Source organism: Rhinopithecus roxellana, chromosome 16, assembly GCF_007565055.1.
Source record: "Rhinopithecus roxellana isolate Shanxi Qingling chromosome 16, ASM756505v1, whole genome shotgun sequence".
Classification (NCBI taxonomy): Eukaryota; Metazoa; Chordata; class Mammalia; order Primates; family Cercopithecidae; genus Rhinopithecus; species Rhinopithecus roxellana.
In genome coordinates, this window is record NC_044564.1 from 11034224 (window position 1) to 11104369 (window position 70146).

Here is a 70146-nt window from a genome sequence, read left to right on the forward strand (position 1 = left end):
TGGGTTTGGAAATTCACCTATTTTGGATATCCCCAAATCCCCCTCAAAGAACATATCATGTCAGGTGCAAGAGACTCATAGATGCTGGACGCAGGGGCTGGTGAGAGCCGGGGAACGGGAGAACGGAGGCCCGGAGGAACGCAGGGCCAAGGAGGAATGCTCCCCGGAGGCGAGAAGGAGTCACTCCCAAAGTGATGGCCCCTGACCCGGCCCCTGGGGGAGGCGGAGAACAGGGACAACAGGGCACACAGGGCAGGTGAGAGGCTTGGAGGCAGGTGGGGCCTGGGGGAACAGATGGGAAGTGACCAGCCTGACCGGGAGAGGCGTGTGCAGAGCAGAGACAGGCACTGAACCTCTGCCGGGGGGTCCTAGGCAGCTTGGGACTGGGGCATCACTGGCCCACCCAACCCACTGTAGAAACGTGGCCCTAGCGGCTGGGAGGAAGGGACCTGGGGCAGACTTCGACCCCACGAGCGGCTGATGGCCATGGGGACTGGGAGCCGGGCTCTGCACCTCTGGAGATGCTGGCATCTCCTTCCCTTTCCACCCAGTGGGTTAGAGCTTGCCTGTGCCCTATTTGTCATCCTGTATTTTCCTAACTGTTGTCCAGGACCCGGTAACAAGGGAGCTAGACATGGTCCCCAGATGTCCCCAGCTGCCTCCTTCTCTGACCGGCTGTTTCAGCCGCCCCAGCTTCTGTGTGGTTTCAGGAGCTTGTGTCACACCTTCTCAGACATTCTCAGATTCGGTTCCACCAGGTACCAAGCACTACAGACATCAGCTTCGTCTAAGTGCCATCCATGATTCCATCTAGGAACCGCCCGGCTGGCTGTCTTTCCAGGACGAATGACAGAAGTGCTGGAAGCTCATCCACTCGCCGATTTGAGCAGGTGCCACTGGGCCAGGCCCACAAGGTTGCCCGGCTTTCCCAATGCCCCGTATCACTGCCCTGCCATCCATACTGCTGGGGGTGCCAGCTGCCCTTGAGCAGAGGGCAGATGAGAGAAGGGTGGCTCCCAACCTCGCACTGTATCTGGGGACCCAGATGAGCAGCCCTCTTCTGCCAAGTTAGTGCCAGGAACATTGTGAGGGGGTTACTCTGACATTCTTCCTTTACTCCCAGAAAATGCCAGTACATTCCAGAAAGCCTCCAGACATTGAGTTGTGGCCTGTCCTGCAGAGACCTCAGGGCCTGCTGAGTGGCAGGGGCCCCATGAGGCTCCCGGGATCTAGCCCATGTGACACCCTGGGCCCCTCAGGGTTGCCAAGGGCTGCATGCACCTGGCCACGGTCTCCAAGGCCTGGGGAGATACAGGTCTACAGGTCCCAGAAAGGAATGTCACTCCCCTCCAGGGCCTGTTGCAGCGCTAGATGAGTGAACTTTTCCTCAGCAGGGTCTCTGCCCATCACACCAGGGCTGTCTAAAGTGGGTGCCACCCCAGGCCCCCTCCAGCGGTGTCTGTGGAGGGAAAGCAGGGTGGAGATGGGGTGTGGCTGGGGTCCCTGGTGCACAGTCCCAAGTTGGAGTAGTGCCCCAGAGTCACCTAAGGGGTGGGGGGTAGATTCTAAGCTGCTCCTCCAGGTTGGGGGGGATGGGAGGTTGGAGATCCACCAGGGACCTGCTGTTCCCTCTTCTGAAAGAAGGGATTTATTTCCTTTTCTCAAAGGGCCACTCAAACCCGGGAATCCGTCTGCAAGGACCTGGAAGTCTCAGTCAGTTTTTAAAACTCTCAGAAATGACAAGTGAAGCAAAAAGATCTCCTAATGTTTTTATTGTTCCTTAGATAACTGGATAGTACAAAGTTTTCCTTTGTTTTTTACTTAAAAAATGTACTTTCCGCACACTGTTGCCCGTATGACTTTACCGTCCCATCGGAAACCAAAGGTTCCCCAGGTGAGCCCTTCCTATCTGCGATTACATGATTTAGCTAATTTAACAAGAAGAGAGAGTAATTCCTTTGATTATTATCAACATGAACTTGACTATGTCTCTATAAGGGTGAACACTGAATTTTTTTTTCTTTTTAGAAACAAAAACCATCCACTTATTAATCCAAACTACGGCATTGCATCTACAACAATCATTGCATAAACTGAACATACGAAGTTACCACCTCAAGGGAATAACAGAAGAACGCTGCACAATATATCTACGGGGTACGCGAGTTCAAACAACGTGGGCACAGCAACTTCACTCTACACACTCTGACCATCGCTTCAGTATGTACTAGACACGGGTCCAGGAGCTACGTGGAGTCTCAGCACAGTTAATCTAAGAGACAGCAACACAGTCAAGAAACGGCACTGCGATGGGATGCGAGTTACACTAGCCTACGGCCGGGTGTGGCCCGGGGCTCCCCAAGAGCCCAGAGGCCACATCCCTCGGAGCTGACCACGATCTAAGGAAATGTTCATGCCATCCTAACAGTGGGTTGTTCCCCGGTGAGAATTGGCCAACAGTCATTGCCTTGCCTCTTTAGCATGTTGTGTGACCAGAGAGGGACGAGGCGGGGAGGAAAACCGGGGCGCCGTGGGCTGCAGTTCCAGCTGCAAATACAGGAGTTTCTTCCGATGTCTGTGGCCCGCCGGCTGGAAAGGGAGAAACACGGAGGTAATGCCATCCCTCGACGTCAGAATCCGCACTGCTGATGATTTTTCAAAATTGGTATTGTTAGTATCATTGGTATCTTTTTGGCAGCGGTTTCACAGGAGTTTCCTCTGGTGAGGACGTGGGCCCTTGGCTTCCAGGAAGAGGGAGCTACAACTCGTCGGAGCGGATGACATGGAAGAGGGTCACGTTGTAGAGGATTTGGTGGCCATTGTTCCAGGCGTACAGGGCCCGGTCCTTGGGGTTGTAGTCCAGCATGGAGATGTGGGAGTATTTGTTCTGGAAGGGGATGTCGATGTACTCGTAGGTCGAGGCATTGGTCTGGTAGGCGTAGTGGACCTTGGTGCCCCCTGAGTAGCCGTTGGTGACGTACAGCGTGCCGCAGATGATGAAGGCCTCCCCCGCGCTGCGCTTGGGGTAGCTCGTGTTCCAGGTCTGCAGGGTCTGCAGGGACACAGGGTCCAGCCTGCTGACCACGATGTTGCCGGCGTTCTGGTTGGTGGCGTACACAGCCCACAGCCCGCTCTCGTCCACCATGAGGTCGATGTCCGAGTGGCCGCCCCAGGCGTAGTGGTACATGTTGTTGTAACCGGCATAGTCCAGGCTGCGAGTCTTGAGGATGGTCTCTGTCTTCAGGTCGAACCTGATGATGATGTGGCTCTGGAACTTGTTGAAGTAGATGGACCCGTTGTAGACCACCTGCCCCGTGCCCGACCAGGGGTGAGGGAGACGGTGGGAGGTGAAATTGTCCGTGTTCATGAAGTCAACCATGGACTTGTACTCGCGTACGAAGCGGTTGTTGTGATAGCCGTCCATGTACCACACCTGTGGAGAGAGCAGACCCGGTGGTGAGCACTTCCAAAGACCCAGCGCACACTCCAAAGACCCAGCGAGCATTTCCAAAGACCCAGTGAGTACTCCAAAGACCGAGCGAGTACTTCAAAGACCCCGTGTGCACTTACAAAGACCCAGCGAATACTCCAAAGACCCAGCGAGTACTCCAAACACCCAGCGAGCACTTCCCAAGACGCAGCGAGTACTCCAAAGACCCAGCGAGTACTCCAAAGACCCAGCGAGTACTTCCAAAGACCCAGCGAATACTCCAAAGACCCAGCGAGTACTCCAGAGACCCAGCGAGCACTTCCAAAGACCCAGCGAGTACTCCAAAGACCCAGCGAGCACTTCCAAAGACCCAGGGAGTACCTCCAAAGACCCAGCGAGTACTCCAAAGACCCAGTGAGTACGCCAGAGACCCAGCGAGTACCTCCAAAGACCCAGCGAGCACTTCCAAAGACCCAGCGAGCACTTCCAAAGACCCAGCGAGCACTTCCCAAGACCTAGCGAGTACTCCAAAGACCGAGCGAGTACTCCAAAGACCCCGTGCGCACTTCCAAAGACCCAGAGAGCACTTCCAAAGACACAGCAAGTACTCCCCAAGACCCAGCGAGTACTTCCAAAGACCCAGCGAGCACTTCCCAAGACCTAGCGAGTACTCCAAAGACCCAGCAAGTACTCCAAAGACCCAGCAAGCACTCCTAGAGACCCAGCAAGTACTTCCAAAGACCCAGCGAGTACTCCAAAGACCCCGTGCGCACTTCCAAAGACCCAGAGAGCATTTCCAAAGACACAGCAAGTACTCCCCAAGACCCAGCGAGTACTTCCAAAGACCCAGCGAGCACTTCCAAAGACCCAGCGAGTACTCCAAAGACGCAGCGAACACTTCCAAAGACCCAGCGAGTACTCCAAAGACCCCGTGCGCACTTCCAAAGACCCAGAGAGCATTTCCAAAGACACAGCAAGTACTCCCCAAGACCCAGCGAGTACTTCCAAAGACCCAGCGAGCACTTCCAAAGACCCAGTGAGTACTCCAAAGACCCAGCGAGTACTCCAAAGACCCAGCGAGCACTTCCAAAGACCCAGCGAGTACTCCAAAGACCCAGCGAGCACTTCCAAAGACCCAGTGAGCACTTCCAAAGACCCAGCGAGTACTCCAAAGACCCAGCGAGCACTTCCAAAGACCCAGCGAGTACTCCAAAGACCCAGCGAGCACTCCAAAGACCCAGCGAATACTTCCAAAGACCCAGCGAGTACTCCAAAGACCCAGTGAGTACTTCCAGAGACCCAGCGAGCACTTCCAGAGACCCAGCGAGTACTCCAAAGACCCAGCGAGCACTTCCAAAGACCCAGTGAGTACTCCAAAGACCCCGTGCGCAATTCCAAAGACCCAGAGAGCATTTCCAAAGACACAGCAAGTACTCCCCAAGACTCATCGACTACTTCCAAAGACCCAGTGAGCACTTCCAAAGACCCAGTGAGTACTTCCAAAGACCCAGCGAGTACTCCAAAGACCCAGCGAGCACTTCCAAAGACCCAGCGAGTACTCCAAAGACCCCGTGCGCACTTCCAAAGACCCAGAGAGCATTTCCAAAGACACAGCAAGTACTCCCCAAGACTCATCGAGTACTTCCAAAGACCCAGTGAGCACTTCCAAAGACCCAGCGAGTACTCCAAAGACCCAGCGAGCACTTCCAAAGACCCAGCGAGTACTCCAAAGACCCAGCGAGCACTTCCAAAGACCCAGCAAGTACTCCAAAGACCCAGCGAGTACTTCCAAAGACCCAGCGAGTACTTCCAAAGACCCAGAGAGCATTTCCAAAGACACAGCAAGTACTCCCCAAGACCCAGCGAGTACTCCCAAAGACCCAGCGAGTACTCCAAAGACCCAGCGAGCACTCTAAAGACCCAGCGAGTACTCCAAAGACCCAGCGAGTACTTCCAAAGACCCAGCGAGTACTCCAAAGACCCAGCAAGCACTCTAAAGACCCAGCGAGTACTCCAAAGTGGGGTGGAGCAGGCTCCTTGGGTGGGAAGCTGTTCCCCAACTCGGAATTTCCTGGTCCTCAGGAGAAGGAGCTGAAAGAGCCAGGAAACAGTAGTCACAACCAAAGGATACCGTGGCCTCCCTCCAAACCCAGAGAGCCAGAAAAGAGTAGTCACAAGCAAAGGGTGCTACATCCTACCTCCAAACCCAGCACGCTCCTCAAAAGGAGACGTGGCTATTGTGCTATCAGAGAAAGGATGGCCCAGTTTGAAGAAAGGTTCTAGCAGGAAGGTGGGATGGGAACACACAGGCCCAGTTTGAAGAAAGAATCTAGCGGGAAGGTAGGGTGAGAACACACAGGTGTATACGTGCAGCCATTCGCCCCTAATCCTGCCCTCTGCTTGCTTGGGATGACACCAGGTTGTGGGACAGCAGCTGCACCTATCTGTTCACTGCCATACCCCCAGCCAGGGGCCTGGTGCATAGTGGGGGTCATACACACGTGTGCAAGAAAGGAGCTCCTTCAATGCAGAACCCAGAGCTGAAGGGGGCCTTCGAAGGGGCATAGCCGCCTGGCCTAGCTGAGGTCAAATGCTCACAGCTCCGGGCAGCTCTTGTCTGCAGTGAGGACCGGCTCTCAAGGTCACCAGGAAAGGCCAGCTCCCATATCCCAATGAGACACCATGCTTGAGGCCTCTCCTCCCACCAGGTCATCACTGCAGCATGGATTGAGTCATCCCGTCTGCAGGGCAGAACGTCATTAATTTGGCATTTGGGATGCTGTGAGTGTAATCACTCATTGTCACCCCTAATCCAGGGAAAGTACCTCTCTGAGAAGAATATGGGCTTTGAAGAAGGCTCTGGTTGTCAAAATCAACCAAGATAGCAAACCTAGTAATGGCCCAAGTTTGGGGTCACAGAGGAAGAGATTTCTGATGATCGCTTAAATGCCAGTTGATTTGAGAATTGTCTGGACTTAGTGCAAAATGCTTTAGTCATTTTCAACCAATGTGGGAGCAAATTAGAAAGCAACGCAGTCAGGCACAGGGAGTCTGGCAGGCTGGTGCCGCTCTGCATGCATCTGTCTGGCAATGAGACAGCTGCTTTATCCATCGAGGGCTCTGGAGCTGCAGGAGACTAAGGATGAGGGAGCTTTCAGACTTGGCATTACACATGAGCTAAAAATTAAAAAAAAAATTATAACCTTCTTCTCAAGACATCCATTCAGATACTTACAGGCAGATGCGCTTTTTGTTTTTAACGAGTTTTTTTTTTCAGCTGGGCCTCATTTGAGGCTATTAGTCTCCCACAGACCAAACCTCAATGATGTGGGTCACAGATTAGAACCGGGAGGGGTACTGGAGGGAACGGGGCCGTGCACTGAAACCCCCTTAATGACACTGCCAAAAAGCTGCCCTCTGGCCCCCTCTTTGCTTGGCTATCTCCTCAGACATGGAGCTCACTGCTTCTGAAACTCACATCTAATACCATTCCTCCCCCAGCCCTCTCCTGACCTGCCTGGAGGGGAACCACCCCTGCCATCACAGCACACAGAACACCTTTGACTGTGTTCACACATCACCCCCACAAACGAGCCCCAGATCGCAGGGATGCAGGGTGACTCACCCCTGTACCCCGGGTCCAGAGCTTCCTTCCCATGGGCAGAACGGGGAGACAACAGCATTAAGTTGCTAAGGATTTTTAAATCACCTTCTCTTTCAGTACACCGGCAAATCGGACACAGGACACAGCACTCTGAAGATGTAATTGGGGGCGGGAGGGAGAACCGGCACACGGTGCTCGGGCCCTGGGTGGGGTTCAGGGGAGGCTGCTCTGAGCATTTGCCAGTTTCTGTGGGGTAAAAACTCCTCCGAGGCTGAGATCCAGTTACCAATGGGAAGGCACCCATGCAAAGGGAGGCACACGGAGCCCCAAAGGCCTTGGGATAAGGAGACCCGTGCTTCACAGCAGGCCCTGTCCTCTGAGTTCCTTCCCTCGACCTTCTCATCTGAAAGGCCTTTTTCTTCCCCTTTCTCCAAGTCCCAAGGCTCAGATCAAATCTCATCAATGCCTGCGAGCTTCCTCTCTGGGGAGGCGGCCCCAAATACAGAGCCGACTTTTAGGGAGATTGAGCACTTACACCTCCGGGCAGGACCTATCATTCTCTCCCAAAAGACCCAAGGACACCCAGCAAAAGGCCAAGAGCGGAACCAGGCTACCTGGACGCCTGGTCACTTGTGTGCCCTTACTCAGGGCGCTCACTGCGCCGGACGCTGGCATCATCTCTTGCCTTCAATGATCACGTGAGCCCGTACACCCATGGAGCTGTGATCGCCCCATTTTTAGACTAGAAAATGGAGGCCAGGGAGGTTTGGTGACTTTCCAGTGGTCAGGTCCAGGAGGGGACTCCAAATCCTGAGCTTGAAACCACCAATCTGGCCAGGGGTGATCTGCCCTGGGGGCACTGGCCATGCCCAGAAACAGTTTGGATTGTCTTGACTGGGAAGGGGGGAAAGTGTTGCTGGCATCTAGGGGCAGAGGCCAGGGGTGCCGCTACCCATCCCCACACACCGACAGCCCCCCACAACGAGGCATGATCCAGTCCCAGATGTCAGTGGGTGAGGCTGAAAAGCCCCAGCCCTGATGCGCTGCTGTCTACGCCATGAACCTGACAGGTAAACAGCCCATTTTCCTCTGTCCACTTATCCTTTCTGCCCCCAGGGGAACCTGGAGGGCAAACCCTCTATCCTCACATCACCCACCAGGCCTGACCTCAGGCAAGCAATCAGTCCCTGTGCTGGGGAAGTGGGGCCTGGCCAGGTGAGGGTTCGGCCGGCCTCCTCCCTCTTCCTATGGATGCAACCTGGATGTGGACATGGGTTTGAAGGCTCGGCCTGAAGCTGCAGACCTGAGTGGTGAATGTGTAGGGAGGTGAAGATGGCACCCCCGGCTGAAGATTTCAGTGGCTCCCACAATAGAGGATAGTTCTTTTCTAGCAGGGCTGAATTACAAAGAAGTACATTCACCCTTGACCTTTCGTGGCCCTAGCGGTCTTGAGGAAAGGTTGTATGTGTGTCCAGCTCCAGCAGGAAAACTGTCCCAAACAGGGTGGACACACTTGCAGGGAGAAGCTTGCTGTTCCTGCCTGGCCTCATCCTTCCTGCCATAGAGCGGGGGTGGGTGAGGGGCTTGGATGACATCAGCCCTGGGGACGACACTGCACTGTGTGCAAAGAGGGCTGTTCCCCATGCACACGGGAATAATCCGTGTCCGGGGCCTGGTTCTTGCCGCCACATTCATCAGTGGTGCTGGCAGCTCTCTCCTGGCCCCTGCAGCTCTGGTGTGGCCTGTGTGAACCTTCTAGAATGCCAGTCCAGCCTGTCCCTTACCCAGTCCCCTATATTGGAGTCTAGGATCAGACTCTGCTGCCCAGCCAGCCCCTTCCTTCCTCCCCAGGTTGCCCGATCACGTCCTTGAGTCCCAGAGCTTCCATCTCTTGCCTCTGTGCCTGCAGGAGCCGCCCTTCCGCCCCGTCCCCATCCCTGCCCCAGCCCACACTCACCACCTCGGGAGGTATTTCTGAAACCCCTGTACCCCCAGGCAGGCAGGTGTCCACTCTTGTAGTGGACTGAATAGTGGCCCCCAGAAGATAGGTCCACATCCTGGGACCTGCAAATGGGACTTTATTTAGGAAAAAGGCCTTTGCAGATAGGATTAAGAATCTCGTCTGGGCATGGGGGCTCACATGTGTAATCCCAGCATTTTGGGAGGCCGAGGCGGGCGGATCACAAGGTTAGGAGTTCAAGACCTGGCCAACACAGTGAAACCTCATCTCTACTAAAAATACAAAAATTAGCCAGACATGGTGGCATGTGCCTGTAATCCCAGCTACTCGGGAGGCTAAGGCAGGAGAATCACTTGATCCCGGGGTCCCAGGATGTGGAGGTTGTAGTGAGCTGAGATTGCACCACTGCACTCCACCCTGGGCAACAGAGCTAGACTCTGTCTCAAAAAAAAAAAAAAAAAAAAAGAATCTCAAGATGAGCTCATCCTGGATGAAGGTGGGCCCTAAATCCAGTGACAAGTGTCCTTATAAGAGACAGAAGAGGGGACACAGACACAGACACAGGGAGGAGGCCACGTGAAGACGGAGGCAGAGACTGGAGTGATGCAGCCATAGCCAAGAACACTTGGAGTCACCAGAAGAGGCAGGAGCATCCTCCCCTGTCGTCTTTAGAGCACAGCCCTGCAGGTGCCCTGGTCTGGGGCTTCCAGCCTCCGGCACTGGGTGGCAGTGAACCCTAGTGGTGCCCCCCAGGCTGTGGGAGCTCCTGCAGCAGCCACAGGACACCTCTTGGGCTTCTACACCCATGTGCTGGGGCATCGGGCATGTGTCCCCCACCTGACTGTGAGCCCGGAGGGGAGGTCTCACCGCCTCACTGTGACCCAGCACCCCCACCCAGCTCAGGGCACAACGTGGGTCTGCCAGAGCTTTCTGACCTCCCAGGCACTGCTTTGTGGATCCCACAGAGTGAGGGGTGTGCACGTGGCTGGACTCCTGTTAATGCAGCACCAAGAAGCACCACCACCACCAGCCACCGCCAGTCTCCAGCGAGACCGGGGGAGTTTCCACCCCTCTCTGTGCCTCAGTTCCCTGTGCTGCAAAACAGGTCCAGTGAGGACCTGCCACATGCAGTGGTTCAGTAAATTCCAGCGATCATCATTTCTGTCCTTAGCCCAGGACTCCAGTGTCCTTGGTGGTTCTGGGTAGGCTAGATACGGCCCTCGGAGCCTGCTGGAGCTCACCAGGCCCAGGCACCACCCAAAGGAAGAAGGTCGGAGGACCACCTGTGGGGACGTGGCGGTAGGGCCAGTCCATCTGAAAACCGAGACCGCAGGAGGCTTGGCCTCTGGACTAGCCCAGGATGCAGCAAGACAGGCCGTGACACCCATCCCTCCACAGAATCACAGAGGCTTAGGGACCCCATCCCCAAATCCCCAATTCAGAGAGGCCCAGAGAGAAGGAAGGCCTCTCTCAGGGTCACATGGCCAGCTGTGCCGGCTGCCACCTGCTCTGTGCATTAGGAAGCGTGCACGCTGGTCTGGATCTTGCACACAGCACATCCAAAGCCTGCCCTGACCCCGACACGGCTTGCTTCCACCCATGTTCCCAAGGCTGCCCTCCCCCACCCCACAAAGCGGCTTCCATCTATGAAGGAGACAGCGGCTCCCCGAACCTGCTCATCCCTGGACACCCCCAGCAATGCCCTTTTCCCTCCTGCCACAGCCTCTGCAGGTGGGCCTCTCCTCATCCCTCTTCCTTCTCCCCCTCAAGGACCTTGTCCCAATCTCATTTGGCAGCTCCACGTGGTGGCCCCTGTCTGTGCCCCTGCAGAAGGCAAAGCCCTCCTGCTGTCGTCCTCCCAGGAACACCACGGCGTCCACACAAGCCCTCGCTGCTGAGGTCTCCTGGTGTCAAGGCATCCACAGTGGCCCAGGAGACACCTGTCCAAGAGCGGCCCTGCACAGACTGGGTGGACGGGTCACCCTCTGGCTGGGAGAGAAATGCCTGAAAGCAGGTGTGCATGGCTGGCTGGCCATCCTGCCCTGGGTCTTAGCTACACAGAGCCCCAAGGCTGGGCCCCAAGCTCAACCCAGGGGCACCATTTATCTCCTATTTTCTAGGTGCTGGAGACATAGGCCCTGTCCTCCCAAAGCTTCTGACCTCATGAGGGGCCATGGCTGCATGCAGAAGTCCTCCTGCTGGAAGAATCTTGGGGTTTCCCAGGCATAGGAAGGGGAGACCAGAGAGAACATTCCGGGAGCAGAAAGCCAGTGCAGCCTGGAGGGAACAGGGACCTTAGACAGCAGAGAGCAGAGACTCTTCTGCAGGTGCCTCTCCCAACTGAGAGCCCCGCAGGGCGGGTGACCCCTGGTGCTGTCTGTTCATGGAGTCCTCTTGGTGAATCAGCGGGCAGTGCGTGTCCCTCCCTGACCTAACTGCTCTTCATTCATAGCTGGATGGGCTGCTGTGTGCTATGGGCTGAAACCTGGTGTATTAGAGCCACTGGTGCTGCCGCCACCGCATGTGCTGAGAGTCCCTGTGCAGGTCTGCCCTTTCTGATCATGACGCCGAGGAACAGAAGGTTAAGAATGTCCTGGCCAGGCACGGTGGCTCACACCTGTAATCCCTGCACTTTGGGAGGCCGAGGTAGATGGATCACGAGGTCAGGAGATGGAGATCATCCTGGCCAAAATGGTGAAACCCTGTCTCTACTAAAACGCACACACACACACAAATTAGCCAGAAGTGGTGGCGCACACCTGTCATCCCAGCTACTCGGGAGGCTGAGGCAGGGGAATTGCTTGAACTCAGGAGGTGGAGGTTGCAGTGAGCCGAGATTGCACCACTGCACCCCAGTCTGATGACAGAGCAAGACTCCATCTCAAAAAAAAAAAAAAAAAAGAATGTCCCAAAGGTCACAGAGAGATGCAGACTCCAGTGTGGAGCCACCCTGAACCTCTGTGCCCAGCTGTGAACCACGCTATACACAGAGACCCCACAAAGGAGCTCACTGGTGACATCTGATGTCCGCAACAGCTCGGCAACACACCCGCCCTCAGCACAGGCAGGAAACGTCAGATTCCCAGCCCCAAGATGTACAAAGAACAGGGGGTCAGGGCGGGACTCAGGCCTCCTGAGGGTCGTGGGGGTCTCTGCACACTGACCATCCTTCTCTAGTTCAACGGACCACATGCTACAGTTCCCGAGAGCCTGTGGCCAGATGCTGAGCAAGGCCACCGCTCAAGCACAGCCTCCCTCTAATTCCACCACACCGGCTGAAAGGCCCCAAGTTCCCGCCCAAATCCCCTCCCCAAACCCTGAGGGTTTCTTTGCTGGAAAAGATAAAATAAAGCAATGGGTGGGTACTTCCTTCTCAAACACACAATGCGTTTGTAAATACCATGCTTTCAGGGGACCAGGCTTCTCCAAAACCAAGGCCCAGCACAGCTTCCCGTGTAAGAAAAACTGGCTGTCTGAACCTCTGGACCGCATTTTGGCTGCGTGTGGTGCAGTTTACTGAGAACGTGGGATTTTCCTAATTGTGCCAATTACTTTCATCAGCTTCCCAGCGAAGAGGGCCTCTCGGTTCAGGGTAGAGCTGGACGATGGGCATGGACCTGGCACCGCCGTCCCAAATGCCTCTGATGCAGCCCCCGGGAGGTGGGAAGAGGGTGCTATTTAGAGGGCTTTGGCGTAGGGACTTGGGCCCGCGCAGCACTTCCCTTTGATTTGGTGAGCCTCTGTCACATGTCCTCCCAATAGAATTGCTAATGTCAAGGAGCCTGGGCTGCTGGAAGAGACGCTGTGGGGGCCGTAGCTGAATGGGTGGTGGGAAAGAGGTGGGGATTCTGGCAGTTTCTGCCGGAGGCTCCACTGAGGGAGTGAAGGCTGAAGGGGAACGATTCTCGGTTTCGGGAATGTCCATCCTCACACTGAGAAGTGGTTTGAAGGGACGCTGATGTTTATTGCACCACTGGCGGTGGGCTGACCACTGCCTGCACCCACACGATTTTATGCATTTTGGATATTTCCACCTTCTGGAAATAAAGATCCTGTAGGATCCTTATAAAATATCTAGATGGCCTTGACGCCGTTTAGGTGATGGGAAAGGACTTTGAAACACTAAGCTAAGCTTGCTACTGTTTGTAAAATGACAGTGTTTTCCTAATGATATCACCCCTTTGAACATGAATTTCCTGGGGTGTTGGGAGTAGCACTGGCCCTTTTTGGTGTCTGGTGTCTGCTGATGTGAGCTGACCTGAGACTTTTATAGGAAGCGGGTCAGAAAGGAGGAGGCAGATGTCAGGCTCTGGAAGGCAGCCCGTGGTCAGAGCAGGCCAGGAGCCTCGGAGCTGGGGAAGGGGTCCCAGAACTCACGTGGTCTCCCTGTGGGCGGGAACACAGCCTGGCAGGGCATTCATGCATCAGGTTGAGAGCTGGTCACCCTCCACACAGCCCTTCGCTCCTCCAACACTGAGGCAATGGGACAGGCAGGAAAGAAAGGGGGCGCTGTGGGGCCCGGTGCCCTGGGAAGCGCAGGGGTGGCTCCCTGCTGAGAAGTGCTGGGGGGTTCTCAGTGCTCAGCACAGGCTGGGCACACAGATGGTGCTTAATAAATGAACCAAGAAAGGCCTGATGCAAAGGCGTCCCAAGCTAACTTTGTTCTGACAGCTTAGCAAGACCCTGCAAGCTGGCTCAGGACCGTCCCTCCTGGGGTCACATGAATGTGGAGATTCTGCAGGTCCCCCTGAGCCGGGCTCTCTACTAGGCAGTCCTGTTGCACTTCTCCCCTCTGCCCTTGGCCACACCCGTCTTACAATGCCCTCCATGGGAGCCTGCGCTGAAGCCAACATCGATTTTGTTTTCTTTCTTTTGGAGCGAGTTATTGGTCTCCTGTGTGTGTGATCAAAACTGAATGGGAGATTGGAAAAGATCAAAACAAACCAACCACGGCTGGCCTAGATCAATGGCAGGACCTAGGGACGTGTCACTTAGCACGCTGGGAGTTGGAGGCTGCGCTGAGCATATGGCTTGGAGTGACTGTAGTCGACAGTGCTCTGAGCAGGCCCCCGGTGGCTCCTCTGCCAGCCCCAGCACCCATCTCCCCCACTCCCCTGCCAGGGATCCCTCCTCCTGGGGCTTCTCCCCACACTCTACTTGCCACCAGAGCCTCTTTTCCTGGAGGGCGATCCAGTCATCAAGCAGAAAATAGATGCCTAATGATCAAAAGCATCCATCAGCACCGCGACAGCTTTGCAAACCCACACCCTGGCTGCGCTGTGCAAAGCAAACAGCCGGGGCTTCCAGAAGCCCCAGATCCTAGGCACCTAGAAAAACGATAACCTGACTAGCGCTCCCTACGACAAAGGAAGGGGATATAAAAACAGGAGTCAAGAGGCGTACACGTGAGGCGTTAGATACAGACAGAGCAGTGCAGTCCCGGGGGGCGTTAGATACAGGCAGAGCAGTCCAGTCCCGGGGGCCGTTAGATATAGACAGAGCAGTCCGGTCTTGGGGGGCATTAGGTCTAGACACAACAGTCCGGTCCTGGGGGGCGTTAGATACAGACAAAGCAGTGCAGTCCCGGGGGGCATTAGGTCCAGACAGAGCAGTCCAGTCCCGGGGGCCGTTAGATATAGACAGAGCAGTCCGGTCCTGGGGGGCATTAGGTCCAGACAGAGCAGTGCAGCCCTGGGGGGCCTTAGGTACAGACAGAACAGTCCAGTCCTGGGGGTCCTTAGGTCCAGACAGAGCAGTGCAGTCCTGGGGGGCATTAGGTCCAGACAGAGCAGTGCAGTCCTGGGGGGCGTTAGGTCCAGACAGAGCAGTCCGGTCCTGGGGGGCCTTAGGTCCAGACAGAGCAGTCCGGTCCTGGGGGGCGTTAGGTCCAGACAGAGCAGTCCGGTCTTGGGGGGGCGTTAGGTCCAGACAGAGCAGTGCAGTCCTGGGGGGCCTTAGGTCCAGACAGAGCAGTCCGGTCCTGGGGGGCGTTAGGTCCAGACAGAGCAGTGCGGTCCTGGGGGGCGTTAGGTCCAGACAGAGCAGTGCGGTCCTGGGGGGCGTTAGGTCCAGACAGAGCAGTCCGGTCCTGGGGTTGCCCTCTGCAGCAGCGAGGTGACTGCTTCCTGCTCACAGATCTCAACGCCGCCAGAGTGGGTGTGTGGGGTGGTTTTCCTGCTCTGCACAGTGGGATGGGCCAGATTGCAGGGAGGTGGGAAGGCACTTATAAGGGGAGGGTGGTGTAAGGGGACTCAGCTTGGAGTGTCAGTGCATGCTACAGACAGGTGCTCCACACTCCCGAGACCCTTCTGCCTCTGGGGGTGAGAACGTGGTCTTGTCATCCACAATGAGATGCCAATGACCCTGATGCTGAAAGGTCCTAGGGAAGACAAAGCAGGAAGGGCACGCAGATGGCTGCATTAAGGTCCTGTCCTTCCCCCTGCTATTAAGGGAGCTAATGCATGAAGAGAAGTGCTTTGGACAGAACCTGCACACGGGACCCACTTGCTTTCTTTTTTTTTTTTTGAGACAGAGCCTCGTTCTGTCACCCAGGCTGGAGTGCAGTGGTGCGATCTCGGCTCACTGCAACCTCTGCCTCCCGGGTTCAAGCGATTCTCATGCCTCGGCCTCCCAAGTAGCTGGGATTACAGGTGCATGCCACCACGCCTGGCTAAGTTTTGCGTTTTTAGAGAGATGGGGTTTCACCGTGTTGGCCAGGAAGATCTCAAACTCCTGACTTTAGGTGATCTGCCTGCCTCGGCCTCCCAAAGTGCTGGGATTACAGGTGTGAGCCACCACGCCCGGCCCTGCTTTCTTTTTTTTTTTTTTTTTGAGACGGAGTCTTGCTCTGCCGCCCAGGCTGGAGTGCAGTGGCCGGCTCTCAGCTCACTGCAAGCTCCGCCTCCCGGGTTCACGCCATTCTCCTGTCTCAGCCTCCCGAGTAGCTGGGACTACAGGCGCCCGCCTCCTCGCCCGGCTAGTTTTTTTTTGTATTTTTTAGTAGAGACGGGGTTTCACCGTATTAGCCAGGATGGTCTCGATCTCCTGACCTCATGATCCGCCCGTCTCGGCCTCCCAAAGTGCTGGGATTACAGGCTTGAGCCACCGCGCCCGGCACCGGCCCTGCTTTCTAAGTGCCGGCCAGCATCACCTTGTTTTCACTTCCGTATTATGATCATTATCACCAACATCTGTGGCAAGAGCACGTTCCTAATTCTGAATATAAGTGGGGTTTTCCAGCGGGGACGTGGACTGAAAGAGTGGTCAGAGTCTTCACAGCTAATTAAATTGTTAGAAAACTTCCAAGCATCAGCTGTCACTTTTTAGAAAATAGGACAGAAAAACCTTCTCCCTGACAAACACCAAACACCAATTGTATCCCAGCTCTGCAGTCTGGCCAGCCCCTCCAGATGGGGACAGGGGCCACTCCCATGGGAGGCCGGGGAATCAAGACACATGCAACAGGCTCTAGCAAGCCTGCCAGTCCCTCTCCTCTCCCCAGCCATCTTCCTGGAAGGAGGGAGTATGCTGGAGGCAGTGCTGCCCATGTTTTAAAGAGAAGAGATTTCGTGGAAATGGTGGCGATGGTGAAGAAGGGAGGCAAAGAGATCAGAAATCGGAAGGGAGAGAGCTGGGTCCATCCCTTCCATCAAACCCGCTCCAGATAAAGCTTAGAGGCTATCTCACATTTCAAAGGGCCTTTCTCAGTCGGCCCAGGGCAGAGCTGGGTTGTTTGTTTTTAAATGTTTATTTTCTAAGTGTCCTGCAAACCCCTGAAGGAAAGTGGGGCTGGGTGAGCAACGCCCACTCTGGCAGCAACAGCTCAGTTTGCAAATCAAGGGACAGCTTCCCTCCTCCAGCGGGAGCCTTCAGAGGGAACTCGCTTTGGAGGGAGGCTACAAGCCCATGTTGCCCGCGTCCAGGGGTCTGGGCCCCAGGGGCTGAGCAGGGCCGGGCCTCACCATCGGTCAGGCAGCCGCCCTCACCTCCCCATTTTTCAAAGGGGCTCTAACATAAAACCCAGCTCCCCAGATAAAGGGAAATATGGTGCCTGTTTCTCTCTCCTCTTCTGAGGTTTCACCCAGTGGGGAAAAGCCTGGGAAAAAAGAACATGGCCTCTTTCCTAAATCAAAAGAAACATGAGTCTCCATCAGCCATGAAAGGAATGGCAAATGAAATACAAATGAGATGTCATTAAAACAAGAAAGGCCTAATGAATTCTCTTCCTGAAGCGGAGGCAAGGACCGGAAAAGACAGGGCTGTGTTTTGGCTCCAGAGAAACGGACTTGGGGCACCAGCCCAGACCCAGTCCAGCCCTCTGGGGCCGGGGAGGGGGCCTTGAAGGGGTCTGCAGCCATGTGATGGGATACCATCATCCTCATGTCACTCCTCGGCCCATGATCTACGACTCTGAATTAGCACAGAGGCCTGGGTCCCTCCTGAAGGTCTTCCAGGAACAAACGCCCCCAGGCACCAAGCTGCCCAGTCCATAGGCCCTGGAGGGTGGGCGTGGCTTGTACCCATGTCTGAGGCCCACCAGGTGTCTGAAAGTGCTCTTGCCCAAATGACCCCCTATGGCATAAGGGGATGCTCACCCGGTTATCGCCTTCAGGGGCAAGAGGGTCTGTCATCCAGGATCCAAACCTCGAGCCGGAGGTCTTGACAGTCACGGGGTCACTGATGCCCGTCAACTTCCCGCAAGCTGGAAAAGAGCACGCAGGTCAGGAGAGGGAGGGCGGGGTCCCGGCCCGCGGTGGTCACCCTGACCCTGACTGCCCAGAGCACGTGTGCCATGTGGTGGCTTCTCCTCTTGCTCTTGGGGTCTGGGGTGCTGTGGAAAGATGCTCACGACCTTGTTTTCACAGACAATTCCCCCCCGTCTCGGAAAAGCCACCTCCTCCCCAAAACAGAGCAGCTGTGGCCAGGATAGCAGTGAAAAGCCGTAAGCAGACAGCCGCCCTCCTGGGCTCCACCCCTCCTCAGCCTGCTGCACCCATGGCCTGGGGATGGGGGTGCCAGCACCTCTAGGAGAGGGGTCAGCTTTTCCAAGACTCAATTTTCTTCTCTTGGAAATGGGAACAGCAGCAGCTCCACCCCCAAGGGCATTAGACGTCATGCCCTGACAGCCCAGCCCGCGTGGGGCACAGTTAGGTGCAGTGCGAGACACTGCATCCAGGCAGGCCCTGTCCCACCACGGGGCAGCAACACCACCAGCGGCCCCGGAACTGACCAGCACAAAGGCCACAGCTGCCTTCCCGCAGAATGAGCCTGCGCGCTTCTCCCACAGGCGTGAGCCAGTTGCTTCTGCCTGTGGGAGGAGCCCAGGCTGAAGCGCTGGGATTTTGAGCACCAGGGTGGATGGGATCCTGGATGTGACCTCAGCAGCCCTCCGTCTCACAGAGGATCATGGAGGTGAGGAGGGACACACCCGGGGCACCCAGTGATTCGGGTTGAGGCTGGAGCCCCCCACACCCCTGAGGGCTCAGGGCGGCTTCCACACCCACTGCACAGGAACACAATTCCTCCTGCCCGGAGGCCGGCGTGTCTGCACAGCCACGCAGCTCTTCCAGAACGCACGAGCCTCTCTCTGAAGGACCAAATGCTCCTGATTCTAGCAGGGACCCTGGATAGGAAGTGGCTGGCTTCCCTGCAGAGGGTAGAGGAAGGGCCCCTCCGCCGCAAGCCCCCGCACCCTGCCCTGACCCTCCCGGCCAAGCCCGCCTGTGACCTCCTAGGTCTGCGTGGCACCCTTGGTGGGCTTGCACGAGTACATGAGTTCAGAGGCCATCCATGTGTGGGGGAAGACTGCGGGCGAGTGCGTCTGGACCTCGGCTCAGCCAGGATAATCCTGTAGGCAAGCAGGGTGGGGCAGGCTCCAGACTGGTACTCAGGAGGGCACAGCCCGGCCACTCCCATGCTCAGCGCAGGTCTTGGGGTGCCTCCCACTCTCTCTCAACTGGACGTGGTGAGTGTGCCTGTTATTGGCATCACACAAGACCAGAAAGAGGAACGCTCCCGGCCCCGCCGGCGTGGAGGTGTCTCCGAAACTGTGGGTTGGCGGGAGAGCGTGCATCCAGGCAACAGGGGCTTTCAGAGGGACAAGGAGCCCACCGCCCGCAGAAAAAGACTGGGTTTGTCCCCAAATTACCATCGAGTAGGGCTGCACTGCTCCGAGGCCCTGGCAACCTGGCTCCTGGCCTGTCGCCTCTGCCCCGATTGGAAGAAGAAATGTCACAGCCCTTCCTTCCCCTCCTTCTCCATGCTTATTCCCCTGTTCCCACTTTCAGGAGGCATTATGTGCTTTCCTAAGTAAATATTGTCCCTTCATGGCTGGAGGCTTTCCGGCAGTGGGGCCGGGTGAGAGGCTGCCAGGGTCTGCTCGGCCGTAGTCCACATGGGCTCCAGGCCAGGGCCATGCCTCCCATCTGTGGGAGGAGAAGCAGCAGAAGAAAGGGATGGAGAGGAGATGGCCACAGCTGACCGGCGTCTATGGGGACAAGAAGTAAGAAGATGTGGGGGGTCTGAGAAGTCTCACTAGAGGCTCCTCTTCCAGGAGAGCCCGGTCCAGCTTTTCACCCCAGTGCAACTCGTGGGCGGAGAAGGGGAGCTCAGGGTGGCTTCACTAAGGCCCTGGAGGAGCGTGAGGCAGGAGATGGGAGGCAGGAGCCATGGCTGGGCTCATCCCTCACCCTCCGGCTGCTGAGGGGCCCTGGGCTTCGGGGGAGACAGCAGCTCCCTCTGCACTGGGTGGGTGCTGGGAGAAGCCCTTCACAGCCCCTCTCCAGCCTTCCCTGCCATCCAGAGGCCGGTGTCCCCTAAGACAGCGCTGTGGCCCTGGGAGCGTCCCGTGAGGGCTCTCCACGCCGTGGTTCCGTTAGTGGTCCGGAAGGAGAAGCCTAGAAGAGCGGCAGCCCCATGCTGGGTTTTCCATCCAGCAGCGCACGTGGGCTCTGGCCACTTCAGCCTCCTCAGTCAACACGCCAGGCCTTCCGTGACACTGGCCCACACTAACGCCCAGAACCACACCTGCAGTAGGCTCATCCCGGTCGCATGACCTCCCAGAAGGAGACCAGGTGTCTGCCCTCCACCTTGCAGGCAGCCAGCAGAGGCCAGAGGCAGCAAGTCAGTGCCGGGCTCCGTTCCACTGCCTGGCCCGAGCCCCTCCCTGCTGGTTCACGCAGCTTTGTTCCAGCTGTCCCTCCACCTGGCGTGCCAGCCCCAGCCCTGCCTTCCCACCCACCTTCACTGGCTTGCCCCAAACGGACACCTCTGCCCTAAAGACGTGCCCCTCCTTCACTCTGCCTGGCCTGCCTGTCCTCACTGGAGCTGGAGCCAGCTTCCCACTGTACATCTCCTGGGACTGCCAAGGAATGGCTGGGTCTTGCCACCCCAGGGAAGAAACTTCCTGCACTCGCCCTGTTTCCTCCAAAACGCAGCCTGGGGATTTGTATGGAATGAATGAATGAATGAATGAATGAATGGCTCATTGCTCAGAAAAGCCTCCTAAGTTGAAGACTTCACTCTCCATCTCAGTGGAGGAGACAGTGGGGAGGGAGGGTGACCCTCTTCCCTGGAGGATGCTCTGTAACCCCCTCTTCTCCTTATCTATAGATAGGGTAATAACAACAGCGCCCCCTCGGAAGGCTGCTGTGAGAATTAGGGCAGGGACCACCAGAGAGCTTTTGGGACAGCACCTGCCACAGAGTCAGAGCTCCACAGATGTCAGGAGGCATCACTGGGGATTCAGACTGAGGACGTGCGGAGAAGGTGAGCCCAGGTCAATGTGGTCTTCACCCCTCCCACTTCATCCCGCAAACCCTGAACCTGGCAGGTCTGCCCTCCAGAAAATGGCTCTGCCCCAGGCCCACCCTGCCTGGGTCAAGGGCTCCCTCCTCCCTCCTGCATGGGCCCCACTGGCTCAGAGCTGAGCATCACCCTCTCCAGCACTCTCTTTTAAATGCAAAAGTGACCCCTTGAAATGAGCCTTAAAATCCTGGCTTAGTGAGGGCGGAGAAGGGTGAGGCTGGCTCTGCAGCCTGCTCTTCCAACTGCTGGCTGCAGGCACAGCCCCCAGGGCCCTCGGGGCTGGAGGCCACCTGCCCTCCTTGAGTCAGGGAGTTATTTTTGGTTCTCCATCCAGACCGCTTCTGCCAAGACCTCAGGAACTGACAGGATCTAAAAAAGCCCATGGCAGAGCCTCAGCAGAATCTTGGCACATCCAGTTCAGGAAAGCGTCCCTCTCCAGTCACGAGCACTCAGGATGCACGCACAAGGAGGGAAGAGGAGGGGAGAGGCAGGAGAGGGCTGGCTGGGCTTCCTGCACTGCTGGAGGCTCAGGAAATGGCCCAAACGGGCTCTGTCTCCTAGGAAGGCCTAGGCTGGGAGGGCCAGCATGCTCAGCTGGAGGGGCAGGCCTCCCGAGGGCCCCAGACGGGCTCAGAAGGCAGGGTGCTGTGCAAGGCCAGGAGCCTGGACAAGCCGATGCCCCTGCGGATGAGACAATCTGCCTCTTGCTATTCCCAGGAGGAGACCACTTCTGAGCAGCAGCCTGGATGATCTCATAGAACAGGCCTGGGGAGATGCCCGCCGAGGACCTCAGGCCAGAGACAGAGGGGTCTCTGGGCAACCCTGGAGACAGGCCAGGAGGGCCGAGTGCCCTGAAGCAGGCAGACAGGGTTCCTGGCCTGCCGCCTGTCCTCTGAGTCTATCCTCCTTGGTCCCAGCTTTTATCCCCCGCAATCCAGGAAGACTTAAGCTGGAAGAAGTCTGCAGAGCTGGGAACTTGGACGAACCAATGTCCAAGATACAGATGAAAGAAGCTGAGAACCATGCAGCATCCCCGCCAGGCCTCGAGATCAGACCCAGGGCCTGGGCTGGGCTGGCCACTGAGAAAAGGGTCACGGCAGACCCTCCTCCTCGCACGGCATGGAAGGGTGGGCCTCCAGGAGACTCTCACCGCCTGTCATCTGGAGAACTTCCTGGGAGGAGCCCCGGCCGCCTGAGGCCCCACTCAGTCAGTGCTTCTGAGCGGCTTTTTAGATTTCGGTTTATTTCCTCCCCCGTCATTCTAGTGGGTTTTCTTTCAGAATCCACTGGCAAGGGCTTAACTCTCTATCCTTGAATGCACCATGTGTGCCGGTGACAGTGGCTCACTGTCTAGCTCCACTCAGGGCCGGGGGCAGGAGGAGACAGACGCTCTCTCTGCCTGGCTGACCCTTTCTCACATCTCGGGGTCAGGGAACAAGAGGGAGTCTTCAGATTCCTCTCCCCCAGGACAGAGTGTAGAACATGGTGCCAGAGCCAAGCCCCAGGCCCTGACAGCCCAGGCTGGGATGGGGGCCTGCAACTGGACTTGCATCAACCTAGATACCCAGGCAGGCCCAGCTCCCAGCGGCTGGCAGGGGACTCTGAAGCTGGAGCCAGTGGTCTTTGTTAAGATGCGCTCCCGTGAAACAAAAAGACCCGATTGACCCTGAAGCCCGGGCTCTGTCTGTGCTTATGTGTGTCTGGGGGGTTCCTCCTCACCCTTTGGGGAAGAAAAAAAAGAAACGAAGGAAGCCTTTAGCACCAGAGTGCCAGGATGGTATATCTGGGAGGAGCCCTTCCAATCAGCCGGCCCCTCATTTATAGAGAGGACCACGGAGGCCTGAAGCCGACAGGTACATGACACATCCCGGGAGCTCCATGGGTAGAGTGGCGTCATGCACTGACCCTCTCTTCTGGCTTCGCTTAGCTTCGCTGCTGGGGCATCTGACTCTGCAGGCTCCCCTGGAGAGAGGGCCCCAAGCCCAGCTTAGGGGACGAGGCCAGGGGTACGTGGCAGCACTGCCTCTCCCCTTGCCTGGCAACAAGACTTGCTCCAGGGGAACCGACAAACTGCCTCCCTTCCAGAGGATGCCTGAGAGGAAAGATTCAGATTCAAGTTTCTGGCTGGGCCATTAGGAAAATTATATAATGCCATCAAAAGAGGGATCTTCAGAATTGGAAACTGAAAGCTGATGGAGCCCTGGTCCTTGTTTTCTCTGTTTCTGAGTACGTTCTGGGGTCAGGAATTGTCAGCAACAGTGACTTGAAGATGGTAGCAGCAAGGAGAGAACTATCAGGAAGACTTTGGGAGAGCCTCTCCAGGCTTAATGCAGGAAGGGAACCCGGTAAGCTAGACCATGGAACCTGCAGTCACTAGACCATGGAACCTGCAGTCAGACTTCACACCAGCAGGTGCAGCAGGCACACCAAGAAACTGCGGGGTCTGGGACGGGGGAGGAAACTGCCCCCTACTGGATGCCACATCTCGCAGAAGCCCTGCCCACCCAGGATGGTCTGCAGCATGTGCTGGCTCCACCTTGTAGAAGGCGGGTCTCCTCAGCAACCTCCCAGCAAGGAAACAGGCTGCCAGGGTGGTCCTGAGGTAAGTGCCCATTTGCAAGGCTAAAATGAAGCTAAATTAAGCAGCTGCAGGATATTAATTTGGCACTTAAGTTACTGAGCTTGAACGAAAGCCTGGGAAGAGGGAGGAGGAAGATCAGCAGCTGCTAAATCTTTCTATCTGTGTGTCTATCAATCATGTGTCAATCAATCAATCATTTATCTATCTAACTACCTATCCAGTCATCAGTCAGCTATCATCACCTCTCTATCCATCGACCTACCTGCCTACCAGCACCTCCTCTGCTAGGCACAGTGCTGAGCTCAGGATCTGAAGGACTTCCATGAATTATCATTCTGTGAATTACCCCGGAGCTCAGGGACTCCCTGCACCATTTTACAGATGAGGAGGCAGCTGAAACTCGAGAGGGTAAATGCCTTGGGGGAGTCGCACAGCTATCGAGTGGCGCTTACTACCTTACAGAGCTGCCTCCTCTACAGGGGGAGCTCAGTTTGCTCTGTGTCAAGATTAGTCAGGTGCTGGCTACAGGCAGATGCCAGGGCCCCACCTGCAGAAGCTCTGATTCAGCAGCTCTGCCTACGTGTCGCAGCCCTTCCAAAGAAAGAACTAAACGCAGAGGTGAAACCAGGCAGCTGCACTCCAAAGGTGGGAAAAAGAGGGCCTCTGGAGGCCTATGAACCCTCTGTCTTTACTCCCAAATCAATGGTGTTAGCAGCCCAAGGACAGCCATGTGATCTCTTTCACAAGACCCAGGATTTGAAGCTACAAGGTAAACTCACCCAGCTACTAAAAATAGGCCAAGCACAGATGGGAAGGCCAGCTCATCCGGGAGGGGTGGTGCCCCCTGGGAAAGGCCCTTGGCTTCTCACTATTTGCAACTTTTTACTCCAAATCCCTACTTTGCTCCCTTGATTCCTTGATTTGAAAATGTGGAGGTTTTTTCTGGGTTTCTCCGTGATGTGCGCTGTCTATTCCAGGGAGGAAAAGACACTGCTCATGGGGAAATACATAACGACAACAAAAAGACCCTGCCACTGGATACTTCGGAGGCCAAGGGAGACCCCATCCGTGGGAGTGTTTGGAGGTCCCAGAGAAAGGGGCAATGGTGAGGTCACTCAAGGTCACGATGGGGAGAACGCCAAAGATAGTACCCAATGGAAACAGTCATACAGCCTCATGATCGTTCATACAGCCCTGTCACCATCAACATTCACACAACTCCTAGAAAGTCAAACTGGGAAGCCATGGTAGAGACCATCTGGCCCAGACGCCCCTCCTGGGACTGTCTGAGGTCACCCAGCCACTGTCACACCAGGGCTGGGCACCCTGGAGCACGGAGCTGAAAGAATGCAGTTAGCAGCCCCCATGGGACACAGCCAGCGTGCACTCATCAAAATGGATTAGTTCTCCAACCCCCAGCATTTCTTACTGTCTCTGTTTCGGGACTGGGGAACTTGAGCTGTGTGTGTTCACTGAGGACACCTAGAACAGCGTTTAAAAATCACCGAAAGTGGGAACCTGGGAAAACAAGGGTTTGGCTGACTCTTCTCTTTCCCCTTGAATATTCTCTCTCTTCACCTGACTAACAACACCGGACGTTTTTCTTTAAAGTGTTTTTTTTGGATGTTTTAGGTTTATAATAAGGCGCTTGGAGTGTGTGTGTGTGGAAGGGAGAGTAGAAATATAAAAGGTAACCAAGTTAAAACATCAGAGAAAGCCTGAGATCAACTTCCTAAGGCAAAATCACCCTAAAATTACCCTACGTTACCCTAAAAAGTAGATAGTATGAAAACAACAACCTTTGTGTTATAAAAAAAAAAAAAAAAAAAAAACAGCTTGGTGAGGACAGATGGTTAATATTTCTTAAGAAAAACTAGAAGTGGAATTGGGATTTGAAATGTGCTATTTAAAAGCAGACGCAGACACTAACGTGTTAAGATTTCTCCTAGTGATTAACTGGAAAGTTGGTAAGGTGAACGGGTAATCAATCAGAAATAAGAATCCAAATAGGTCACCCCATACTGGGGGCTTTTCTCAGGAAACAGACCGAGGAAGGGGCTCATTTGCTCAGAGGCTCCTCCCCTTCCAGGCTGTGAGCAGGGGCTCCCTCCCGTGCTGTGAATGGCAGCTCTACTGTGATGTGATTGAATTTTGCTCCCTTTTTTATTCAAACTATGCATGACTCAATATTTCAGGAGCTCCACCAGCCCCCGTTCTCAATCCAGAGGAATCTGAGATGTATATTTCCAGCTCTATGAAACTGGTGTCTTCAATGCACACACATACAGTCCGCACACGCACACACAATCCGCCAGATGGTATGCTATTTTTTTCCAGATGTGTGACTCAGCGGGGTCTGTGGCCTCTGCACAAGACCCAGCTCTGAACAATGCCCTAGGATGGGTGTGGCCTATGCTCCTCCTTTGCTGTCTCTCAGGGTAGCCCTGCCCAGGAGCCCTAATCCAGCCATCACCTCGCGAACCTCAGCACCACTCCCTAAGCCTGTGCGTGTGCCGGAGGTGGGCAGTGCAGCGCCACGTCCCGCAGGGTACTGGGCCTACCTAGTTTTTGCATGCATGCACGGAGCCTTTCTTCAAGATTGGACACTCTGCTCTGAAGTTCATCGTAGTCATAGGCGCCAATTTCCTCTTGCAGCTCGTTAAGGACTGACGTCAGATTCTGGACCTCCTCTTTAAACTGCAATACCAATTTGGCATCGGCCTTGTACTCTTCCAACACAGGTATCAAAGGCCTAAGTTCATCCATTTTCGCTTTTATCGCCTGTAAGGTTAAAATAAGCTAGTTCAGTGCGATGCATGCAAGAACTCTCACACCCTGCCTTGGCCTGGCTTCTCTCTAGGTGAGGGACAGTGTGTATATTCCCGCTTTATTTACAGGCTGATTTATTCTGGTCCAAATGAGTTAGAAGAGCATATTAAACAGTCCTCAGAACACCAACATATTTGGGAAAGGTCTTTATTGTCAGTTTAGAATGCAACATCTTAAGGTTACATGCTTTGAGTCACATACACGAAGTTTCTTTTTTTCTTTCTTTTTCAAAAAGTGCATTGACAAGGGTTCAAACTATTCATGAAATGCAGCTACAGTCGCATGCAAAGGAGGATCCTGGTTGTATTCAAGGTTCCTTAGTGAAATGGTGCTAAGTATTGGAAAATAATAGTAAAAATGCATGGTGCAAAAAGCTCTCTGGCTCTCTTTCATGGTTACATGGGAGTGGACTGCTTCTTCAGTCACTGCAGCATTGAAAAAACTCTTTTAAGTTAGCCCTGCAAGTAAGAAAATGAAATACCGTTGAAGAACTAGCTCACTAGCCTGCCTGAAACAGACAGCCATCAGGAAACACATATTTGCATGGTCATTTAGAAAAATCCCGCCATAATGCTCGAGTTAGTCAAAACAAACTGCTTGAAGAGTTATTGAGATCCCCTCATCACAATTTCTGCCGGAATTTCTTTTAATGCAGTTTAGCACGGTCAAGGCAAGCGCTTGCTTTTCTTCCCCCAAAGCCACAGCACCCCAAAATTGGAAACTTGGAGAGATGCCTGTGTCAACCACGTTTGCCAAGATGAGCTACCTCCCAGTTGCTGAAGACACCCCCATCGTTAGAGGAGTCTGCCGGCCGCAGAGAAGGGAGTGCTGGCTCAGAGACAGAAAGGCTTTTTGGTCAGACAGGTCAACATCTACTCTTTCCAGAGTAATTCATGATGACCAGCCAGATGCAAGGACAAAATGTCCACCTGCCTCTGCTGAGCGCAATCAGCTCGTTTCACCTCAACAGGATTGGGCCTGCTATTGTTTTATTTATAATATAGATTTATAACTTCATTAGCTTGCCATTTCATCTATTTCATGTATGGTTTTAAAAAGAGGATTAGTTCTTGCCTCATGCAGGGAGCACATCAAAGAAAAACATTGGCACAAAAAGGACGGGAAGACACAGACAGAGCACATCAGCAGTTTCCAGTCGGGAGAGGGTGTGTCACTGGACCTGTTCATTTACATCTGGGCTGGATTGCTAATTAAGATGCATGTATACCTTAATTAAGGTGGCATATAATGTTTCAGTCGAATTATACTGAGATGGAGTCAACTGGGGGCACAGCTCTACCTGGCTGCACATATGTATCTATGATTTTAGGGCAAACACACACCAGTTTTAACATCCAGAGTTACCCGGAGAAGCAGAACGCTTCCCATGAGATGGAAAGGAGGCTGGCGTCTCCCTCCTTTCCCTGCGCGTCTATGGCATGCCTTGTCGTGGCTAGATTAGGTCAGATGTGAAAAGCTGCCCTGAGAGATTCCTGCTCCAGAATGGTTCTCATCAATTCAGCTAATCCTTGGCTAATGTGATTTACCTGCAGCAGCTACAGGATGACAAGGGCCAGTAACGATGTCCCTTCCCAGCTGATATTCGACTTGGCTTGGGCAGCACAGGACTCAGACCCCTGGCTTCCAAACCACACTGACGGGGGCTTGGGGGCGAGTGTGTGCTGCGGCCGCCACTCAGGCCACCCCTGCCAAGATGGCTTCTGCCAAACCAGGGCCAGTGGTGGCCTCCCTAGTGCCAAGGGCAACAGTCCTTTCGAGGCACAGAGCAACCTTTGCTGTGCTTCTCCCCGCCCCAAATGACCATTTCTGTAGGGAAAGGGAAAGCACGAAGGGAAAGCACACCGGGCCTCAGAGGAGGAGAAGGAGGAGAGGGAGGAGGAGGAGGGGGAGAAGGAGGGGGAGGAGGGGGAGGGGGAGGGGGAGGAGGAAGAGGGGGAGGGGGAGGAGGGAGAAGGAAAGAAGGAGGGAGGAAGGAGGAAGAGGAAAAGAGGGGAGGAGGAAGGAGAGGGTGAGGGGGATGAGAAGGAGAAAGGGGAGGAAGAAAAGGAGAGGGGGAGGGGGAGGAATGAGGAGGAGGGGGAGGAGGGCAGAGGAGGGGGAGGAGAAGGAGAAGGGAGAGGAGGAGGAAGGGAAGGGGGAGGAAGAGAAAGGAGGAGGGGAGGGGGATGAGGAGAAAAGGGAGGAAGAGAAGGAGAGAGAGGAGGGGGAGGTAGAGGGGCAACGGGGAAGAGAGGGGGAGGAGGAGAAGGAAGAGAAGGAGGAAGAGGGGGAGGAGAAGGAAGGGGAAGAAGAGGAGGAGGAGAGGGAGGAGGAGAGGGAGGAGGGAGGAAGGGGGAAGAGAAAGGGAGAAAAGAGGGGAGAGGGGAAGAAGGAGAAGGAGGATGAGGGAGGGAGAGGAAGGAGGAAGAGAAGGGGAGAGGAAGGAGGGGAAGAGGAGGGAGGGGAAGGAGGAGGAGGAGAGGAGGGTAGAGAGAGGGGGAGGAGGAAGAAGAAGAAGGGAAGAGGAGGGAGGGGAAGGAGGAGGAGGAGGAGGGGGGGAGGAGAGGGGAAGGAGGAAGAAGAGGAGGAGGAGCGAGGGGGAGGAGAGGAGGGAGGGGAAGGAGGAACAAGAGGAGGAGGAGTAAGGAGGAGGAGGAGGTAGAGGAGGAGAGGAGGGAGGGGAAGAAGGAGGAGGAGGAAGAAGGGGGGAGAGGAGGGAGGGGAAGGAGGAAGAAGAGGAGGAGGAGGATAAGGCACAGAGATGGGGAGGAACATACATACCTTAAACTGCCTGGCCAGGTGTTGCTTATGACTCTCCTCCACCTGTTTGAACTTGGACTCCAGTCCTTTCATTTGGTTCTCCATCTTCTCCACGTACTGCAAGTCTCTCTGGGTCCGCCTGTCCAAGACCTCTATGGATTGAGACATGTTCTGCACCTGTCAAAAGGGCAACAAGTTCAGCAAAAGAGCCACCGTAGGTGCCGGGCAATCTTCCCTGCCTGCTCCTACTGACACTGCCCTTTCCCACACAGCCAGCACACTGGGAACCAGAAGTGGCCCATGCATTATTTACAAGGTAATCACCAGCATCGGACTGATAGCTCCCCAAACACAGCAAATAGGTTGGGTAAACATTTCCTCTGCCAACGTGTTCTTATCATCAGGGATGCAAATCAGGGGTGTGGGAGACTCAAGTTCCTTTATTGGTTGTAGCTCCAGGCACAGACTGGGTGATTTCTCTTGATCTCTCTCTCTCTCTCTCTCTCTTTTTTTTTTTTTTTTCAGTGGTGGTGGGTGGGGATTGTTCCTAGTCTTTATGTTGCAGGTCAAAATCAGTAAGGCAAGCATAAATACCAGCAGAGAGAAATGGCACTCTTAGGCTGCCCCGCCCCCAGGTAGAAATTCTTCCTCCTAAATCTCATTGAGTACCTTGCCGATAAGGTTGATTACTTAAGTGCAGAGTGAAGGAACAAGGGAGCTGCTCTCCCTGACTCTGCATCAAGCTTTTTTCCCTATCTCCTGTGCCATCCATCACACCCCACAGTATCATAGGTAGATGACTGCTCTGCAAACATGTACATTCCGAGCATAGAGTCAGGAATCAATCACCCAGCAAATGAAGAATCGCTGTTTTACATCTTTACAGGCAGATCTGAATTGAGTCTAGCCTCAAGATGAAACTTTAATATTCAACAGGATTCCAGGGAGCTTAAAAGAAAAACAGTTTTAGTGCAGCCACCTGCCAGTGCATTTTATTTGCAGGAAACTGGCGTGTGCTTCTGTGCCAATGCATCTGGGGCTGCAGGGAGGCGGGAGGAAGCTGAGGATTGCCGCAGTGGCGTTTGGGTCATTTTCTCAGAATCGAATCCAATTACTAGGGAGGAAGTTACCTCCGTGACAGCAAATCTTCACTTCTGACTTTTGTGCTGAATTTGAAAATACTCTCCCTTCTAGGAACAAATCCATTTGGGGATGAGGCTTAGCTTTGCCTGGTCAGTGTGAAAAGAGAACAGTGTGGTTTCCACTTCTTACTATACATCCTCCACCCCGCCAAATAAAGTAAAGTAAAATACGCGAGAACAAGCCTAGCCTCCTCAGTAGAAGGAAAACCAGTATGGCCAATCTCAGCACCCCAAAATGCAAGGAATTTCATATCTTGTTATTAGAAAGTCACACACACAAACTCATCTTGAAATTTTAAGTTTGTAAAGCACACGATGGGGTGGCTTTAGCTCCCTGTCACCCCTTCTCTTCCCTGGGAAATGGAAGCATACTTCTTACACCGCCCTGCCTGATTCCCTTGCTTCTCTTCCTCTGTCACTTTGAATAACTATAGCACCTTTTTCAAGAAAAGATGTAAAGTTTGGTTTTATTCATCCTTCAAGGCCCAACCCAAACGCCACCTCCTCCAGGGAGGCTTCCCTGATGAATTGAGTTAAAACTGGCTGCAAACTATTCGGAAACAACAACGTCACTTTGTTGGCGCAATGTCTGCCTAGGAGTGAGCCACACAGCTATCCCCTCACAGCCTTCTGGACAGGATGCTCATGGAAGGAGTGACACTGGGTCTCATCCACATCTGTAACCCCTGCACAAAGTCCAGTAAATCTAGGGCACAGGGGTGGCCCCTGCAGCCACACGGCCGGAGGAAGCAACAATACAAATGGCAGTGCCAGTCCAGACCCCTCTCTCCATTCCCCTCCTGGCAAAATCCCCAGGAGCGAAGGCCCACAAGTGCCGAGGAGAAGCTGCTGAGCTCCTGTTGGCCTCGGTCAGGAGACCACACATAGTGCCACAGGCTTTTTGCTCCCCAGAGAAAGAAGGCTTTTAAAAGATTGCAAAGATTCGACTTTAGATTTAAAACACAAATTTGAAAGATACCAAGCTATGCAGCTACCTTAAAACCAAACAATTACTCTCCTACAGTTCTTCCAACCCTGAATGCACTTTCCTTTCTGGCCATGGACAAGGCACAGGCAAGGTTGGCCTCCAGCTGACAGTCAGTCCAGGACTGCAATCACCGGCCCATCTCCCCACCCTCAGGGAGGGCGTTCCTCTAAGCACAGCCCTTCCTCTGAAGCCCTTCCTTCATTTTCTTGCCTGCAGGATGTGCCTCTAAGAAGCCAACTAACTGGTGGGCTCAGGGTCACAGAGCTACGGGATGACAGTCTATCCCACACTTCACCCAACGCGGCAGCAGGCATTAAGAGGCGGGAGGGGGGCCAGCAACACGCAGAGACACACCTGGCCTCAAGATAACCAACAGCTAATAATGACCCATCCTTTCCCGTGTTCCAGGCACTGCACTGAGTCTGCTGTGTTATTTATCTCATTTGATCTTTACAAAACCCCGGGAGATGAATACTATTTTGAGTCCCATTTTACACATAGGGAGACCAAGGCTCAGAGAAGTTAAGCAACTTGCTTACTGTCGCACAGCCAGGAGGCCTGCCAGTTCAAGCTGGACTGGCTCCAAAGCCGACACTCTCAAACCCAGAGCCAAGTGCATCTTCAAAGAGAACGGAGCCCGTGCCCCACGCCTGCCACTATCCGTGTCCCTACAGTGCTCGACCCCAGCTGCGTGGAATTACCTGGTGAGGCTTCCAGGGCTATACATGTCTGGGCTCCCCACAGGGACCCCAGGGCAACAGAAATCAGAGACTCTGGGGGTGGGGCCTCACCAGGTGGGTTAAAGGTGAAGCCAGGCCACAGAAACACCGACAGACCTGGCTGGAATATGCTCAGCTGTGACCTAGCCCCATCCACAGGGCACATGGGCTGAGGTTTCTGGAGCATCCTGTCCTGCTTCTGCCCATGAAGAGAAGGCAAGAGAAGAAAAGAGAAAGAGGAAAGAAAGAAAATAGCACACAGGCCAGGGTGTGCGGGGGAGCTGAGGACGGAGCAGCCCTGCCTCCTGCTAAAATGCACAGTGCATTAAGGAGCGAGGGCCCTCTTTCACAGCAAATGGTTCATGCCCTCCGAAAATAGAGTGCCCGCCATGGTATCAAATGGGGTTTTAAATTTTTAAGCAGTAATGCTGTGGCACGCACAGGCGGGAAGGAATGTTCCAGGGCCTGCAGTCCCAGGGGCTCATGGAGCATTCTGGAATCCATTTCCCAACTCTCTGCTCTCCCGGCAAGTGCCGCCTCCCTGGGCTCAGGGTTCTGTTCTCCCCTCCTGACTCTCCCCAGCCCCCACAGCCCAGAGGCCCCTCCAAGTGCCACCTCCCCACTCTAAGCTTCTGAATAATTAAAGGCTCAATTAGGCTTTGATCTAGTTTGGTGTTAACAAATGTTGGTGGAATCTGTTAAATGCATCTTACTTTAATTCTTTTAAAATGATTTACTCAGGTGGCTAAAGAAAAAAAAATTCTATTTCTTCAAGGTGAGCGTGCCTTACGAACTAGGCCCATTGCTCTGGGTACCATGATGTAACCTTCCTCCCCAAGAAACAAGGGTCTTGTGGCCATTCCAGACAGGGACTGGGACACAGGAACAGGCAGTGACTCGGAGGTTTCAGGGCCTGTCAGAGCTGGGTGGGCGCTCGAAATCTCTAGCCCACCCTCTCCCTCTCCAAGAAAGGGCACTTGCTTTGTCCAGAGTTTCCTGAGGGTTTGTGGTTCAGCAGCAGGAATGTTAACCCAAGTCGGGGCAATGCTATCCTCTCACCAGGCTGCTCCCACCTTCCCCAGCGAGGTGGGCAGTGACAGCACCGTCTGTCCCCGCAGCATGGAGCCAGCCCTGAGTTACAGAGGCCCCCCCCACCCCTCACAGGCCTCCTGTCATACTCCTGAGCTGACGCCCATTCCAGAAAGTCCAAGGTCAATCTGCAGGAAGAATCGTGGCTTTACCGCTGTGTGTGTGAGAGTGTATGTGAGTGTGTGACTGTGTGAGTGTGTGAGTGTGTGTGACTGTGCGAGTGTGACTATGTGTGAGTGTGTGACTGAGTGTGAGTGTGACTATGTGTGAGTGTGACTGTGTCCGTGTGACTGTGTGTGTTAGTGTGTATGTGTGTGACTGTGTCTGTCACTATGTGAGTGTGTTAGTGTGTGTGTGACTGAGTGTGTGTGAGTGACTGTGTCTGTGAGTGTGACTATGTTAGTGTGTATGTGTGTGACTGAGTGTGAGACTGTGTGTGAGTGTGACTATGTGTGAGTGTGTTAGTGTGTATGTGTGTGTGACTGAGTGTGACTATGTGTGTGTGTATGTGTGACTGTGTGTGTGTGACTGTGTCTGTGAGTGTGACTATGTGTGAGTGTTAGTGTGTATATGTGTGTGACTGTGTCTGTGAGTGTGACTATGTGTGTGTGTATATGTGTGTGTGACTGTGTGTCTGTGAGTGTGACTGTGTGTGTGTTAGTGTGTATGTGTGTGTGACTGTGTATGTGTGTGTGTGTGGTGTGACCCCACTCCCTCAGGGTGGGAAAGTTCCCTGCCCACAGGCGCTACATGCAAATGCCCCTTTCTTCTGGGGAATCAATGGGTGAAAGAGAAAGGCCCACCATTCCTCCTTGTTCTCTTGGTAATTTTCCTAGGGGGCCCCCAGAACCTACACTAACCACAGAATACGGGGTCCTTGGGGGGAATGTGCCAAAAGGCCGGTGGGCGGTGCCCATCAGGAGAAGGCCCCCTGACTAAAGTGGGGAGTGGAGGAGACTGAACCAGGTGATGAGGTCAGCCATGTGGGTCTAGCGCCCACTTCCCTACTAATGGCTGTTTGGCTTGGGACAAATAAGTCCACCTCTTGGGAGCCAAATTTCCCCTTCTTGGAATGGAGTGAAAAATCCCACCAACTTCACATGGTTCTTCTCACAAAGACTAAGTGAAATAACAGATGCAAAATGTTATGCAAACGACACCCTGCTGTTCCCATGTGGGTTCTGAAGGTGACAATGTGGTCTGCTTTAGCCCCAGGAAGGCGTTCATGGTGAGGAGCACCTGTCCAGCCACTGGCCAGGTACAACCATTCAAGGGCAGAAAAAAGATCTTATCTCATAAAATCCAAATCGCCATGCATGCCTGGGCCCACAGGCGCTCTCCAAGGTAGCTGCTGAGTGACAGCCCCAGCCCTATGCACACAGATTATGACATCACTCAGAGATGAGCCTTGTGTCCCATCTCACCATGCCCACATGACTTCTCAGTGGACCCTGCAGTGACAGGGAGGCAGGTCTAGTCCTCTCTTCCTGGACCACCCGTGGAGGTCTCAATCCACCTGTCCATCCACCCACCCATTCATCCATCCATCCATCCACCCACCCACCCATCCATCCATCCATCCATCCACCCACCCACCCCCACCTATCCATCCATCCATCCATCCATCCATCCATCCATCCATCCATCCACCCACCCACCCCCACCCACCCATCCATCCATCCATCCACCCTTTCATTCATTCACAAATATTTTGAGTGGAGACAAGCCAGGAAAGAGCAGAAATGGGGCCTGCAAGCTAGCCAAGCCTTGGTGTTGGCGTGAGCACACAGGCATGTACACACACACACACACACACACACACACACACGCACACTCTGCGCAGACTCACCTTCTCCAGTAGCTGCCTCAGCTGTTTTGTGCGGGCATCCCGTGAACACATGGTCTGCTGTGGGGCGACCACTGTGCAGATACACCTGCCCTCGCTGTCCTGGGCAGAGCTGTACACCTGCCAGCTCTCCTCAGGGTTGGTGGGCAGCACCTGGAGAGGGGTGGGGCGGGGAGGGAGAGGGAAGGAAAAAAAGGGAGACCATGAGGTTGTGTATCAGAGCCAACAACCAGGGGCAAGTGTCCACATCCACCCCCGGGAAAAGGCATGAGGAAATGGTCCCAAGACATGTTTGACCCAAAGGGAAGAAAGGGTCCCTGGGAACAAAGAAGCACAGGTCTCCCGTTAGGGGACCCGGGGCTGGAAGGATGTCAAAGAGGCAAGACCTTTTACATTCCTAAAATTCAAGTTCAACTCAAGGAATGTCTGGAGTTTGTCATCTGGCCAAATTGATCTGCTGGGTGGATGGAAGGGGCAACTGGAGGCCACAGGCTGGACAAGGAGCAAGGCAGAAAAGCAAACGCTGGGTGGCTCGAAGTGGGCATGTATGTCAGAAACAGGATAGCCTTCCCGTAAGTCAAGCACGGGTGACTGGCACCACCAAGCCTCGCCCTGCCATTCCCTGACACTTGCAGAAGCAGCACCCACTGTAACAGACCCAGATCCAGCAGCTTATTTGCCCAGAGCTGTGATGAACCCCCAGCCGCGGCAACCTCCCTGCCGGCAGCGTGGCAAAGACTGACCCAAGAAAACACTAGGCTTCCAACTCCTTGTGGGCTCCATCCACGAGCCATTTGGTGAATGTTACCAAATTGCTGGTGACATGCTGTGCAGGGGTCACCCCCAACCTCAGTCCTGAGGTTTGCCCAAAGACCACCAAGAAACCGGAGCTGCCTATGTCTGGTCTAACCTCTCAGCCCAGCCCAGCCAGGTACCGGGGCAGGCACTCATGAGCCTCCACGCTCCACCCTGCTGCCGGCCCCACTGTCTCCAAGCACGCTCCCCTCCGGTGGCATCAGGTCATCTCTGCTATTTTTAGCATGAAGATGGGGAGGAGAAGTTGGGCGGGGAGAATCTATAGTAATCATATCTTTAATCTCATTCATTCCTAACCTGAGAAGATCAGGACCAGCAGGCCGGAACAAAGTCATCATGGAGGAATCGCCCTCCGATTCCTGAAGGAGCTGGGGGGGCGGCCTCAAGAGGGGTCTTAGGAGGGAGCCACACCACGGAGCCCTCTTCGCAGAGCACTGAACCTCTGGCAGCAAAAAGGGAGAGGGAGGGAGATTCACGTCCTTCACCTCTCCTTTCAGCCTAGAGGGGCAGTGGTCTGGGGTGCGCCTTCCCAGCAGCAGCCCCTTCCCCCGCGGCCCTCCGGGTGGCTGGTTTCAGCTCAGCCTTGCTCAGCCATCTAAGTCAGCTCTGCCCAGAAGCAGCCCTGGCCACGGTTCCCCTCCCGCTAGGCTCGAGAGGGAGAGGTGATTTCAGTTTCAGAGGCCAGGAGGGAGGGGTGCGCGCAGAAGACGAAGGCAAAGGCGAGGCAGTGAGCACCCAAGGGCAGGCTCCCAGGGGCCGCACCCAGCCCCTCGGCACCGTCCTCCCAGGGGAGGGAACAAACCCTCCTATGGACAGGGGAGGAAAGGGCGCCTTGGGACTTTGGGAACGAAGGCGCGGACAGGAGCTCCGGAGCCCACCGGCCGGGGCCCCACTCCCAGTCCGGTCGGGCCAGTCTGGCTTTTCCAAACTAGGGCGGGCTCAGAGTCCCCGCTGGGCCGAGCCCAGACTAGGGTCTAGCGGAGGCTCCACCCCTCACTCGCTGAGTGTGACCTTGGATAAGTCCCCAAGTCCCCAGCCTTAGTTTTCTAACCTTTTCAATGAGGGGCTCATGATTAGTGACCCAGGACTCCAAGCCTCCGAACCCCCACCAAGCTCCCCCGGCCCCGCGGCTAAGCGCCCAGGTGAAGGAAACGCCGCCCCGGGGGCGCGCGGGCGGAGATCGAGTGGTCCAGGCTGGGGGATTGGGGAGCAGGGTCACCACCGCTGCGCCGGCCCGCGACCCCTGCCCTTGCCCGCCCTGTTCCCTGCCACCTCCCTGGACGACTCGGGTCCCGCGCGGCGCCCGCCCAGCCCCTGGCTCCGGACTGAGGAGGGGAGGAGGAGGAGGAGGAGGGGCCGCGCCAAGGCGGCCGGCGGGCGCACTTACGCCGGTGCTGCGGTCCAGCGTCCCGCCGCCGGCCGCCGAGAGCTTGGTGGTGTTGAGGCCCACCAGCGAGGGCAGCGTCTGGGACATCCAGTTGGTGATCATGGCCATGGTGCTCAGCACGACCCCGATCTTGAGCAGCGGCACCGACATCGCGCCTCGAGCTGCCTCCAGCGCCCGCTCCAAGCTGGCGCTGGCTCCCGCGCCCGGGCGGCCTTCAGGCGGCGGGCACCGCGGCGGGCAGGGGCGCCCGGCTGTGTCCCCGCGCCCCCTCGGCCCGCCGCCGCCCGCCCGCCGCCGCCGCCGCCCCGCGCGCCCCGGCCATCGCCGCGCCTTCCCCGGGCGCCAGGGAGGGTGGCCAGGCGGCCTCTGCCTGCCGCGCTCCGCGCCCCGCGCTGCCCGCCCCGCGCCTCGCCTTGCCCGGCTGCGTCCCTCCGGGATCCTCAGCCGCCACCGGGAAGCGCCGTCTGGCTCTGAGCGCTGCGCGGGCTGCGCGCGGGGGCCGCGGCCAGGAGGCGGGGCTCGGCCGGGCGGGGCCGACGCAATCCGCCCAGGAAATGGGTGGATTTTTCCTCTTGCTCGGCTCCCCGCCGCCCCCTGGCGGCCGGCAGCGAGATCTGCAAACTCCAGTCCGCCCAGGAGTTGGGATCAGGGTGTCATGAGGAGACGGACGCACCACCATCCCTAGATCATAAAATACTCGGCGGCGGCGCGGGGACCCCAGCTGGGGCACGGCCCGCGGCCCTCCTGTCCCGGGGCTTCTCCCATCCTCACGCCTAGGCACCCCTCTCCGATCCCCGCAGAGGGACCTCTTTGGGGCAAATGTTGCCCGCAGAGAGACGGACACATCCTGCCTCCTGGGGCCCTTTTCCGCGGTGATTCGAGGGTCCCAGCCAGCCTGGGCCCTCGCCTGAAATCCAGCAGGCAGGGTCGGTTCCGAAAAGCAGCCAGACTCTCGAAGGCCTCCAGCGCCAGGGGGGCGTCGGGGTATTGGTGCAGAGTTAAAGGCGCGCCTGCGAACCCTGGGCAGCCGCGGTGCCCTAAGACCTTGCTTGGGAGGAAGGGAGCCAACCGGCACCCCTGGCACCGGCACAGCAGGGCGGGGGCTGGGGTGGTCCGCTGTGGCCCGCGGTGCGCAGGGAGGGGCCTGGGAGGGCGCACACCGGGCAGGAGCTGCATAAGGTCTGGGGGTCAGACCTGGGCCTCAGGAGCTGAAGGGGCCACGCCCATGAGCGTGGTGTTGGGGAGGTGGGGGTGGGGGGCTGGGACTGGGGTCTGTGGTGGAGGGGCGTGGGTTGGGGGGTGTCCTCACTGGCTCAGGGGTGGCGCTTGAGTCCTGGCGCCCAGGCCCAGCGGCAGGGCAAGTGGCGCAAGCTGCCCCTCTTCCCGGCTCTCTGCCGGCGACGGCGGCAGGACTCACGCGTGTCAGTCCCACCCGAAGCGCAGGCCTGACTGGGTCAAACGAGTTAATAGGGCTTTTGCATTTGCAGAAGGCTTCTAATCGGAGATGAAAGCCGCTTCCTCCGGAGCCTTCCATTAAGCTTTCCCAGCCATTTGGGGAGGAAAGCATCCCCCAGCTCACTCACTACACTCTTCTCTGCCTGGGTGAAAATTAATCTCCCTTCCTGGATGGGATCTGAAAGACGGACGCCGGACCGGAAGGAGCGCGCCTCCCTGGCGCCCGCCTGAGAGCAACAACGCCTTCCTGGGGCTTTTCTCTCTGTGCGCGCAGTCCTCGGCTGTAGAGACTTCAGCTGCAGCCAAGATGATCCTGGCCTGAGTGCTGGGTGTGAGACCCGCTAGTTAAATGAGCCCCTCAGATCTGCTTTTCTGATGAATGCTGTAATCCCAGGCAGCCGGGCTGGGTCGGATGCCAGGAAATTCCAACTGTTGGGGAAGGGCGCCATCTCCCAGTGTAAGCTGGGACTGCAGGTCCGGCTCACAGACTGGGCCCCGGCCGAGACGCAAGTCCCGTTGGGCTGGCTCCGCCCCGCTCCTCTGGCCATGCACGTTTAACACCGATTCAAGGCCACAAGCTGCGTCTGTCCAGATCACTCACGCCGCTTCCCACTGCGGAAGGACAAGGACCACTTGTTCTGTGAGAACAACTTCAAATGCAACCCAATCCCATCCACAAAACTCTCAGGCCATCTCAGAAGCCATAGACATTTAACGAAAGTACAAGATTAACCTGCACCTGAGCCGCTCTAACCTGCACCTGAGCGCCTCCAACCCGCACCTGAGCGGCTCCAACCCGCACCTGAGCGGCTCCAACCTGCACCTGCTCCAAACTGTCCCATCCAGTTTCTGAAACCTGTGATTCAGTGGGCGTAATCGTTTTGAAAGCGTCGTCAGATAAGGCTTGAGTAAGTGTAATTTGATTTAGAAGGCCATGGAGCATTCCAGAAGGAAACTATGGATTGTTGAAGAATGAAGGCATTTGGATTAGAGGATCCACGGCCCCAGCCAATACCTAAAGAGGACTTTCAATCCCAATTTCTTCACGACTTCTCTTAAAGCAAGGTCTCATTACACCTGCAGCTCTGAACAATCATACGAATACTGATGGGGCGGGTGCTGCACCCCAGATGGCACTAGGGCTTTGCCATGCCTGGCACCCACCCAATCCTTACTGAAGTGCATGGTGTGGTGGTATTGACTCCACTGTATAGATGAGAAGTCTCAGGCCTAGAAAGATGACAAGACCTGTCCAAGGTCATATGGAGACAGCCTATTTCCAGGGCTAAGCCCATACACATGGTAGCATCCTTGTCTCGTAAATGTCATGGCCATAGTTAAATCTCATGAGCCCCAGAAGTGGCGTGAGCTGCATGGCATGAGCTGCATGGCCACAGAAGCCCTGGCCGTCTGCACAGTTCCATGAACCACAGAGGCGCCAGAAGACATTTCGTGGGCCCTTGCCTTCCACGCTCATGGGAAGGACAGGAGGCTGCCCACCCCTTTCTGAGTCCTGGCAGGAGCCTGCACCAGCTTCCCTGTCATGACAGGTTAGACCAGCCAGGTCTCTGTCCTCATGCCAGCCCCTTACAGGTCTTGACCTTGGTGGACTCTGTATAAATTCATCGCCACACATAAAAACAAGCATACCCCCTCCACATCCCCCGGCTTCACGGCTCAGAAGATGCACGTGTGAGAGGGTGCTCCTGCCCAGCTTGCTATAGACCTTACAAGAGGCGGACACACGTGGGCTGTTGGAGAATCACCTCGGGAAGCCCTAGGACAGCCACATGGTGAGCTGGGAGGACAAAGATGACACCGATGCCCACAGTCAGAATAGTGAGGTCCACAGGATGCAAACCTACTCAGGAGTGGCCGCTTGGTGGGAAGCAGATCTCTGGGCCACTTCCCGATGCTCCTTGGCAAAGGATGCCCTCAAGGGACAAAGTTTGGAAGCCTAGTTGCTGTTTAAAAATGCGCATACTGTCCTCAGGCTATTGGCAAATACCTTGAAGGGAAACAAGGGGAGGGGAGGAAGAAAGGGAGGGAGAAGGGAAGAAGAAGAGAGAGACAGAGACAGAGAGAAGACAGATAGGAAGACAAAGAAATGGAGAGAGAGACAGAGAGAGAGGAGAGAGAAGAGAGAGGAGAGATAATAGAGACAGAGAGGTGAGGGAGAGAAAAGAGACAGAGGGAGAGAGGAGAGACAGAGAGAGAGAAGAGAGAGAGAGAGAGAGAGACAGAGAGAGAGAGAGAGAGGAAAGACAGGGGTCCCACATGGAACCACCCCTACTTTTTCTACACTGTATGTACCTTTTTCATTCCCTTTCTGTGCTGGAACATTCCTAGAGCAAGGAAAGGACCTGGCCTCAAGCCAGGCAGCAGGGGAGGAACCACGGGTCCCCTGAGCACTCCCTCTTGGCAGCCACAGAAGACTAGCATGGGTCTTCTGAGCCAAGTGTCCCCCGCACTCCCCTCCTCCTAGGCCTCTGGGTTCACACATGGGTGGAGGTGTAACTGCTCCTCACCCCCTTCCCTGGAGAGGATTTCCATCCTGGCCCGGCTCCCTGTGCCTGGCAGCACCTCCCATAAGCCAACAGTCTCCCAAACGCCACCTGCATCAGGCGTGGCTGTGTGACCTGCAGCTTTGGCTAGGGGGGGCAGAATGGCTAAGGGTCACAACTGAGCAGCTTTCAGAGTCAAATGTCTCAGCCACGCCCTGGCTCTCTGCCTCTGTCATGAGGGAAACAGGCCCAGAGAGGGCCCCTCCCTCGCCCAGGGCCCTCGAATGAGAGGACATGTGAGCCAGAGGTGCCCCCGGGTAGCCGTGCCCTATGCACGCCGTTGCCATCAGGAGCCACTGTGCTTGGGGTTTGTGAGCACAGCTAGCCTGAGCTGCTGACCCAGGAGATTCAGCTTCCTCCGAGGCATCGTCCTCCTTTTCCCTCCGTGTCAGCTGTTCAAGTCCCCCAGTGACAGTGATGGGGAGCCACTTTCCCTGGGGAGAGCACCCCACAGACCCTTGGCTGTCGCTGGAGGACGTTTCTTCCATTCAGCAGTCGGCCTCGTGTCCAGCTTTTCAGTCCTAGTCCCTTGTCCATCCAGAGAGCTGACTTATCCACGGCCCCTGTTCCCCCAGACCCCTCCTGCACCCTCTGCGCTCTCCCTGGCAGGTTCCACACCTCTTTCATGGATATCGTCTCAGCCTGGCCACAGCCAGGCCATGGGAAGTCAAAGCCGTGTATTCCCTTAGTTGCCGAATAGAAAAGAGGCCAATTCTGGGAGTGGTACTTTGAAGAACAGGGACAAGATAATTCAGCAGACACATCACCCTCTGGGCTGAATGCACATTTTTCAGGGACCCCACAAACATGATCATTTCCTACTTCGCAGGTGAGGAAACTCTCACCGTAACTAATTGGGAAAGGCAGCCTGGTTTCTATGGACTCAGTCACTGATCCTGACATGAATTCAAAGGTGACATCGTGATGAGAAACATCAGAGTCAGTCCCAGGGTCCAGCTGGGAATGTGGAAAATGCCCCAGGTGGCACCATTTGCTTACAGCCAAGGATTTGGTGCTGCCAGATTCCAAGCAAAGTTCTTTGCATCCAGATGACACCCAGTCTCTGCACAGGAGGCTCCCGGGCACTGCTGTCAGAGACTGTGGAGCCTGGATTCGGCCTCGGAAACTTTCTTAGCCACCTCTCCCCAAGACTGCTGCAGCCCCTGGGGGAATCTCCTGTTTCATCATCCTTTGTATTGCTGATGGAACAAAGCATCCCTGCATCTGTCAATGCCCCTCACCTGCTGTCTCTCACAGCTGCCTCAGTCTGTGCATCTGGGGGACAAGAGGCTGAGGCTAAGTGGCCTGGGAACAGAAACCTGTGTGTGCATATTGGGGGCTAGGAAGGGGGCTGGGCAGGGGCTCAAGGACTCAAGCTGACAGCCAAATTGTTGGCAAATGGCTGGCTCCCCATTTCTGAGTCCCGCTGCACTGTCTACAAACCACACCCTTCAGTCATAGAGTCAAGTTATTTACGATACACTGATGTTCTTTCTTTGACTCTCAGGCCCACGAAGCATCAGCAGAAGCAAGTGGGGGAGACTTTCTTTTCAGCACCACTCAGGAGAGCCATTTTGTATGGTAAGGAAATCCCCGCGGCAGGGTCTAAACTCCCCAAGGACAACTTATATACCTAAAACCACTAGATGGAATGGAACCACTTTAGGGACAGCCCAAAGTGAGGCTGTGAACTGCTGATCTGAATGTGGGCAAGGGCTGGGGAGCCGGCCTCATTCCCATCTCCCCCTTACACTCTTCCATCTCAACTCTTCATGGCTGCACACTCTCCAATCAGATTTTAACTGTCATTGAACTGTGCATAAGGAATATACGGGCCAGATCCCTGCTGCCGGTATGTCTTCTTGGGGCAAGCAGGTCGGCTAAGGCACATCTAAACACTGCAGCTGCCATCACCAGCTGGAGCCCAGGCAGGGGCGTGAGCTTTGATGTGAGCACAGAAGAAGCAGGCACAGGAAACCTTCTCCAGGTGAGCAGCCACACATGAGGACGGGTCAGTGCAAACGCGGCAGATTCTCTCCATGGCGGCCCCTCCAGCCACCTCGTGCAAAGCATGCCAAGTGCAACAAAGGGTGTCACCAGACCCGTGGGCATGTCGGGCGGTTTACAGCCTCATCCAGAGGCCACCTTATCTCAGGACCTGTAGGTCCTATTTCTTACTTCTTGGTCTCGAACTCCTGACCTCAAGTGATCCACCCGCCTCGGCCTCCGGAAGTGCTGGGATTACAGGCATGAGCCACTGTGCCTGGCCCCTAATTCTTACTTCTTGGATCTCAAGTTGTCATACACATGCTGGGACATTTGAAGGGCACAGGGCTGCCTATGTAACCCCTAACCTTATGCCCCAGAGAACTGAGGCGGTCAAGCAGGCACTCCTAGATGCACTCTCGTCTCCAAGGAGTGGACGGGCCTGCTGGGGTGGACGGGCCTGCTGGGGTGGACGGGGCTGCTGGGGTCTTTGATCCTCAGGGGTTGCAAGGAAACCACAAGTGGATCCCCTCCTTCTTGCCCTGCTTTCTCCTTCAAAAGCCCATTTTCAAGGTCAGCAGCCAGCAGCGCACATGTCCACATGGTCGGAAAGGCACAGCTGATGGGCTCTGCAGTGCATTCCCCAGAGGTCGGCGACTGGGCGGCAGCACTGGCACTTCCTTTACACTGGTGCTCGGTGACACTGCACTGTTTTTCGACTTTGCGTTTTCTTTCTGTCTTAGCAAACACCAGAACTCAGGTTTCTCAGGCATCAGACAGACCTAGAGCTCCATCTGGGGCCATCACTTACGTGCTGGGTGGCTGGGCAGGCGGCTTTACCTCCCCACACCTGTGCGTCCTCAGGTCAAGAATGAGGACAACTGCGCAGGATTGCTGGGACTGCCCCAACGTGATAAAGTTTACTCCTAACACGCGGTATCAGTCCTCGCCACTGGTGGGATTCCTGGGGCTTTAACTCTGGGTAGGCTCCAGTTTCTTATATTATTTATCTTATATAGTATATTATTTATTATTGTTATTATTTATAATATTTAGATTATTATTTTAATAATCTACAAACCTCAGAGGTGTGCATTTTTACTTTCTGATCTCTCTTCCCCTCCCCTCAGTCGCCCTGCGGTGCCAGTCGGGACAGCGCTAAGGTTTCCGAGCGTGCAGGGCATCCAGGATGCATCTTTCAGAGCTAAAAATTGGCTGCTTGCCCCGTCAGTCCGGTTAGTGGTTGCCATGTATCTAATTCAGTTTAGCTAGTAATTAGTTTTGTATTACTTTACACGGTGATGTTAATACTGATTACAGGGCCTGATAACTTTAGTAATAAATACAACCCCAGGCAGGAAATTACCTTTCTTCTGATTGGGGAAGGTTGAAGTCAGTGGAATGAGAAGCAAATTACTTTAGGAGACGGAGCAGCTGCCTCATGGGCAGGATTGACAGCTCAGCGCCCCTGATGTTAGGAGCCTATCCACCGAGGGAGGCAGCCCAGGAATGGGAAAGGGGAGCATGCCTCGCTCCCTCTGTGTGCCCAGAAGCATCGCCAGCCCCGGAGGCCACGGCCAACTTCGATGCAAAGACTGAATGAATTCCACATATTCTGAAGTAATTGGTTTAGGAAAAGAGCCAATTCCACCTGAACTCTTCCCTCTACCCCTGCACTCCACCCCCTTCTACAAACACTGTATCCTCCCAGCATGTCTAGGACAGAGGGGGGCAGAGAAGCTGGAGGGGAGGGCCTGGCAGGGGGACAAGACAGGTCATCCGGACCACCTGGTCCAAGCTTAGGTTTCAGCAGAAAAAGCGGTTAGCCGTTTCTACTTGTTTGATTTGCTCAGGGGAGTGAAGTGAGGTCTTCAGCTCTAGAATGAGCTAAACGGGGGGATGAGGTACAGACTCAGAGGGATGGGCCTCACTGGGGTTCTGAAAGGCTAAGTCAGCATCGCATCCCTGGTCTTCTCATCTGCCCTGTTCACACCAACTCATGACTCCCCACGTGCAGTCCAGGGTCTGCCCACTTCTCAATGCAGGCACCTAGACCGGCAAACAGCTGGCCCAACTCTGAGACCCAGCATACAGTAGCCACTCAATAAAGCCTGAAGACAAACAGTCACAGTGACGGTTGCCACTCAAGCCTGTTCTGTGTTCACTGACAGCTTGAACTCCACCGGGGGCATCCAGGGGCGTCATGTTGTAGGAAAGGCCAGGCCCAGCCTGGGGATGCATGGCTAATGAGGAGAGCTCCGTTTCCATCTTCAAACACTTCAAATACCCTCAACCCACATGGATTGAGCATTGGATGCAAGAGTCAGGGTTTCCAGGCCCTTCTTCCTGCTACAACCTCTGTCTGCAGCCGTTTCTCTCTTCTCCTTCTTCTTCTTCATCATTGTCTTCTTCTTCAGACAGAGTCTCGTGCTGTTGCCCAAGCTGGAGTGCAGTGGTGTAATCTCGGTTCACTGCAACCTCCGCCTCCTGGGTTCAAGTGAGTCTCCTCCCTCAGTCTCCTAAGTAGCTGGGATTATAGGCGTCTGCCCCCACGCCCAGCTAATTTTTTGTATTTTTAGTAGAGATGGGGTTTCATCATGTTGGCCAGGCTAGTTTTGAACTCCTGATCTCAAGTGATCAAAGTGCTGGCATTAAAGACGTGAGCCACCACACCCGGCCTCTGTCCTCTTCTTCTTTTCCCGGGCTCACTAGTGGACCCAGGTGCAACCTTGGACCCAGATCAAACATCCTCCTTCGCCAGAGCTTCCTCCGGCTCCCAAAACAGAACTCACTCCCCAACTCCTACCCAGAGCACTCGGCGCAGACACTTCTTGTGCCACTGAAACACATGATTATGGCAGAGCCTGGGGTCTTCCCTCAAAGCATGCCAGCCCCAGGTGCCAAGCGGCAAGGGTTTGGCTCACTCACCATTGCAAGCCCAGAATTGACCGAGTTAAATCCAACCAGCTGGTATTCAGGAAAGGCTTGTTTAAGGAGAGGATGAGTAAGCCAATGAAAGAATGGGGTTGGGGGTCTGTAGCAGGAAGGGATCTTACTCGAGAATCATCTTGTTTAATCCTCCTTGTGAAACAAGGAAGGTCAGGCTCAGAGGGGTAAAAGGGCCTTTCTCAAGGTCATGTAGCCAATGTCTGGTGGGATCGGGGTGAGAGTGAGGCCATCTGGGTCCAAGGTTGTTGCTACAAAGATTCCCAGCCCCTTTTACCCTATTACGTACAAAAAACATGCTTCACTCTGAAAGGAAGCTTGGGGGGTGTGGAGGTGGGAGCCCAGGGAGCCCCTGCCCTGCCCCACCTTCCCCAAGGCCCAGAGATCAACGCCTCGATACCCTGCCCGGGAAGCTCAGTACGATGCCACTTTACCCTCCTTCTTTAAGAGCATGAAATACCAGCCTTTTATTGAAAACCACAGAGCAAGACCATGTAAACTGTCTTTCTGTCTGAGGACAAAGTTCACCTGGCCCCCACAGCCTTGCATGTTGTAGGCCATCCATCAACGGTTGGCGTTTGATGGAGTGTCTCATCGTAAGCAAGCTGTCGGGAGAACAGATGGCCCGGCCATGTGCTCCACTCCCCCTGCCTGCCCGCCTGAATCCTCCAGGCAGCATGTATTAAGTGCAGGTAGGATCCAGGCATTTCTGACATCTTCTCATGTCGACGTATGCTCATTTAGAAGCACAGTAGCCCTAGAATCGCATGTCCATCCCTTGGGCGGAGTTAAAAGCAAGGATGGGGCTGCGGGGAGCAATTTACCTACAGTGGAAGCAGGAGGCAGACACCAGGCAGCTCCAGCACCCTTTCCTGAAGCCCAGACACGTTTCTTCACTCACTCACAAATGTGAACAGCATTGTTCAAGGAACCCACAACGCACAACTTTGGAATCAAGAAAGTAAGATGCTTGGGGATGGATGTCCCCAAGTAGCTCTTGGAATCAGAGCAGGCTGGTCCTGCACCCACACCCACTCCCGACCCCAGGTGCCACCTTAGAGGTCAAAGATGAAAGTCACCTGGCATAACCCCAGTGGGGCCCACCCAGGCGGGGGCCAGGGTAGCCAGGCTCTCAGGTGCTGGTGCTGAGCCAGCCACTCTCCACCACCTTCAGAGATTTGAAATGATTTCACCTGCTGAGCCTTTTCTCCAAAATCCCACCACATTAGGGATAATTGGCCTCCAATGCAAGATTCCGAAAGCACAATTATCAGAAGCCAGCCCAGGGAAGGTAGAGTTGTATGGTGAGGGTGGGACGTGCCTCCTGGCTGAGTCGAGGGACACATTCCCCTGAGACAGCCTGTGGCTCAGCTTCAGAGAAAGGCACCTCCCAGGCCAGCAAAGAAAACAACAGCACTTCCCTTCCTGACCCGGGAGGCTGCCGGCTGGCGGAGCTGACCAGGGTCCTGAAGGTGGCTGGCTGGGCCCTGACACCAAGGTCTGAGGATACAGGGGTGTGCACAGGGGCTGGCTGGGGTTCGGATGTCCAGGACCCTTTGTGTGGATGGACAAATACTTACACCACTGAGATAAAGCTTCTAATTGAAGTTGAACCAAAAGTTTCTCCCCAGAACAGGGAATCTTTAAAAAGACACAAAGAGGAGAACTTATGGAGAAAAAGCATCTTTTGGCCTGGGCATGGAGGCTTAAGGGTGCCACTAAGGCTTGGAGGGCCCTTGGGTGTGGCCTTGTCCAGGACCACCCAGAACCAGCCATCTCTTTGCCAAGGTGTCTTGATAAGACACAAGCACAGCCCTTTGTAGGGCAGCTTGCCACTAATCGGGACCTGGTTGCTCTTCTCTGCAGGTATCTGCTCCCCTCTGTGTGCATGTGTGTGTGTGTGTGTGTGTGTGCACGTGAATGAACGCACCTGTCCAGCCACAGTGCACAACCACCACCCCTCCACCAGGCCTTCCTGTGGCCAAGAAAACTTCTCTCCTAGAGGCCGCACAGAACCTCTCCAGGGGGGACTGGCCGATCGTCTGGGCAGCACCAGGAGAGGGACTCTGAGGGTAAACGGGACGACGTAACCCCACAGCTGGATTGGGATTTGGACTGAACATTCTGGGCAGATCCAGGGAGCCAGTGAGGGCTTCCAGGCAAAACAAGGGAAGCTCATTCAGTATCTTCTCTCCTGTGGTCTTCCTCTCACTCTCTGGCCCTCCCATCTCCTCTCCTTTGTTTCCTCTTTTATTCTGAGGGAGAGGGAGGCAGGGAGGAAGGAAAGGAGGGTCAGGTGCAGCTGGGGCTTGGGGCCAAGGTGCTAGCTGCCCATCACTTCCTGGTCTTGCCACTCCAAAGGGCCAGAGTCTCCCGGTTCAGAGCATGGCACAGTGGTATCATTGAAAGGGCATTTTAATGTCACTCCCAAGTAGCCCGGCTCCGGAGGCTGGCAGGCTCTTCCCAGCACCATGGTGCCAAAGCAGCCCTCCCAGTTCGGCGCTCACAGACAGCCCTTCTCCTCCCCCAAGACTTGCCAGCTCCAAGATGCATCTTTAAAATGGAGAATACCAAGCAGAGACCTTTCTCTATTGATACATTGTTCAGGGGACAACGAGCCCGTTAGAAATGCCCAGGATCCCCACACCAGCACACCACAGGGCTTTTCACTCACCTCCTGCCAGGCATGTGGCCACAGCCCCCCAAGCCCTACACATTAAGCCAACAATGCACCCAGCTGGCCGGTACGCTGGCTGCCCTTCCCAGTCTCAGCGGCACAATCCCCACAGCCTCTTTCCCGAGCCCCCAAGGGCAGCGTTATGCCCAAAGGGAGGATGTGCCACTCAGGGGTGTGTGTTGGGGGTAGGACTAAGGTCCTGCCACCTCCAAAAATGCCTGGGGACTTGGCTATCCGGTTCTCATTCTTCCCCCTCCAGATGACAATAGCAGCCAAAGACCCCCTCGTGCTGCCCTTCGAACTTCTCAGCAGGGAGCAGGGGGCAGCGGAGTCCTAGGAAAAAGGGGGCAGCTGTCAGCCCTGCTGGGCCAGGACTGGAGGAGCATCGTCTCGGGTCAGCCTGCACCCCTCCCTCCCACCCAGGTCCGGCCCAGCACCCTGGCCTCTCCCCAACCCCGGCGCTTCGGGCGCCCAGGCCAGGGGCGCGGGGCGGCGTGGAGCCGGAGCCGTTCCCGGACTTTGTGGGGCTCCCGGGGGGGCCGGGCCGGTCGCCTGGCAGGGAGGAAAATGGCGTTGGATGCACGTACTTGAGTGAGTTCAGTGCCCATCAGGATGAGGAAGAGGAGGCTGAGGAGCTTCCGGGCCGGGTGCATGTCTCGCTGCCACCTCCAACGACCTGGCATGCAGGGCCCTGGGTGCTGGCCGGCCGGCGGCTGCGTGGACGCGGACGCGCTCCGGCTCTGGCCCCGGCTCCGCGGGCTCCGGCGGCGGCGCCTGGCTCGTGTCCCGGCGCCTGGATTCAGCACCCGGAGCGGGCGGCGCGCGGGCTCTGCTGCGCGAAGCCTCCGCTCTGCATATTTATCGCGTCCCGGTTCCGGCGCGTCTGCCTCCGGGCAGGGCTGGGCAGGGCTGGGCTGGGCGGGAGCTGCGCCCTCCTCTCTCCTCGCCTCCTAATGGCTCCCCCGCGCGCCTGGCATTGGCGGAGAGAGGCGCGCCCTGCGGAGCACGAACGCGCGCTGGGCTGCGGCGGGTGCCAAAAGTTTGCTCGGAAGGGGCGGGGGCGAGGGTGGCGCAGAGGGACCCGCGCGCCTTGCTCTCTCCCGGGGAGGAGGGAGGGCGGCAGCCGGCGGGGAAGCAGGCTGGGACAGGATGTGACATCAAAAAGGCGGGGGAAATCGAACTGAGATAGAGAACTCCATCCTGGCCGGCCTGAGCCCTCGCAGGCTTCAGGTCCCGGAATGGGGACGGAGGGGTTGCCTGCGCTGGGGACCTGGGCCCCTGGACAGGGAGTGGGCCGAAGATTGGGGAAGGGGAATGACAACGGGGGATGGGAGGGATGGGATGTTAAGTCTTGATGTCTACGGAGTGACAGGAGATAAAAGCTGAATGGGTCCTTAGAAGTCACCCTTCAATGAGGTGAGCTGAAGCTGAGTCAGGAAGGATGTTTCCAAGAGGAGCGTTCAGGGAGGAAGCCAGGGTTAGAACCCTGGTCATCTGGCACGCAGCCCTGATGCGTGGGGAGGTCAGCAAAGGGGTGGAAGCGGGAACAAGCATTGAGTGCTGGGCTCCTGTCCCCAGACAGGGCATGTGGAGGAGGGTCTGTCTGTGTACTCCTGGGAGTGGATACATACATGCCTGTAAGGGGCCCTGTGGTGTGTTAGGTTGTGACACAGCTCTGCCCACCCCAGGTGCCTTTTCTGAACCAGGAACCTAAGAGAGGCGCTCTCCCACCAGGGCCGGGGACCGAGGGCACCAGGACAGGCAGAGCCAAGGGGGTTCTGGAAGCCCCCGGCCCTGGTGGTAGACCTCCTCTCTTAGGTTCCTGGTTCCGAAAAGGCACCTGGGGCGGGCGGAGCTGTGTCATGACCTAACACACAACAATAGGGCTCCTTATAGGCATGTGCCAGGTCCACAGGGCCCCTTACAGGTAGGTGTGTATCCTTCCCCAGGACTCCCTTGGCTCTGCCTGTCCTGGTGCCCTCCTCCCCTTTCCTCCCTTTCTGTGTCCCCTCTCCCTCCACCCTCCTTTAATGTGTACTCAGACCCTTTGACTAAAGGAACTGTCTTGTGGCCACATTTTCCATTTAAATTCCCCATTTTGTGAGAGAAGTCCCAAGCACCTGTATTTTCTGAAAAGCTAAGGTTGCAGCAGGTATCTAGAAGCCTGTCTCTGTTCTCTATTGTTTAGTCTTTAATCTATGGAAAACAAATTCCCTAAAGAGAATCTCTGACAAGAAGAGACTCCAGACCCAATAATTGCAGAGAGCAGCACTGCCCAGGATGATGTGGCCTGGCCCCCTGTGTCACAGATAAGGCCACTGGAGTTCGGGGGAGTAACGTACCGGGGTCACCCAGTGATATCCAGAACAAGGGTGATGCCACCTCCTGCCCCTGTCACCGAGCTGCCGACATCTAGGAGGCGTCCCCTGGGCATTGAGTGCAGGAGCTGGGCACATGTGCTGAAGAAGAGAAGATGAGAAGGGGCCCTCCAACTTGGCCCTTGCACTATGAGGGCCTTTGCTGCAGGGACTCTGTTCTCTGAGCCCTGGGGACAGAGCTCCCTCCAGGGAAGCCAGGGTGGGCCGGCTTGTTGGTCTGGGTGGGCTTCCCAGCCTCGGAGGAGTTTAAGCAGTGGCATTTCTGGTGATATGCCACAGCCCCTTAGGCAGGGTGGCCCCCAAGACTCTGTGAGGAGTTGGTGGTGGGAAAAAAGGGCGGGTGCAGCTGTTAAGGCTTCTTTTCTCTCTGCCCTCCTCGCGTTACTACTCCCAGTGTCTTTGTTGTCCTAGAATGGAGGAAAGTTGTTTGTAAGCCTTTTGGGGATCATTGAGAGAGGCAGCCAGGGACCAGAGAGGACCCTGCATTTAGAGCTGAAGGGCTGTCTGGGTAGTGGCTGTCTGAACCTCAGTCCCCACATCTGTCCAATGGGAATGAATCGTGAGCATACTGTGGGGTCTCAGGGGCTACTGAGGAGATCCAGTGCGGGAATAAACACTTTATGTGCATAAGAACTCTGTGCATGGGGCACGCACAGCACACCGGGCCTCAACCCAAGTTTCTCCTTCAGCCTTCACACTGATGCTCCACGTAGCCGCTAATAAATGTCTGGGCTTGGGGAGACACGTGACGTGGCCATAGAGCTGGAATGTGATCCCCGTCTTTGGGGTTTTGTTCCTGTGGGTTGGGGAGGAAGGCTGCATTGATTTCCTTGGGTGGACTGTGACCTCAGATCCAGTTTTAGCAAGGATTGTTTTTATTTTTAAAGTTACACAACATGTGACCCAGCAATTCCACTTCTGAGTACACACCCAAAGGAAGAGAAAGCAGGGACTGGAGCAGATATGTGCACGCCTACATTCATGGCAGCATTATTCATAAGAGCTAAAAACTGGGAACAGACCGGGCGCGGTGGCTCACGCCTGTAATCCCAGCACTTTGGGAGGCCAAGGCGGGCGGATCACCTGAGGTCAGTAGTTCAAGACCAGCCTGGCCAACATGGTGAAACCCGGTCTCTACTAAAAATACGAAAATTAATCAGGCATGGTGACGGGCACCTGTAGTCCCACCTAGTCGGGAGGCTGAAGCAGGAGAATCGCTTGAACCTGGGAGGCAGAGGTTGCAGTGAGCTGAGGTCGTGCCATTGCACTCCAGCCTGGGGGACAGAACGAGACTCCGTCTTGATAAAACAAACAAGCAAACGATCAAAAAAGTGGGAACCACCCCCGCATCCATCAATAGATGCATCAACAGATAAATGCGCTCCATCCGTCCAACGAACTGTTACCAGCCATGAAGAGAAGGGAAATTCCAACACATGCCACAACACGGGTGAAGCTTGAAGACATTATCCTCAGCGAAATAAGCTGATCACTGATGGACAAGTACTGCAGGATTCTGCTTTTATGAGGTCCCTAGAGTAGTCAAATTCACAGAGACAGGAAGTAGATTAGTGGTTACCAGGGGCTAAGGGGAGGGAGGATGGGACATGATTAGTTAATGGGTGCAAGTTTAAGCCTGGAGTGATGGCAAAGTTTTGGAAGCTGACAGTGGTGATGGTTGCACAATATGGTGAATGTCATCAGTGCCACTAACTTGTTCACTTAACGGTTAAAACGGTAAATTTTATGTTACACATATGTAACCACAGTTTTAAAAATATAGTAATATAATGTACCAAAAACCATTGAATTCTACACCTTAAATGAGTGAATTGTATGGTATGTAAACTGTATCTTTTTTTTTTTTTTTTGAGACAGAGTCTCGCTCTGTCACCCAGGCTGGAGTGCAGTGGCATGATCTTGGCTCACTGCGACCCCCACCTCCCGGGTTCACGCCATTCTCCTGCCTCAGTCTCCCAAGTAGCTGGGACTACAGGCCCGTGCCACCATGCCTGGCTAATTTTTTTGTATTTTTAATAGAGACGGGGTTTCACCGTGTTAGCCAGGATGGTCTCGATCTCCTGACCTCATGATCTGCCCGTCTCGGCCTCCCAAAGTGCTGGGATTACAGGCTTGAGCCACCTCGCCCGGCCTTTTTTTTTTTTTTTTTTTTAAATACAGACTTATTATTGTATTTCTTTAAAAAGATAAAATACAAAGAAGAACGTAAAAGTAACAAAAGGCGCCTACCCAGAATAGCCAGTGTAGACAATGGGACTGCTCTGCAGACATTCCTCTGTGCATGTGGTTAGAGAATGCAAAGTGTGCAAATGTAAGAGGGTGGCCTCTAAGACCAAATGGTCTGGATTCCAAGCCAGAGCCTGCCTCTTGGGAGCTGTTGAGGCCCTGGGCCAGTCACCCTCTCTGGGCCCCATTTATCTCCTTGAGGGTGGATTGATGATAGCAGCTCCACCTCAGCACCCAGCTGAGGGGCGTCAGGGAGCCACAGCCGTGCCAAATACCTAGAACCATGCCTGGCACATGGCAATGGCTAGAAAGAAATAGGAAGGATGAGCAAATGCTGGTGTAAAAGATGACGTCATCCTTCCCAGGCTTTGCAGCCTAGAAATATTAGATTGGACTGCAATGTAAAGAAGGAAGGGGAACAAAGTCAAGTGGATGATGCTGCTGACTTCAAGCGCGTTTATCTTCACCATGTGAGGCATTGTTTCCTAGAACAACCTTCTAAGATTGAGAAGGAAAAGTCTATGAAGACCATTAACTGTTTGGAATTAGACATTCTCTATCCCATGGTTCCGTTTTGACAATATCGCCCACTTTCTCTTTTGAAAGGCTGGGTAACATTCAGCTCCTCTTTCTCTGACCACCCTGTCCCTCCTCTCAATTTGTATTGCTTGTGTTATTTTTATCTTGTCTGTGCTTTTAATATTTATATTTGCTCCTGCAACCCAAGCTCCTAGCTCTTTGGTTCTAGTTCTGGATTTTGGGGGATCTGGCATCCACTCGGGCCTCTCGAGGAGGTTGCTCTAAGTTCTTCGTTGGATCTATCCCTTCAGGGTTGGCTGAAGTTCAGGTGCAGGGTGGCCGCAGCCCGTGACACCGACACACCTCACTGCTGACAGATTTAGATTCTTGTCTTTTTCCTCATCCCATGGTGTTCCTGTCTGCAAAATCAGGAAGGTCCCTAGAGCAGAGGCTTTATGTAGAGGTGGGTGTGGGGCCTGGGTCCCAAAGCTCCAGTTGGTCTGGGGCAGCTGCCCACCTCCTCCCCCCCAGCTCTGAGATCCTGAGCTGCCTTGGGATGAGGCCAGGTGGGTACCCAGCATCAGCCTCGCCTCACTCTTTGGTGGGTACCATGGGTCCCGGGACACCCCCACCCGCCCCTCTCCTGCTGCCTTCCCGATGGAGCTAGGGCAGCAGGCACCCGGGGAAGCAGCCGCTTTCCCACTGAGCTGCCTCAGGACACCAGCAAATCGATCTGCTTTGTGCTCCTCTAAGACAAGCCTCCTTCTACTGCTGAGCCCCATTAGAATGTGACAGAGCGTTGCCAAGGCAACGGCACTAACTCTCCCCTCCTCTCTGCGAATTTCCTAGCAAACGGGACTCAAAACCCACGCCATCGGCTGCCTGTGCCCTGAACCTTCAGGCTGCTGGCTTCACCCTCTCCAAACCCAGCTGAGCCGAGGGAGAACCCAGATGGCCTCCCTGGCCCCTGGGGACACCGGCCTGGGTGGGGGGTGATGGTGAACAGGCTCACAGAGGACCCAGGCTGCCCCTCCTTATCAGCTCCCTGGACTTGTGCACGGCAACCAGCTGCTTCTGTCTGGAAGCCGTCAAGCGAGGAAAGGGTGGCCAGCTCTGCCTCTGGGACCACCTGGGTGGTTTGGAGTTCTCAGCCCAACTGTGTGTTGGGCACACGCTGAGCTTATGTCATTCTCTCACTAACTCCTCGCAGCCTAGGAGCACATTTGATGTTCACGGGAGTCATTCGTGCGCTTGCAGATGTTCAGCCAGGGCGGGCAGCACCAAGCCCTGCTCCGTGGTCTCCCCTTTGTCACTTCCCTGTTTGTCCAGCTGGAATTCCCCCAGAAGTCACTCCTGTGTTCTCAGTTCCCTGGCGTGGCCCATCCTCCCGGCTTCCTGGCGACACCCGACTCCCCGTCCACCCCTCCCTGCCCCCTGACAGCTGAGCAGGGCCGGGGAAATCACACCGCCCTGTGGACTGGTCCCTGTTTGAATCCATGACCTCCCAGCTCAAGGGAGTCCTGAAATCCTACCTCTGCCTCCCCCTGCCCACAGCCCCAGCTCCGTTGGAGGAGCGCTAACTCTTTCTCCCCTGCCCCTCAGCCCTCCTCCTCACACCTCTCCCCTGCCCCTCGGCCCTCCTCCTCACACCTCTCCCCTGCCCCTCGGCCCTCCTCCTCACACCTCTCCCCTGCCCCTCGGCCCTCCTCCTCACACCTCTCCCCTGCCCCTCGGCCCTCCTCCTCACACCTCTCCCCTGCCCCTCGGCCCTCCTCCTCACACCTCTCCCCTGCCCCTCGGCCCTCCTCCTCACACCTCTCCCCTGCCCCTCGGCCCTCCTCCTCACACCTCTCCCCTGCCCCTCGGCCCTCCTCCTCACACCTCTCCCCTGCCCCTCGGCCCTCCTCCTCACACCTCTCCCCTGCCCCTCGGCCCTCCTCCTCACACCTCTCCCCTGCCCCTCGGCCCTCCTCCTCACACCTCTCCCCTGCCCCTCGGCCCTCCTCCTCACACCTCTCCCCTGCCCCTCGGCCCTCCTCCTCACACCTCTCCCCTGCCCCTCGGCCCTCCTCCTCACACCTCTCCCCTGCCCCTCGGCCCTCCTCCTCACACCTCTCCCCTGCCCCTCGGCCCTCTTCCTCACACCTCTCCCCCGGCAGATGACATGAGTCTCTCTGCACTGAGGAAGGCCCAGCCCAACTCTCAGCTCCCATCACAAGATCCACCACCCAGGATCCACAAGATCCTGCCTGGCCCTGCCTGGCTCCCTGCAGGAGGTGAATCATCTCTGCCCCCATGCAGGACCACCGTCCCATGGGCCTGGGAGCTCACCCCCTCCCTGCTCTGTCTCCCCACACCTGTCCTCTCTTCGAAAACATGTTCCTATTTTTGCCCATCTTCACCAAAGAAATGTCTTTCCTTTCATCCCCTGCAGCCATGCCTCACCTCTCTGTCCCCCTTTGCAGAGAGGAACGTCCACATCCCATCTCTCCAGGCTGCTCCTCCACGCAGCTCCAGGCAAGCTCACCAGCGACTTCCTCGTCATCACACCCAATGGTGGGAATGCCAGCCTTCATCTGACCTGAGGGAACCAGCAGCACCCGGCACAGGCTCTCCTCCCTCTGCCCTGGAAGCCTCACTTCCTCTGAACAGTGCATGCCCCTGCCTTGCCAGGCCTCGTCCCCGCCTGGCTGCTCCTCCCCAGGCTCTGTGGGGACCTCACTACCTTTCCACTACTTTTTTTTTTTTTTTTTTAGATGAGTCTCAGTCTGTCACCAGGCTGGAGTGCAATGGCACGATCTTGGCTCACTGCAAACTCCGCCTCCTGGGTTCAACTGATTCTCCTGCCTCAGCCTCCTGAGTAGCTGGGATTACAGGTGCCCGCCACCACGCCCGGCTAATTTTTGTATTTTTAGTAGAGACAGGGTTTCACCATGTTGACCAGGCTGGCACCTTCCCACCTTCTAAAGGTTGGGTGTTGCAGGACTCTGTCCTCTGTGGCCCCCGGCCAGGTGCCTCCTCCAGTGTAGGACAGGAACTCCCATTGCTGTGCTCCCCTCACCTACATCTCAGCATAGCCTCTTTTCTGAATTCCCAACTCGTACCGCACCGCCTGACAGCGTCCCTTGGTATCTAACACACTCGTGCACCTGGTGAGTCTGCAGCAGAGCTCTATGCAGCCTACCCCAGACCCAGCCAGCTCCTGCCCCACCTTCCCAGTCTAGGAACAGTAGTTCTGCCCTTACTGTTGCCCGGGCCCAAATTCCAGGAGCTATGCTGGGCAACCCACTTTCTTTTAAACCTCACATTCAACTCATCCGCAAGTCTTTCGGGCCACCGCCTGAATTATCCAGCACCGCCCCACACAGTCATCAACCACTCAACTGCATCCTCTGGTCTCCCTGCTGCTTCCCTAACCCTGCGGCCAGAGTGGGTTTACAGAACCTTCCCTGAGGTCCCGACCCTGCAGAGGTTTCCCACAGGCCAGAGAGCCCTCCGTCCTCCGTCACGAGGTCCCCACCTCTCATATCCCGCCCCTTTTCTCTCCCCTTGCTCAGTCCTGTCCCGCTGCACTGCCCTGCCCTGAGGCTGCTTGGGGACATGCCTGCTTTCCTGCCAGGAGCCTGTTGTCCCTGACACCATGTGAATCCCACCCTGGCTTCATTCAGACCCTGGACTCTGCTTTGTTTTCTTAGCTCTTCTGACTGTCGAATGGAGTAAGGCTCTCTCTCCCTCACCAGAGTTCCCTGAAGGCAAACGGAGCCTTAGTGAGGGAAAGAGAGTGTTATTACATCAAACAGGGCTGATGATAAGAAGATACCCCAACTCGAGAAACTTAAGGCAACAGAGATTCATTCTCTCCAAGTTCTGGAGGCGAGAAGTCCAAGATGAAGGTGTTGGCAAGGCTGTCCTCCCTCCAGAGGCTCTAGGGGAGGACCCTTCCTTCTCCTGCAGCTTCTGGAGGCTCCGGGTGTTCCTTGGCCTGTGGCTGCTCCAGTCTTCTAGGCCAGCACTTTCAAGCTGTCTCTGCTGCATCTCCACATCCCCTACTCCTCCGCATGTGTCTCCCCCAACCCTGCATATATCTTCCCCCTCTGCATATGTCCCCACCGCATGTCTCCCCACCCCGCATGTGTCTTCCCCTCCTGCATGTGTCTCCCCACTCTGCATGTGTCTCCCTTCTTTCATGTGTCTCCCTTCTTGCATGTGTCTCCCTTCTTGCATGTGTCTCCCCCCCTTCATGTGTCTCTCCCGCTGCATGTGTCTCCCCTCCTGCATGTGTCTCCCCTCCTGCATGTGTCTCCCCCACTGCATGTGTGTCCCCCCACTACATGTGTCTCCCCCCACTGCATGTATCACCCCCCACTGCATGTGTCTCCCCTCCTGCATGTGTCTCCCCCCACTGCATGTGTCTCCCCTCCTGCATGTGTCTCCCCCCACTGCATGTGTCTCCCCTCCTGCATGTGTCTCCCCCCACTGCATGTGTCTCCCCTCCTGCATGTGTCTCCCCCCACTGCATGTATCTCCCCCCACTGCATGTGTCTCCCCTCCTGCATGTGTCTCCCCCCACTGCATGTGTCTCCCCTCCTGCATGTGTCTCCCCGCACTGCATGTGTCTCCCCTCCTGCATGTGTCTCCCCCCACTGCATGTGTCTCCCTTCCTGCATGTGTCTCCCCCCACTGCATGTATCTCCCCCCACTGCATGTGTCTCCCCTCCAGCATGTGTCTCCCCTCCACATGTGCCTCCCCTCCTGCATGTGTCCCCCCACTGCATGTGTCTGCTCTCTGCATGTGTCTCCCCGCCTGCATGTGCCTCCCCCCTGCATGTGTCCCCCCAACTGCATGTGTCACCCCCCTGCATGTGTCTCCCCCTGACCACATGTGTCTTCCTCTGCCTCTTATAAGGACACTTGAATTTAGTACCCACAGGGAGAAGCCAGGAGGATCTGAAGACTCTGGACTTGGCCACATCTGCAGCCCACTTCTTCTGAATAAAGGCCCATCAAGCTTCATGTCCAGCTCCAGGGATGAGAACATGGAGATCTTGGAGGGCTGTTACTCAGCCAACTGCAGGGACAGACAGAAAACAAACAAGCAAGCAGATAGAAGAATTTGGTAAATGTCGGCCATCATTGAGTGGTGTGAGCCTAATGAACAGGATGCTGGGCCCAGAGTCACTCGGGGAGCATTTTGGGGAAGATGGCCCATGAAGTGGGGAAGAGCATCCCATGCAGAGGTCTGAGGGTGAGAGTAGGTGGCTTTGGGGAAAGATTGGAGGTTGGTGTCAGCATGACTGGTGCAGGAGGAGGGCATGGGGAGCAGGCAGGGCCTTGTCAGCCCTGAACAGACCTTTAGCTCTTGGTCTCATGAAAAGGCAGTCACTGGGGTTTTGAGTCAGGGAGTGATGGCGTCTGATTTGTGCTTTGAAAACTCTGCCTCTTTGTGGAGAATAGATGAGGAGGATTCACAGGGAGCTACAGGCAAGGGGGGCTGCACTCCAGGGGCCACCGAAAGGGGTCACATGAGTAATGACACAGCTTACATGTTTGGTTTGGGGGCTCTGGGTGAGTCAGGGGCTTTCATTGCACAAAGAAAGACAGAGAGAGGCAGGGTAGGGGAGACAAGTCAGGAACAGTGTGGGGAATTGCAGGTGTCAGAGCCTGGGAGGAGGTCCCAAGTAGAGATGCCCAAAAGGAGGCTGGACATGGCAGTCTGCTATCCAGGGCCCGACCATAGTGGAAGATTAACCAGTGGGGACAGACAGCACCCATCAGGCTGGAGGGGCTTCCCTGAGGGGAAGCAGGATGGGAGCGTGGGAGCTGAAGGGCAGAGAGAGGCCCTCCACAGAGCCCAGGTCCAGGGATGTGGGGCTGGTTGGGGGCCAAGGATGCAGCCCTAGAAACTATCACTGAAGATGCCATGTGGACAGCCTTGGTGGGCTGTCTTGGGTTGGTATGGTGCCCAGCAGGCTAAGAGCAGGGCTCAGGCTCCAGGTTATGGCCTCAGCACGGTTCTTGTTATTCAGAACCAGTGTGAATCCCAGAGGGAGGCCCTGTCTGCCCAACCCTGAGCCAGGACATGCCATTGAGTTGCCATTGTTGGACTGGACCCCAACTCAGTGCCTCCTGATTCTTGCCTGAGAGCCCAGCCCAGATCCTCAAGTGAAGGGCTTATTGGGTGATATGGTTTGGCCATGTTCTCACTCAAATCTTATCCTGAATTCCCACATGTTGTGGGAGGGACCCAGTGGTAGGTAATTGAATCATGGGGGCAGGTCTTTCTCATGCTGTTATGACAGTGAATAAGTCTTATGAGGTTTGACAGTTTTATAAGGGGGAGTTTCCCAGCATAAGCTCTCTCTTGGCCTGCTGCCATCCATGTAAGACATGACTTGCTCCTCCTTGCCTTGCACCATGATTGTGAGGCATCCCCAGCCATGTGGAACTGTAAGTCCATTAAACCATTTTCCTGTATAAATTACCCAGTCTCGAGTATGTCTTTATTAGCAGCATAAAAACAGACTACTACAGTACATTGGTACCAGTAGAGTGGGGCACTACTGTAATGATAGCTGAAAATGTGGAATTAACTTTGGAACTGGGTAACAGGCAGAAGTTGGAACAGTTTGGAGGGCTCAGAAGAAGACAGGAAAATGTGGGAAAGTTTGGAACTCCCTAGAGATTTATTGAATGGCTTTGACAAAAATGCTGATAATGATATGGACAATGAAATCCAGGCTGAGGTAGTCTCAGAGAGAGATGAGAAACTTGTTGGGAACTGGAGCAAAGGTGACTCTTGTTATGCTTTAGCAAAGACATTGGCAGAATTTTGCCTCTGCCCTAGAGATTTGTTGAATTTTGAACTTGAGAGAGATGATTTAGCATATCTGGTGCAAGAAATTTCTAAGTAGCAAAACATTCAAGAGGTGACTTGGGTGTTGTTAAAGGCATTCAGTTTTATAAGGGAAGCAGAACATAAAAGTTTGGAAGATTTGCAGCCTGACAATGTGACAAAAAAGAAAATCGCATTTTCTGAGGAGAAATTCAAGCTGGCTGCAGAAATTTGCATAAGCAACAAGGACCCGAATGTTAATCCCCAAGACAATGGGGAAAATGTCTCCAGGGCACGTCAGAGGTCTTCATGGCAACTCCTCCCATCACAGGCCCAGAGGCCTAGGAGGAAAAAATGGTTTTTGGCCCTGGCCCAGGGTCCCTGTTCTGTGTGCAGCCTAGGGACTTGGTGCCCTGCATCCCAGCCACTCCAGCCATGGCTGAAAGGGGCCATGTGGAGCTCAGGCCGTGACTTTAGAGGGTGCAAGCCCCAAGCCTTGGCAGCTTCCATGTGGTGTTAGCCTGCAAGTGCACAGAAACCAATAATTGAGGTTTGGGAACCTTCACCTAGATTTCAGAAGATGTATGGAAACATCCTCTGTTGCTTGGATGCCCAGGCAGAAGTTTGCTGCAGGGGTGGGGCCCTCATCGAGAACCTCTGTTAGGGCAGTGCAGAAGGGAAATGTGGGGCCGGAGCCCCCACACAGAGTCCCCACTGGGCCACCACCTACTGGAGCTGTGAGAAGAGGGCCATTGTCCTCCAGACTCCAGAATGGTAGATCCACTGACAGTTTGCACTGTGTGCCTGGAAAAGCCACAGACACTCAACGCCAGCCCATGAAAGCAGCTGGGAAGGAGGTGGTACCCTGCAAAGCCACAGAGACAGAGCTGCCCAAGACCATGGGAACATACCACATGCATCAGCGTGACCTGGATGTGAGATATGGAGTTAAAGGAGATCATTTTGAAGCTTTAAGATTTGACTGCCCTGCTGGATTTTGGACTTGCATGGGGCCTGTAACCCTTTTGTTTTGGCTAATATCTCCCATTTGGAAGGGCTGCATTTAGGCAATGCCTATACCCCCATTGTATCTAGGAAGTAACTAACTTGCTTTTGATTTTACAAGCTCATGGGCAGAAGGGACTTGACTTGTCTCAGATGAGACTTTGGACTGTGGACTTTTGAGTTAATGCTGAAATGAGTTGACTTTGGGGGACTGTTGGGAGGGCATAATCGGTTTTGAAATGCGAGGACATGAAATTTGGGAGGGTCTGGAGTGGAATGATATGGTTTGGCTGTGTCCCCACCCAAATCTCATCTTGAATTCCCACATGTTGTGGGAGGGTCCCAGTGGGAGGTAGTTGAATCATGGGGGCAGGTCTTTCTTATGCTGTTCTCGTGATAGTGAAAAAGTCTCACAAGATCTGATGGTTTTATAAGGGGGAGTTTCCCAGCATAAGCTCTCTCTTTGCCTGCTGCCATCCATGTAAGATGTGACTTGCTCCTCCTTGCCTTCCGCCATGATTGTGAGGCCTCGTCAGCCATGTGCAACTGTGAGTCCATTAAACATTTTTCCCAATCTCGAGTATGTCTGTATTAGCAGTGTGAAAACAGTCTAATACTGTGGGTTTCTGGGGTGGGATTTCTATCCTGGTGGCCTGCCTGGTACTCAAGTTTCCACCTGGGAGAGAAGGAGGGGAGGAAATGTGCCTTTACTAAAACTGAATGTGGACTGTGGTGCTGGGGGCTGTGTGTGTGTTTACCTGTGCATGCATGAAGTACATTCTGGCTTTGTCTATATTCATGCCACCCTGCTTCCTCCTTAAAGTGAGGGAATTGGGTCTCAGACATGCTAAGATCTATGTGCTGGGATGTGGCAGAGCCACAGTTCTGCTGGTTTCTAGAGCTCCTCTTCTTCCCCAATCCCACATCACCTCATGAGGGTCAGGCTCAGCTTTGATCTTGTAAACCCCACTCCCAGGGCTGGAGACTTGCTTCTGAATTACACCCTTGTAGCCAAGAGCCATCCGGGGCATAAATAGATCGTGAGAGAGCCACTGCTTGCTGAACAATTAACTTGTGCCAGGCCCTAAGCTGAGCTCTTTGCAGCAGGAATTTTCTCCTTCCTTGCTTTATGGAGAGTACACTGCTCTTGCTTCATTTTACAGATGAAGAAACTGAGGCAGAGATGGAGGAGAATTGCTGGCTGTAGGTTACAGGGCCAGGAGTGGCTGAGGTTGCTTCAAACCCAGGACCCTTGGGATTCAGAGCTGGGATCTGCCCTCAGCTCCCTTGTTACAGCTGCCCTCTCCTCCTGTGGGGTTTCCCTCAGTCCCAAATTTCCATCTGCAGAGATAGCCACTCAGAGAGGTCTGAAGTTTCACCTGCTTGGTTCCCCAGGGTGCAATTTGAGAACAAAGCTTAAAAAAAACCCAAAGGCTATTAAATGCACTAGTGAAGGTCATTGGTTTAAGAGAAAAGGCAAAAGGAAATGACACACATCAATTTCAACGGTCTTTCTGGCTAGCATTTTGTTAGCATCAACGCAGGGGATTTAACAAAAACAACAACAAAAATGGAGACGATCTGATAATTCTGTATCAAGCCTGCTACTTAGGAAAAGTCTCCGGGGCCTTCTTGGTGATGTCGATGCATGGAAATGAAGCAGGCAATTGCTTGACCTCCACGACGTCCTCTTCTAAATCTGTGCTTAAGCTGAAGAGGCTCAGTGAAGACTTGAGTGGCTGCTGCGTGGAGATGCAGGGGCTGAGACTGAACACGAAGTGCTTCTGGGGCTCGTGAAGTGCCCACTTCGTGGAAAGGCTAGTGGGAGGCCCTCTGTGGGCTTCGGTTTCATGAATGATGGTCCAGCTTGTGCTTGCACTAGCATCCCATTTTCTTCTCAATTCACTCGCAGAGCACAGATTCAGGAGAAGAGCTGGAGGGACAGGAAGGCTCAGGCTGCGGTGGTGGAGGTCTCTGGTCCTTCGTTCCTGGGGTTGCAGCCCCAGCCCCATCCTCTCTCCCACAGCATTGCAGGGATGCTAGGTTAGTGCTGAGACTTCATGTGCTTTGCACAACTAAAATATGAATAAACAAACTGAACACACAGACTTCCTTAAGGTGAAGGATCAGAGAGCCCTGCTGGATCTGGGAATATTTATCCGCCAAGTACCATTTGCATCTTTATCTGCCTGTACCAACGTTTTCCCGCTATACCAGGTTGTCTTTCAAGGATTAGGTTCAGCTTTGATCTTGTCATTCCCAGTCCCAGGGCTGGAGACCTGCTTCTGAATTCCACCTTTGTAGCCAAGAGTCATCAGGGACATAAACAGATCGTGAGAGAGCTGCCACTTGCTGAACAATTAACTTGTGCCAGGCCCTGCACTGAGCTCTTTGTAGCAGGACTCTTCTCCCTCCTCACCCTATGGGGTGGATGCCCCATGCCAGGTGCTGGACCAGCAGGGGAAGGGAAGGGGATCTGAAATCCAGAGAGCTGTTGGTTGGCTCTGGCCCATATGGGAATCCCACGGGGGTCCTGGTCTCTGCACTATTGAAACAGCCCTCCTGGCTGGGTCTGTCTGCTTCTCTATGGTGGGGTGCATGTCCCCTTTGGCAGGACCATGGGACTCTGGGATGGGTCTTCAGCATCATGGGAGGCAGGTGGGCATTGGGAGAGCAGGAGGGGGAGGCAACAAACCAGGCAGATGGCGCTGAAATGCCAGGTGTGGAGTCCACCTCCTGTCCGAGCTTCTCATTCCTGGGCCAGCCTCATCCTGTGCCTGAGTTGCACTTAGTTGAGCCCCTGAGCCAGTGATGTCATCGAGGTTCATTTCCTCTGCCAGTTCCTTTTCCTCTCTGGGACTCTCTCTGAGAGTGGCCCCAGGAGGACACCCAGGCTTCAGTTGGGGTGGCCAGAGCCACTGTGTGCCCTAGCCTGGATGGCCTCAGCAGTCCCTTCACAGTCTCCTGGTCCACCCTTGCCGCAGATGACCGAAGATACTGGGCATCATCTTGTGTGCTTATTGGCCCTGTGCATATTGTCTGGAGATGTACCCTGCTGTTCTGCCCATTTTCTAAAAGATATTTTTGTCTTCTCTGTGAGTTGTAAAAGTTCTTCCTATATTCTGGGTATAAGTCTTTTGTCAGATAGATGTATTTTCAATACTTTCTTCCACTCTGTGCTTTGCCCCTTTTTTTGTTTTTGTTTTCTTAGTGGTGGTTTTTCAATTTTGATAAAGTTCACTTTTTCCATTTATATTTTGTGGGGTTTTCTTTGCAACCAATCTAAGAAATCTGTGCCCCACAGTTGCAAAGATTTTCTCCTATGTTTTCTTCTGGAAGTTCAGTATTAGCTTTTGCACTTTGCCCTAGGATTCGAGTTTTGCTTTTGTATGTGGTGTGAGGGTCAATGTTCATTTTCTCTTCATAGGTGTACCCCATAATTCCAGCAGCATTTGCCAAAAAAAACTTGTCTTTCCCCATGAGTTGCCATTGCACTTTGGTTAATCATGAATTTCACATATGTGTGAAACTATTTCTGCACTCTCTGTTAACTATCACTGATTATTGTGTATCCTTTTGCAAAATCCTCACTGTCTTGGTTATTATGCATTGACAATAAATCTCAAAATCAGATGAGTTTAAGCCCTCCACTTTGTTCTCGTACCTGTTCAGGGGTGAAGCACATAATCTGAAGTCCACGTATATTTGGGCAGTGTATCCTTCATATTAATAAAAATGCTGATCTAGTAGAGCTACTCTTAGCATTTATATTTATGCTTATTTTTCAATTAACCTTTACCTTTAAATCTTTTTAGGTTAGCTGACACCTTTAAATCTTTCTGAAAACTGCTTTTACTGATGTATATGTGTATCGTACGTATGGCATATATAAGTGGGTTTATATATCACACTTTGTTTACGTACCTAATAACTTGATGAATTTTTGCAAACCAAACACATCCATGAATCCAGCACAAGTTAAATAAACAGAACATTCCCAGTCCCCAAGAAAGCCCCTCCTGCCCCTTTCCAGTCCCTAAGCCCCGATGCTCACCACTCTGGATTTTAAATCTTAGTTTTGCTTGTTTTGTGCTTTATGTACATGAAACATAGAAAATCTCCTTTTGATGATGTGATTTAAGTAGAACTATACTTGGAAAGCTCACAATGACAAAATTATTTATATTCGGCACTAAACGCATTTCCCATTTGATCCAAGTAGAATTAGTCTAAGGGTTTCTGCCACTTGCTTGATGATAGGAATGACAGAGGTATCATTAAAATGTAGACCCCAGGTTCCTTTGCTGACAATTCAAATTCAGTGGAGCGATCTGGGCCTGAGAATCTGTATTCATTTATTGCTTTTATAATTATTTTTAATCAACACATAATAATTGCCCATACTTATGGGCTACAGTGTGAGATTTTAATACATGTATAGAGTATGTAATGATCATTTGATTTCAGGGTGATTAGCATAGCCATTGCTGCAAGCATTTATCATTTCTTTGTGTTGGGAACATTTGAAATCCACTCTCCTAGCTATTTATTAAATTGTGGTTAACTAATTACAGTCATCCTAGGTGCAATAGAGCCCTGAACTCATTCCTCCTCCCTAGCTGTCTATTTACATCCCTTAACCAAACTTTGACGACCCCACCACCCCTTCAACTTTGTTCTTTTTAAAAATTGCTTTGGCTATTCTAAGCCATTACCATTTTAGTATACTTTTTTTTTTTTGAGATGGAGTCTCGCTCTGTCGCCCAGGCTGGAGTGCAGTGGCCGGATCTCAGCTCACTGCAAGCTCCGCCTCCCGGGTTCACGCCATTCTCCTGCCTCAGCCTCCTGAGTAGCTGGGACTACAGGCGCCCGCCACCTTGCCTGGCTAGTTTTTTGTATTTTTTAGTAGAGACGGGGTTTCACTGGGTTAGCCAGGATGGTCTCGATCTCCTGACCTTGTGATCCGCCCGTCTCGGCCTCCCAAAGTGCTGGGATTACAGGCTTGAGCCACCGCGCCCGGTCTCGTATACATTTTTTAATCAGCCTGTCAATTTCTCCATTCCAGCAAAATGCCTGCTGGAATCTCGCTTGGGTTACACTGAATCTATAGATCAATTTAGAGAGGACTGACCTTTTGACAGTGCCAGAGTCTTCTGATACATCAATAGCGTCTGTCTTCCATTTACTTAGGTGAATGTCTCTCTGCAGTGTTTCATGGTTTTCAGTGAGGAGGAGTGACCCTTTTTTGTTAAATTCCTTCCTTCTGGGGGTTGTGGTGCTATTGTAAGAGTAGTTTTTAAAATGTCACTTTCTAATTGTTTGATATGAGTATATACACTGTGACTGATTTCTGTATCTTGTATCTTTCCATTTTGCTGCATGCACTTATTCATTCCAGTAATTGTTTTACAGACTTCCTGGCATTTTTTACACAAGCAATTATTTTACCCACAAATAGGAACTGCTTTATTTCTTATCAAATCTGAATGCTTTTATTTCTTTGTCTTCCTTTTGCAATGATTAGAATTTCAAGCAAATGTTTGAATAGAAGTGGCAAGAGCAAGAACCCTTGTTTTGTTACCAGTCTTATAGGGAAGATTAGTGTGGTAATTAGCTATAGATTTTACAGGTTTTACATAACTACCCTTTATTCTTTATAAAGGGTACTCTTTATAAAGCAACCCTTTATTCTACCCTTATCCTTATTTCTCTGGGAGTTTACGATTGGATATTGAATTTTTCTCTGATGTTTTTCTGTATCTATTAAAATGATTACATCGTTTTCTCCCTTCCTTTATTCCGTTACCATGGTGAATGACACTGATTGAGTTTCAAATGTTAAACCAACCTTGCATTTCGAGATAAAATCTACTTGTTCCTAACGCATTATTAGTTGTATATGTTGCTAGATTTCCTGAGTTGCTAATATTTTGTGAAGGATTGTTGTGTCTATGTTTGTGAGGAGTATTGGCTTATAGCTTTTTTATTTTTCTTGTGATGTCTTTGTTTTGGTATCAGGATCATGCCGGCCTCTTAAGACAAGTTGGGCCATTTTCTCTTCTCTTCTTCTTTCTGAAAGGGTTTTGTGTATATTTCTTGTTCTTTCTTCTTGAAATGTTCTCAGAATTCACGAGTGAAACCATCCGGGCCTGATATTTTCTTAGATCGAAGGGTTTTTTTTTTTTTTTAATTTTAAATTAAAAATTTGTTTTTTTTTTTTTATTTTAAAATAACTATATAGATATTCAGATTTTCTCTTTCACATAATGTAAATCTTGGTAGGTTGCATTTTTCAAGGCATTTCCCCCTTTTAACAAAGTTGTCACATTTGTTGGCATAAAGTTGTTCATGATATTCTCTTATATTTTTAATGTCAGTGAATTTGTTTGCAAATAGTTATTCATAATAATTCCTCATCTTTTTAACATCTATAAGATCTGAAATCACATTCGTTCTTTTATTCCTGATATTGACAATTTTTGGTCTTCCTCATTTTCTTCTGGGTAAGTTTAGGGTTTTGTCATTTGCTTAATCTTGTCAAATAATATTTTTAGCTTTGTTAATTTTCTCTATTTTTGATTGATTTCCCACTTCTTTGATTTCTTTTCTTTTCTTTTTTTTTTTTTTGAGACGGAGTCTCGCTCTGTCGCCCAGGCTGGAGTGCAGTGGCCGGATCTCAGCTCACTGCAAGCTCCGCCTCCCGGGTTTACGCCATTCTCCTGCCTCAGCCTCCCCAGTAGCTGGGACTACAGGTGCCGCCACCTCGCCCGGCTAGTTTTTTGTATTTTGTAGTAGAGACAGGGTTTCACCGTGTTCGCCAGGATGGTCTCGATCTCCTGACCTCGTGATCCGCCCGTCTCGGCCTCCCAAAGTGCTGGGATTACAGGCTTGAGCCACCGCGCCCGGCCGATTTCTTTTCATATTGTTATTATTTTCTTCCTTCTACATACCTAGACTGATTTTGCTCTTCTTTTAATTCTTGAGGGAGACTTTAGATTTTTATTTTAAACCTTTATTCATTTCAGATACAAACATTTTAAAGTTTTAAGTTTCCCTCCACGCACTGCTTTAACTGAATCCCATAAATTCATATGTCATACTTTCATGATCATGTTTTGAGCATTTTCTAATTTCCATTGTGATTTCTTCTTTGACCATGAATCATCTAGAAGTATGTTGTTGACACCCATATGTTTAGGAGTTTCCCAGATATCTTATTGTCACTGATTTCTAATTTAATTCCATTGCAGTTAGAGAACATGCTCTGTATGACTGCAAGTCTTTACAATGTATGATATTTGTTTTATGGCTTAGAAATGACTCATCTTGCTGAGCTGACCACGTGCACTTAAAAAAAAAGTCTGTCTTTTGGTTGTTGGATGTACTGCTCAATACATATCAATTATATCAATACAACTGATATAATTGATATAATTTGGCTATTTTAAGTCATTACCATTTTCATATAAATGTTTTTCAGTGTTTAATTGACTTTTTTTCTCCAGTTCTTCTATCAGTTGCTAGAGAGGGGTGTCAACGTCTCTTACTACGATCACGGAATTATCTTTCTTCCTTTGGTTTTGTAGTGTTTGTTTTAAGTATTTTGAAGCTCTGTTAACAGGTGTACACACATTTGCAATTATTTTGTCTTCCCAATAAGTTAACCCTTCGATCTTTATGAAATTTCTGTCTTTATCTTTGACAACATTCTTTGTCTATGTCATCTGACATTAATAAAGCTGCTTTAACTTCTCGCTCTGACTGTTTGCAACACTTATGGTTTTTCATCCATTTACTTTCTTATAGAGAGTATACAGTTAGGCCTTGTTTTTTTATTTTTTTAAAAAAATCATCTGGATTACTGTCTTATTACTTGTTTTGTTTTTTCTCTATTTTTTTTTTTTTTTTTTTTTTTTTGGTTTCTCTCCTACTTTCCTACCTTCTTTTGGATTATTTGATTAATTTTTAGAATTCCATTATACTTTACCTCTTGACTTTTAGTGATACATTTTTGCATTACTCTTTTAGTGGCTGTGCTAAGGATTATGATATACTGATATGGTTTGGCTGTGTCCCCACCCAAATCTCATCTTGAATTCCCATGTGTTGGGGGAGGGACCTGGTGGGAGGAAATGGAATCATGGGAGCAGGTCTTTCCCACGCTGTTCTTGTGACAGTGAGTAAGTTTCACGAGATCTGATGGTTTTTATAAGGGGGAGTTTTCTTGCACAAGCCTTTTTTTTTTTTTTTTGCCTGGTACCATCTCTGTAAGATGTGATTTGCTCCTCCTTGGCTTCTGCCATGATTGTGAGGCCTCCTCAGTCATGTGAAACTATAAGTCATTAAGCCTCTTTCTTTTGTAAATTGCCGAGTCTCGGGTATGTCTTTATCAGCAGTGTGAAAATGGACCACTACATATACATCCCCTTATTTTTCAGTCTGGCTAATATTGTACCACTTAGCAATCCTATAAAGGCTTCCATACCCTTATCCTTATGTGATAGTAATCAAATGAATAATTTCATAAACATTATAAACCCCCATAAGACCCAGTACGCTTTTTGTTTTAACCAGTCATATG

The 70146-nt window shown here is 53.6% G+C and overlaps 1 protein-coding gene and 1 pseudogene across 2 annotated transcripts; both read right to left on the minus strand.

Annotated features, from left to right (window-relative positions):
• Positions 1-1754: 1754 nt before the first annotated feature.
• On the minus strand, positions 1755-37435 carry OLFM1 (olfactomedin 1). The gene is made up of 6 exons (XM_010372760.2): positions 36957-37435; positions 34757-34906; positions 28991-29146; positions 25942-26161; positions 17589-17695; positions 1755-3433 (listed from the first exon to the last, which is right to left on the minus strand). The coding sequence occupies exons 1-6, from the start codon at positions 37104-37106 to the stop codon at positions 2759-2761; spliced, it is 1458 nt and encodes a 485-aa protein (XP_010371062.1). The 5' UTR covers positions 37107-37435; the 3' UTR covers positions 1755-2758.
• A 7513-nt stretch (positions 37436-44948) lies between these two features.
• Positions 44949-49729, minus strand: LOC104669783 (annotated as a pseudogene). The gene is made up of 3 exons (XR_004054037.1): positions 49172-49729; positions 47627-48162; positions 44949-45010 (listed from the first exon to the last, which is right to left on the minus strand). The product of XR_004054037.1 is annotated as an uncharacterized LOC104669783 (transcript).
• Between the last annotated feature and the right edge of the window lie 20417 nt (positions 49730-70146).

What these genes read in the sequence shown, in the direction of transcription:
- OLFM1 (XM_010372760.2), bottom strand. Translation starts at nt 37,106, where the DNA reads ATGTCGGTGCCGCTGCTCAAGATCGGGGTCGTGCTGAGCACCATGGCC. An exon ending in CGCTGGACCGCAGCACCGGC is followed by an intron (nt 34,907 to 36,956) that starts GTAAGTGCGCCC and finishes ACCCCTCTCCAG; the next exon opens with GTGCTGCCCACCAACCCTGA. An exon ending in ACCTGGCCAGGCAGTTTAAG is followed by an intron (nt 26,162 to 28,990) that starts GTATGTATGTTC and finishes TTAACCTTACAG; the next exon opens with GCGATAAAAGCGAAAATGGA.